This window comes from Dermochelys coriacea, chromosome 1 (assembly GCF_009764565.3).
Source record: "Dermochelys coriacea isolate rDerCor1 chromosome 1, rDerCor1.pri.v4, whole genome shotgun sequence".
NCBI lineage: Eukaryota > Metazoa > Chordata > Testudines > Dermochelyidae > Dermochelys > Dermochelys coriacea.
In genome coordinates, this window is record NC_050068.2 from 96,053,866 (window position 1) to 96,125,954 (window position 72,089).

General features: G+C 39.9%; 1 long non-coding RNA gene across 1 annotated transcript; it reads right to left on the reverse strand.

Moving 5' to 3' along the window:
- Positions 1–29,439: 29,439 nt before the first annotated feature.
- On the reverse strand, positions 29,440–47,334 carry LOC119847743. The gene is made up of 3 exons (XR_005290160.2): positions 47,123–47,334; positions 32,499–32,552; positions 29,440–30,735 (listed from the first exon to the last, which is right to left on the reverse strand). It is a non-coding gene; the product is annotated as an uncharacterized LOC119847743 (long non-coding RNA).
- Positions 47,335–72,089: the final 24,755 nt, after the last annotated feature.

Here is a 72,089-nt window from a genome sequence, read left to right on the forward strand (position 1 = left end):
AAAATGTTATACAATAAAACATGTTATTGCGGGTATTTGAATCAGGCTTGATAATGAAGTTCAGGCTAAAATATTTCTTTGTCACAGAAATATGTGGAAAGCCAAGTGTTTGGTTGGAGGGTTCAGAATATATTTGGTTGCATTTCATTACCACAGGCTAATTGTCTGAGAAACTGTTTGCACATCCAGAATTCCTGATATGGGGTGCAAAAAAATGACTACTGGGAACCTAGAAGCCTTATGTTGCTGATTATTTAAGAGTGAAAGGATTAGTAGTGGCAGTGGGTATTTAGGCACTTTTTGAAAGAAACACAAGTTAGCTCTGTGATTAATGCTGGTGCCCATAAATCATAACAAATGCTGAAGATAACACATCACATGTATACTGACTGCTTGTTTATAAATACCTCAATAGCCTTTTTCAGTAAAATATGGAAATTCCTTCGTTCTGTAGCTGTTCTCTGTTAGATCATTAAGCATGTCAATACTGCTGAACAATCAAACAGGGGGGAAATGGTTTAATCTGCTTATGCTGGAGTACTTATTTATTACAATCATTCATCAACAAGACCTGGGGAAAAAATGGGCTGATTATATCCACTGGTTAAATACTGCACAGTACACAAATGTGGCAAACATAAGAAAAAGATGGGCACATTGCCTGATAAAGAATTACACTGGAAGTGAAAGGCTGACCTACAGTCAGCAAATGTTAATCATTTTTACACCAAAGTGAGTGTAACGTTTCTATAGGGAAATTACTTCAATCTGGTCAGTGCAAGGAGCAGTTTGTATAATCGGATTGCAAATAAGGTTTGATCACATTCCAGCTTAATCTACTCTCTGAGCACCATTTACAGCACTAAATCAAACACTGGGAAGCTGCAGGTGCTGCTTTACAGTCATTACACCCAAGGGGCAGAGACTTGGTAATAAACAGCAAATAAATTGAAGCACTGACTTGCCTGCTATGGGGCATTTCTAATTATCCTCTAGTTTAGCTGGAAATTGTCATGCTCTCATCACAGCCTATTTTAACTGCTGCTGAATAAGTGTGATGCTTTTAGACTGAATTAACTGAGAATATGAAGATATACATATTCTCTCGCTCTCTCTTTTTTATCAGAACTGAGTATAGACATATAAGTCCCAAGGAGGCCATTCTGTTTTCATATCCTCATGAGAAAAGCAGAAATGTAACAATTCTATGTCTCATTTATTTCAATGATGGGCTGAAGACGTATCAAAATGGACTCCACCTACCATGATAGCTTGCAAACACTACCAAATGGGCTGATAAGTGTGGCTGCTATCTTCCATGCTGTTGTTAATGCAGGTTGCTGGTGGGGATGTTTACCAATATATAGCAATGTAGCAAAGAATGAATTGGTGTCAACAAAAACAGACTATTGTAGTAATAAAGGGAATGAGTAAAGGGAGGCAGGGGAACAGATTCCAGGTTGGAACTTTTTCCTAGATAATCTCAATAATTAAAAACCACAAATATCTCAGCCATTTGTGATACTCATAGTTCCTCCCACCCTAGTTTTATTCTAGAAACTTGTCAACACAAATAATATTCAGGAGGACATGCCTTTAAGAGGAATGCTGATAGAAATGGACATCTCTACTCGGGAAGTATGGAGACTTAGCAATAAAGGTATGTAATATACCTTGGTGAGCAGTGATTTGGGAATCATTTCTAGTACATATAATGTGATGTGAAAAATGAGGTGTGATATGCACGTAGCCTGACAACTGCAGTCATGACGCTGCTGAAGAGTTCAAAGACAAGACTGCACTGTTGGTTTTCTTTGCAGGGGAAACTGCCTTTGAAGATAAAATGTATCTACTGCTATTTTTTTAAAAAAAGTATAATTGCATAACTTTCTAAGACATGTGGAAGTTAAAATTTGTGACCATATTTTCATGGATGCTTCTATTAATATGTTATGAAATAAGATTTATAACCTTTAAATAAATTGATCTCCATAATAACCCTAAAATACTACTTAACAGGTAATAATTATAATGAAGGTATCCATTCCCTTTCACAATGAATGCTCATTTTCCACTTGCTAATATCAGAGACAACAGAATAACCACTGGGTTTGCATCTTTCAGGAATGCAAGCATTTAAAGGTTAAAATTGTTTATTACAGAAAAAAAACGACTATAGGACTTGGTGGTTACATTTAGAACACTCACTTTACACGGAGACTACAGGAGAAAACTTATGCAGAGTGCAATAGAGTTCCTATAGTTCAGACTGCAAATAAGCAGGCTGACTTCAACTTCCAGAGACACCTGGCTTCTGTGAGAGACTTTCCTGAGTAAGAACTGTACACGGACTGCCCCTAGAGTCCACAACAGCCATTTTTGGGGAAACTGATAATTTCCACATGATAAGCAGTCACAAACTTGAGGGATAGTGGAGCACAGATTACCCTATTGCCCGGTGAGATACTGTTGGTGTTTCCAAATCAAACAGAGGAGTGATGATGGAGCTCTCTAGGGGTGTATGCTTTGAGCTATTTTACACTCAATCCAGCCTGTTGGGGGGGGGGGGGGAGGAAGCAGTCTCTGATCTCTTGGGCTGTTGAGCCTAGTTGTTTTATAGTCACCAATTTGGCTTCAAAACTACATTATTTATTTTGAGATGCTATCACACAGGCATGAAATATTCTCCCATTCTAACCACCCTTCTTCCAAACAACAATAGTTATCCCCAATGACCAGTACCAGGATCATTCAACGTTAACATTACTGGCAACTTTTTTTTTCCTTATGGAAATGCAAAGACTGTCCTTTTGTTCAATGTTGATTTGGTATGGTATCTGCATTTAAAGTGTCTCCATGTTGTAGATGAGCTATGCTGTTTCACATTATGTTCTTTCTTTTGGTTTTGAGGCAAATTAATTAACATGATACAGAAAAGGGAGAATGCAAATGCTGAAGCCCTCACTTTAAGCCCTCATACTCTTTTGTTCTCCATTATTGCACCAAATTATTTAATTGGGTCTCTCTGATTGTGCACAGACACAGAAAAGAACACAGTCTATTGTGAGAAGCCCTACAACCATAATGCAGTATCAAATTCAATTCCCATCAAAAGTGCTTGCTGCTAAAAGCCTGTACTGTGGCTGCAGATTAATGAAGATCTGCATTGAGCAAAGTGGTGGTCATAGAGACATTATTTTTCTCCAATAGAAGGCCTATTCTTGAAGAACAATAAAAGCATAGAAAAGCGTTAGTCTGCTCTGCTTATGGATGGAAATAAATCAAAATGAATAAGAAGGTTGATGGAAATAGTCTGAAAGCAATAGAGTGGAATTCTGAAAATACTGTTTTTGTTTTGTAAGGATTTTTTCCCCTTTTCTTTTTCCTCTCAAAACTGCTGCTCGAGGGAGTCTCAGAAGCCCTGGAGTGAAGGACAAATTTGAAAAAATCAGAAAGACGTTGCCCATAATCACAAATGCATTTTTTTCCTGCAGAAACGTTGCATAGACTCAGTGCTCAAAATGAGAAGAAAATGTCAAAAAAAATCCTATAATGCTAAAGCACAGATCTGAGCCAGGGAGCAATGCAGAAACTGCATCCAAACACATCCTTACATTAACTCTTCTCTTCTCTTGCATTTTTGCCATGTTTCTTTATTTTACATTGCAAAACCTGATGTAAAATTGAAACACTTCTTTTGCTTGTCTGAGTGAAAGAGTGATGTCAATAGGAGGGCTGCCACTGATTTCAATAGGACCTGGATTTTACCATTGAAAAAAACCTATTTTTATAAAAGGAGAAGTGCTATACTCATCTCCTGTTGGAAATATGTACCGGGGCTCTGCTCACAGAAGTGCCTTTCACGCTGAACAATGAATAAACTACTCAGGCAAGATAACCACAGTGGGCCTGATTCTTCTCCCATTGAAGTTAATGATGCAGGGTCAAGGCCATTGTTAGCATAGAAAGAGAGAGCTATTTTAAACATCCATGTCAAATCCTGCCCTTCATTTACATTCTAGCAAACCAGATGACAGAAATGGAGTAGCAGGGAGATAGTGAAGGACAGAATTGGGTATCCAATGTACCTAGTGACTGTTGAATCAGGAAATAAAACCATCTCTGCATTGGGAATACACTTTATTAATAGGTTTCAGAGAGGTAACTGTGTTAGTCTGTATCAGCAAAAAGAACAAGGAGTACTTGTGGCACCTTAGAGACTAACAAATTTGTTAGTCTGTAAGGTGCCACAAGTACTCCTCATTCTTTTTACTTTATTAATAACAAATCAGAAATTGGGCTTGTTCCTGAAAGTATTTTCTATATAGTCACTGACTTGCAATAGGCTACTTTTCATTTGGTATTTCGGGCTTAACTAAATAGTTTACAGTACCTGATATTTAGGTAAGCCCTTCTCTGAGCAGAATGAACAAGTCTCATATGACTCATTAGTGCGAAAGTCAGAGCAGTAACACAACCTTTTTACTGCAGCTAGAACAGCTGATAAAAAAGTCTGTATAGTATACAGCATCAGCAGTGTACAGTGGTTTGTCCTCTAAGACAAATTACTCCATATTGAATACTATTGGCCTGCTATTCAGTTAATTAATTTATACAGCTAATTAATTTATACTAGTTGTAGCCATTGAATATTACGTTTGTGAATGTTCTTTTTTTTAATTGTATCCAAAAGCATGTCCTTCACTTATCTGAGATTTAATTAAAATTCCAGCAGTCAGCTAAGATTTCCACTTCTGCTTACTGGAAATACATTCACAGAGGTAACAAAATGGAGATACCTTGGGCCTAGAGTAGTGCTGCCATGGAGCTAGGTTGGGCTAGGGAGCCACAGAGCTGCTGTTGGAATACAGTGATCTGTGGAATTCAGAGGCTGAACTGCTAATTATTTGTCACGTAAAAATATTTTTTGGGGGGGAATCTCTGGTTTATATTGAATTGTCTGTGAATATATATATATATATATATATATATTTCATCAAAAAAATGAAACCGACTGGCCCAGCTCACCCAATTTTTCAGTTTTCAGAAACATTCCCTAGAGATGTTGAGGTATCTGTTTTTTGTTTTGGAAAGAAACACCTGAACACTTTGACCAGTAACCAAACAAAAAAATTAAAACCTGTACTGAAAAATTTTCTTTTTTTTTCAGTAAAAAAAGCAGAAAATTCCCACCAAATGTACACAAAAAATTAATTTTGTACAAAAAGGCTTTTTGTAAAATAAAAAATGGTTTGATGAGATCTAATGAGACAGTTTCTCCCCTCTACTATAAATACCTAGATGTGACTAGATTAGATTGACAGACGAAGATACATAAATATTACTTTGAGTTTATTCTGTCCTTGTTTAAGAGACACATTGGGGCTCAAACTACTTCTTAAACAATTTCAAAGTCAATTTAAAAATACTGATTATATTTTTATTCCTTTTTTCTTCCAGTTTCGGTGAGCTGTGCTTTGTTTCTTTTAAATGGATATGAAACCCTTGAATTTTATGTCAGAAAATGGTGGTGGCTCAAAATCAATTGAAACCTTTAAGGCACAGCTTTAGGTTCTGGGAGGGGCTGCAGATCGGGGTTGTGGCAAATGGAGCCATGTAGTTCATAAGCCCAATGATCACGGCCCTGCTCTTCCCTCCCAAACCTCCTCTGCAGTGCCATGAATTGCTCAGTGACTGGCAGCCAGCACCAAGTCCTACTGTATGGGGCATGGAACCCAGTTTCCTGGCCTGGTCTCCTGTGATCCCACTGCTTTGTTAGTCTAGTGGAACTATTCAAGAAAAGCAGAATTTGTCCCTTTAACTTGTCACCTGACAGCCAGTGATGCAAGTATGGCTGTACGGTCCAGTACGCCGTACCAGTAAGATATTTATAGCCGGTACTCCATACTGGAAAGACACAGGAGGAGCAGAACATGGGGCTGCCAGGCAGCCCCACGCTGTCAACTCCTCTGGCATGGCTATACTGCCCCCAACCCCGCCCGCTTCCCTTCCACGCAGCTGCATCTCTTCTCTGGGGTCTGTACAGCAGCCCTGCCAGAGGACAGGGCTGGGTGCAGGGCTGGGGGTGGTACAGCCGCACCAGAGGAGCTGCTGGTGTGGGACCTCCCAATGGCCCCAAGTTCTGCTCCTTTCACCGCTGTGGTTCTAGAGAGCCCTGCAGTTCAGAAGTCTTTGGTCCAGCAGGAGGAGGACAGAGGCCTTCCCCCACAGGTAATGTGGGATGGATCATGGGGAGGGGACAGGGAGAGCGTGGGGGCCCTGGGCTTGGGGTGGGGCGGAGTCACGTGGGGGGTCACATGAGAAGGTCACGTGCCCCCCTTTTAACTGGTGCCCCTCCCTTGTGACCCTCCCATGAGTGCAATGTACTGGTAAGAAACTAATTCTATTTGCACCACTGCTGACAGCAGACTTGTGTTTCAGGCTTCTTGTTTCCTTCCTCTACCCCTTGCCTCCAAAGAAACACTTCTGTGGTGAAGTTCTTCCCTACCATAGCATCCCTTGTTTAGTCCTGATGGCTGTCAATGGGAAAATTCCTGCCTACCAGAAGGTGTGCAAGGAGGCTGATTTGAACACATCACTTAGATACGTTTCAAAAATGATTATGCATTCTAGGCATTTTTAAGTTCTGAGATTAACTGTTACCCAGATCCTCAGCTACTGTAAATTAATGTAGCTCCATTGAAGTCAATGGATCTGTTCCATAATATTGATATAGGTGTAAAGCTGTCTGCAGTGATTCAATAGCATGAGTTCTAACCTCAGGACAGACTGTTAGGAACCAGGGCATAAACTCCAAACTGGTTGTGAGTTCTATCCTTAGATTTCACCAACCAATTATCAGATATAAACTCCTCAGGCATTATAACAGCCTTAACATGAAGTCACAGAAAGTCCCCTTAGGTACTCCGATCTATTTTGCCACCTAGGTGAGCGTACCTTTGTGATAGATGGTCTCTGATAGATGGTCAGACTTTGACTCCCTCAGGGAACAGATGGCCAGGATCCCCTGGGGGACTAACATGAAAGGGAAGGGAGTCCAGGAGAGCTGGCTGTATTTCAAGGAATCCCTGTTGAGGTTACAGGGACAAACCATCCCGATGAGTCGAAAGAATAGTAAATATGGCAGGCGACCAGCTTGGCTTAATGGTGAAATCCTAGCGGATCTTAAACATAAAAAAGAAGCTTACAAGAAGTGGAAGCTTGGACATATGACCAGGGAAGAGTATAAAAATATTGCTCGGGCATGTAGGAAAGATATCAGGAGGGCCAAATCGCACCTGGAGCTGCAGCTAGCAAGAGATGTCAAGAGTAACAAGAAGGGTTTCTTCAGGTATGTTGGCAACAAGAAGAAAGCCAAGGAAAGTGTGGGCCCCTTACTGAATGAGGGAGGCAAGCTAGTGACAGAGGATGTGGAAAAAGCTAATGTACTCAATGCTTTTTTTGCCTCTGTTTTCACTAACAAGGTCAGCTCCCAGACTGCTGTGCTGGGCAACACAAAATGGGGAAGAGATGGCCAGCCCTCTGTAGAGATAGAGGTGGTTAGGGACTATTTAGAAAAGCTGGACGTGCACAAGTCCATGGGGCCGGACGAATTGCATCCGAGAGTGCTGAAGGAATTGGCGGCTGTGATTGCAGAGCCCTTGGCCATTATCTTTGAAAACTCGTGGCGAACGGGGGAAGTCCCGGATGACTGGAAAAAGGCTAATGTAGTGCCCATCTTTAAAAAAGGGAAGAAGGAGGATCCTGGGAACTACAGGCCGGTCAGCCTAACCTCAGTCCCTGGAAAAATCATGGAGCAGGTCCTCAAAGAATCAATCCTGAAGCACTTAGAGGAGAGGAAAGTGATCAGGAACAGTCAGCATGGATTCACCAAGGGAAGGTCATGCCTGACTAATCTAATCGCCTTTTATGATGAGATTACTGGTTCTGTGGATGAAGGGAAAGCAGTGGATGTATTGTTTCTTGACTTTAGCAAAGCTTTTGACATGGTCTCCCACAGCATTCTTGTCAGCAAGTTAAGGAAGTATGGGCTGGATGAATGCACTATAAGGTGGGTAGAAAGCTGGCTAGATTGTCGGGCTCAACGGGTAGTGATCAATGGCTCCATGTCTAGTTGGCAGCCGGTGTCAAGTGGAGTGCCCCAGGGGTCGGTCCTGGGGCCCGTTTTGTTCAATATCTTCATAAATGATCTGGAGGATGGTGTGGATTGCACTCTCAGCAAATTTGCGGATGATACTAAACTGGGAGGAGTGGTAGATACGCTGGAGGGGAGGGATAGGATACAGAAGGACCTAGACAAATTGGAGGATTGGGCCAAAAGAAATCTAATGAGGTTCAATAAGGATAAATGCAGGGTCCTGCACTTAGGATGGAAGAATCCAATGCACCGCTACAGACTAGGGACCGAATGGCTCGGCAGCAGTTCTGCGGAAAAGGACCTAGGGGTGACAGTGGACGAGAAGCTGGATATGAGTCAGCAGTGTGCCCTTGTTGCCAAGAAGGCCAATGGCATTTTGGGTTGTATAAGTAGGGGCATAGCGAGCAGATCGAGGGACGTGATCGTTCCCCTCTATTCGACACTGGTGAGGCCTCATCCGGAGTACTGTGTCCAGTTTTGGGCCCCACACTACAGGAAGGATGTGGATAAATTGGAAAGAGTACAACGAAGGGCAACGAAAATGATTAGGGGTCTAGAGCACATGACTTATGAGGAGAGGCTGAGGGAGCTGGGATTGTTTAGTCTGCAGAAGAGAAGAATGAGGGGGGATTTGATAGCTGCTTTCAACTACCTGAAAGGGGGTTTCAAAGAGGATGGCTCTAGACTGTTCTCAATGGTAGCAGATGACAGAACGAGGAGTAATGGTCTCAAGTTGCAATGGGGGAGGTTTAGATTGGATATTAGGAAAAACTTTTTCACTAAGAGGGTGGTGAAACACTGGAATGCGTTACCTAGGGAGGTGGTAGAATCTCCTTCCTTAGAGGTTTTTAAGGTCAGGCTTGACAAAGCCCTGGCTGGGATGATTTAACTGGGACTTGGTCCTGCTTTGAGCAGGGGGTTGGACTAGATGACCTTCTGGGGTCCCTTCCAACCCTGATATTCTATGATTCTATGATTCTATGATTCTTATACCAAGAATCATAGCAATATTTAGGTTACTCCCATTCCCAAAGGACCAGTCTCACTCCAGGTCAATTGCATCTTAGTTCTTACCCCAAAGACAATGCTTGTAGCCAATCCTATAATAAATTACATAAAGATTTATTAATCAGGAAAAGGAAACAAGAGAATTATTTACAAGATTAAAGCAGGTAAACATATGCACAAATAAGTTACAATCTCAAGTTTCAAAAAGTAATAGAAGTTTCTATAATAAGCAAGCGCTATATGACCTTAAGGGCTAACCCAGGCTAAGCACTGGGGATCTCTTGCTTATGCCTAGTAATCCTTGCCTCCCAGAGTCCTAGCAGCATAAAGATACAATTCTTTCTCATTAGGGAGGTTTTATTCTCCTCCCTTGTGCTCTAAGCTGCAAGCTCAGCTGACAGGAGGAATCCATTTGCATGGCTTATCTTCACAGAGGGGGCAGGGGAGGGCAAAGCAACAAACATCTTTTTGTCCTCTTTATCATCCGACAATAGTCCATCTGGTGTAGATGGACCTTTCCTGTTGGACAGGATGGTAACACCTTCTGTTGGAGATCAGCACTTCACACTAGTTAATGTCTCTCTCCTGTCTGGTAATTTACACAGTCACAGTGTCTTACAACTACAACTGCTCAAATATTACTTTACAATGTGAGATAAAGCTATTACAAGTGAGATTAATGCATGAGCAACTCACAAGCATTCCATAAAGTCTAAACCCCGAACACATTGTTATTATCAATGTAAATAATACTAAAACACAGGTGAGTCAGACTGATTCTAGCTCTGTATTTGTCAGTAGTCAATTGAGGCATAGTGACTGTGGCATGAGCTGGCACCTGGTCTGCCAGCATCACAGTCAGCTACTACCCTGGTCTGTGTAATGAAGAAAAGCAGGGATACTGCTGTGTGTGCCCTTTGGCATAGGAATCCTGATAAGTAGGACAGGGTTCAAGAGAGTAGGCTTAGTGGATGCATGGCAAGACACACTTTGCTGCTGCTCAAAAGAGCACGTGTTTATAAAGTCCCCAACAGGGGATAAACACCATGGAATGCATAATGAATCCAGAAACCACAACCACTTCTATTATCTAAATAATTCTGCCAACGCACACCCCAAAACAAGCAAAAGACCAACAAATGAAGACTGGATCAAACTAGTTATGACAACCCAAAACAAAAAAATTGAAAAATATGTTCAAACCTGAGTTATTTGAATCCTAATATATCTTTAAACATCTTATCCAATTCACTTCAAACTTTCTAGAAAAAATTCTGCCATGTGGAAGTGAAGCTTCAACCTTCACTGAAGAGTGATTAGTATCTCTCCCCAACTAAGATGTGAATGTTATATTTCTGCTGTCAGGTTAATTTACTATGAATTTGGGAATATTTTTCATAAACTATGGCATGTAAGGATTAGCGACTATGGTTTCTCATCATGAAATACCTTCCCCAAGCAAAACCTCCATAAGTAGATGTTCCGAGCATCTCAAGACTGGACCTTCTTCAAACTACCTTGCTCTTTTTTTTTTTTTTTTTTTGGCAACAAAGGCACTTTAGCCACAGAGAGCTTTGTACTGTGTTATAATTTTCATATTACCCTTTGCACAACCATTCTACTTTGGCTGCACAGTGTACATCATTCATTGCAAGTTTACTTCATTCCTCTGGATTCATAGCTGATGCTCTCTGGACCATAAAATTTCAGCTGCAAAACCAGAACATCTCATTATTTCTGAAATATCAAGCTTGTATCTCTTGATAAATAATTCCTACTAGTATAATGTATCAGACTAAAACATATTTTCTGAGGCCAGTGAGGTTAAAGCGGCAATCTCACCTTTTTTAATTTTTTTGCCCTGAAGACAGTGATTTCCATATATAGAGTGACCCCGGTTTGTGTTGAACATGGGGAGTGAGGATGAAGCATGAAACGACACATATTGCTGTCAGAGATTTGAAATGAGGCCTGCTAACCTGTAGGCAGCCTTACAGGACTAATCAGTCCCCCACATTAACAATATATTCAGATTGCTGCATGCTGTAGACCGCAATGGCCGGGGAAGTTTTCTTTTTTTTATCACTGCCATTGACAAACATTACATTTTAATGTGATTCTCTCTTTCTATTCCCCTTCTAAAAAAATCTATTGACACCATATCTCTGAGACACTGGTCTCATCTGGTTTCCTTGATGCTTGAAGAGTAGGTGAGACTGTGTTGATTTGCTTTTGCATACACATCAGTCAGCAGTGCTTAAATAGATGATAACATTTTTACTCTTGTAGATGACAACACAGAACTCTTTTTAATCCAACTGCTGCTTAAACTTTGCCTGTGAAGTTTTTAGGTGCCCAAGTCACCTCTGTTGAGTTTATTTTTAGATAGAGGAAGATGCACAGAGCAGGAATGAAAACCATAAACTCTTTTTCTTATTATAGTTTTTTAAAGTCTTCTGTCAATCAAAATATTAAAAAAGGAACCCTTAGAGTCAATGACACTCCAGTCTTTTTCCATTCAGAACACCGCACACTGCAGCAAAGACTGGGTTTGCCTTTGTAAAATAGAATTCTAAATTATATTTAAATGTGTGTTTAAACTTACATAAATGACTGATACATTGTGTGCCCACTTGTGTTCACCGGTATTTCTCAAGCAGTAGATCCTGCACTGGGGCTTTATGGCCTGATTCAAAGGCCACTGAAGTCGACAGAAAGACTTGCACTGACTTCCATGAGTTTTGGAACACGCTACTGGGCCCTGATTCAGCAAAGTGCTTGTAAGGATGTGTCTAATTTTAAGCACATGAGAAGCCCTCTGAGTTCTGTGGGATTAGACACATGCTTAAGCACCTAAGGAAGTAAGCATTAAAGGGGCCTAAGGGCTAAAACAGTTACTCAATATTGTCTCCAGATTAGTAGAATGTGTCACTACCAAGCACTTAATTCCTTGTAAAAAGAGTTGAGCTCGGGGTTCATTTTAATACAAAACCTAAATGCAGCTTTGGGGAAATGCCTATTTTTAATACAATAAAGAAGAAATTTTGTTCTTTAACGTAGGTGTTTATTTTGCCCCTGTGTAATATATGCAATTGAAATCAAGAATTGTTTTAATCAAAAAAGCTTCAAAGGCAGTTTAAATAAATAAATAAGCCTGATGAAGTGATAGTTTTTCTGGAGGAGAGGTCACTGCAAATTAATTTTTTTTAAAATCTTAAAAAAACAATAACAACTGGCTCTGTTTTAAAAAAGATGTTTAAAGTCTTTAAATTTTCCCCTTGGTCCCATTTAAATCTAATTTCTAATCTCCTAGCCCCTGCAATTATATCTGAAATCTTTATTTTGGTATTAGAGTTTTTATTCTTGATTATATGCCACATATATACTGTATTATCATATATTTGCCATAGAGTTGTGGTTGAAATGAATGTCCCCCCAAAAGAAATTGATAACTATTTAAACAATTGGACTCAATTAAGGGATTTCAAGGATTAGGAAGGCGATAACAGATGTTAAACAGGTAGTTACTCTTTAAAATTGTTTAATTTTAAATATCTGCCAAAAATCAGAAAACATTGAACCCCCTCCTCTTATGTTTTGTGTCAGCAATTCTCACTCTGCTCTGTTCTCCCAGACACAGTGCTGTTAAACAAGTACAAAGAAAACTGCGCCCACATGTAGCCCAATCCTGCAATCTTTAACTCAAGCATAACTCAATTAAATTAAAGATGGGCATGAACCAAAACCCCTGATCCATCCTCTGGATGTAAATGTGAAGTTCTCAGTTCTCTATTAGGCAAAAAATCAAACCCGGCAACTGAATTCTCCCAGACTTCAGGATTCCAACGCAGGAGCCAAATAAAATCGTTCCTACTGGTTGGGGAGGTCAGCTGCAGTGTTTGGGTTCATTCTATTACAAACAGATGTTCAAAGTGTAAACTCAGATTGACACCTGGATATGGGTTTGGTTGTGTGGCACTGATCCAGGCCCAAACAGAGCTAAAGTCAATGGGAGTTTTACTTCAGTAAGGACACCAGGACTGGGCCCTGGAGAGGTCTGAAATTTTAAAAGCTGATACACAATATTGTTAGTGCAGCTCTCACTTGGTTCATATTGCGAGGTTCATTTTGATGTATTAAGAATGCGTCTCTCTGAGCCACAGTAATAAGGCACTTCTTCTAGCTCATGCCCTCAGCAGATGATATATTATTTATTATTAATTATTATTATTATTGTGTATCACAGCAGCACCTATAATGCACTCAATGCTGTTACAGACATACAGGATACATAGTTCCTATTGTCAAGCACTAACAATCTAATAAGACAGACAAACAAAGTCTGTGGAAGGGGGGATAGCATGCAAGTGAAGTGGTGGTTGGTCATGTTTGCACATACTGGAAAACTGTCCCTTGAGTTTACCCGTAAGACCACACAGTAGGCCAGGATGAGATGCCAGGAGACTCCACTACAGTGAAGCACCTGGTCCATGTCTACCAACTGAATAGCTTTGAACTTGGAAATGAAGTTTTTATCTGAGAGCAGTTAGAAAAGCAACAGACCACACCTGAAACACTATGCATAATCCCAGGTGCTGTTTTACAAGAACGACACTGGAGAATTAGAAAAGGGATAGTCGAGAGCAGCAAGGTTAAGACCGGGTCTCAAATGTTACAGCAACATGGAGAGGTTAGGAAAATTAGCTTTGAATTTGTTAGAAAAGAGGAGACTTTTGAAAGAGAGGTTGTGTGTACAATGTATAACATTCTGAGCAGTATAGAAAAGCTGGATGCTAAGAAACGTGTTTGAGGTTGAAGTTCTGAAGAGCATTTTTATGACAGCAACAGATTGTATTTTAGACCAGTTTTCAGAGTAGCAGCCGTGTTAGTCTGTATTCGCAAAAAGAAAAGGAGTACTTGTGGCACCTTAGAGACTAACAAATTTATTAGAGCATAAGCTTTCGTGAAGTGAGCTGTAGCTCACGAAAGCTTATGCTCTAATAAATTTGTTAGTCTCTAAGGTGCCACAAGTACTCCTTTTCTATTTTAGACCAGGGATTGAACATATTGCATGTATAAATTGGCTTCCTATGGTATTTGCTTTTTTCCTTGATTATGGTTATGAGAAAACATTGTTACTTAAATGTGATACATTTGACTAGACTGATCAGTCTGTCCCTGCCCCTCTGCTACATACACATTTCTGGCACAGGGGGTTTATAAAAGACTAAGGATGAAATCTTCTGTGAGATCCCCTAGATGAAATAGCAGCAGCACATCTTTGTTACAAAAAAGAGCAAGACAAACACTAAGGGTCACAGCCAACCCACTGACTTCAATGGGAGTCTTTCCATTTATTTCAATGGGCTTTGGATCAGGCCCTAAAAGGAAAAGTACACTTCAGTGCACAAACACTGTATGAATTGACTCAGCTGGCCTCCCTCGATCCTGCAGTGTTGTTGTGTTTCTCAGGTGATTTTACTCTCAACATTTCAAACGAGCTGGCCATTATTATATTTTTAATTTAAAAAGAAAACAAGCTCAAACGTTCTTTTTAAACATTTACTATTTGATTTTTTTTCCCAATTCACTCTTTTTTTAAATTTTTTAAAATTTAATTAATATAACATCACTTTGGTTGTGATACACTCTACATGTGTCATTGTAGGAAGCCCCTCTTCCCCTCCCCCCCCCAATAGATTTGAATGCTGCTCATTTCCCACAGACGGTTCTCAACAAAGCCAGGGAGTTTCCCCCTCTGTGTTCATTTCGAGAGCACCATTTTCTTTGCCCTGCATGGCCTCTTGGCATCCAATCAGTCATAGGATCCTGCCAGAGCCGCACCTTTTCAACACCATGGAGCTAAGGGAAATGACTGCCATCAGGATGCCAGTCGAGCAAAGCACTGAGAGCCATTCCCATCCCCTCTGCTTCAGCATTCATCATGCACATCACTTCTTGCTGCCCCAAGAAGCAAGAGACCCCCAAGCCATCCTCCTGTCTCCACACTGAATCTGGGTTTTCCTCATGGCAGCATATTTCTCTACTCCCCCACTAGAGGCCTGATCCAAGGCCAGTGGGAGCCCTGACACTAATTTCAAGGAGCTTTGAATCAAGCACTAGGCCCTCAGGATGGGTTTATGTTAACTTGTAACAGTGTAAGTGTGCTTTTTTGCTAGACCAACATCCCATGTGGGCTTCCCTTTTGCTGTGATCTTCTTGACCCTAACCATACTTTAACTTGTTTCCCAGATCCAACAGCATATTCTGATTAGATTTTTGGTTACTACAGTTTTAGTTAATTATCTGTCATAAACCACTAATTCCAGCAAGTGCACAGAGTCACAGAATATCAGAGTTGGAAGGGACCTCAGGAGGTCATCTAGTCCAACCCCCTGCTCAAAGCAGGACCAATCCCCAATTTTTGCCCAAGATCCCTAAATGGCCCCCTCAAGGATTGAACTCACAACCTTGGGTTTAGCAGGCCAATGTTCAAACCACTGAGCTATCCCTCCCCCCAACATGTATGTGGAGACAGTAAAATGTTACAAAATAAGGAAATAAATCGACACTCATGATCTCACTGGATGTTTTTGTTTTATTGTTTTTTCTTATAGTTTGATGATTTGGCAACTGTAGGCTTGTCAGATTGAGAGGTCACTCATCAGCCTTGATCAGTGAGATTTAAAGGCAGCGCTAGGAAACTCCTTGTGTCAATTTGATTCAATTTGCAAACTAATGAGTAAAGCCCTCCCAATGTGTTTAGGGTCAGCTCCGATCTATTTGGGAAATGTTTGACTATTAGCATTTAAAGCCTCAGATGTGCCAAGCCCCATTTCCCCCCTCCATTTCCCAGCCCTCTCCAGGTTGCTCCCTCCTTTAATTTCCCTGCAGGTTTTAGAAAGGATGCATTAAATTAAAATCACTAGCTGTTTTGTGAGCAGTCTTTTGTGACCAATAATGAATGTAATGAGTGGAAAAGGAAAGGGAAAACAGGATGATTAAACCATGCTGGGCTGCTTTTACTTAGCAGTTTGCAATGCAACACAAATGGACAATTGGGGCTTTTCTTCTTCCATTAATTCATATCTGTGTTTTCATTTGTCATATTAAAAGCAGACTATTTACTAAAACATGAGTTAGGTACCAGATGCTACCTTCCTTAAAATGAAGGATCTGAGCTTAATGTACCCTATATCTGATAGTACATTTATACAACTTCACTTTGGCTATTCTCAGCTTTGGATACAAACCTGACCACTTTTACAGCTTAGATTTTGTTTTAATATTTGTACATGAGGATAAATATTTTGTTCTGGTGCTTGTTATTATTCACTGGAAAAATACAGTGGTCATGGCTACATGGTTAAGTTTGGTCTTGGTTGTTTTTTCCCCACACCAGTTATATTTCTGATTTTGAGAATACTGAGCATATATCTTAGACAATAAGCATGTTTTCAAATTGCACATGCAGCCAGGACCATTTCTTGTTCAGGAGTAGTTTTGGTTTTGCTTGTGATATTCAGTGATCACTAATGAATCAACCTTATGGCTATATTTTGCTCTCTGTGGGGCCTTCTTTTGTGTGTGTGTATGTGTGTGAACATACATACTTCTGTAAAAGGGGAGATACTGATGCTTATCTCCTTTGTAAAGTGCCTGGAGTTCTACTGATGAAAAGTGCTATACAAGAGCTGGGTATTATTATTAATTATTATTATTATATATTAAACTATATAATATATAGAGAGAAACAAAAATCCTAGCTCTGAAGCGCCCCAAACACCAGAGATGGTCATAGCACTTTTGCATGGTCCTGAGAAACAATTTTGGCTTCCTTCAAATGTAGCAGATTTCTGTTTACTGTGGTCACCCTCCTATGCAGAAAAGATTAAATGATTTCAATGGGTTTTCAATCCAGTTCATAATGCCTTGCAAGTATAACTAAATCATCATTCAATGATAGTGCATAAAGTTGAGCCTAAAGAAATGGAGGCCAGATTTGGACAACGTGTCCCTAAATGTATTTATACATCACACATGTTACCTTGATATATATAATGGGAATCTGACTACATCAAGCATTATTTTGGTCTGAAAAAGTCCACATTCAAGGTCAAACTATACAGTACCTCTTCCTCACAATAATTCTCAACAATAGTGCTCAATTCAGAACTAATATAAATTATGCTGAAGTGGATCAGAGTGCAATGGTTTTGTAAAGTGGACTTGGGTCCAGTTCTTTTTAACTTTGTCCTTTACAGATGCTGCTCCGTATGAAATTATATGCCCTGTAGTTATGAAGGGGTTCTAACCAGAGTCATCACTGGCAAAGGTGAGTGCCAAATGCAGTGAGCCAGTATAGATGTAGCAATAGCAACTTTATCCTATTATTAAGTAAACTCTTCATCCAATTTCCATTTCAATTTTATAGCAAGTGCCGAAACAAGTAATTAAAATGCACAAGCTCGCTACACAATTATTCAGTCAAAGAACACTTATTCTGACAAATACTTAAACTAGTAAAAAGTATTTTCTTTCTCAAATTCCCAGTAACTGCAGCTGGTACTGCACAGAAAAAACTTTAAAAACACAGAAACAAAAAAGTGGCCTTGACATTCTGATTTTCTCCAGCTTAAATATGTTTTTGTTCACAGGATGAAAATGAACTCTCATGTAAATAGGACAATGAGGGTAAATACTTTTTGTTTTTATTGAATTGGGAAAACAAATATTAATTTGAATAATAAACCATCCAGAATATCTAGCTCAAAACATGTTTTTATTATTTACATTCTTGGGTTTGGCTTGTTATGCTCTTGGCATATCTATTCATATCTCTTGCAATATTTTTTCATTTCATATATTAATATTTAGTATTCTTTATACATTGTTCAACCTTAATGGTTGTCTAATTTCTGTTTTTCATCCACAGAGAAGCTATTAATTTATGAGTATATAGGGCAGTAAGTAATAATTTGCATGAATGCTTTGAGCAGATATGCTTCCATAGGCCTCCCATAACATAGACTCTGGAAAGGATGATACCATCTATTGGCCAAGGTTCAATGAACAGTGCTTTACAAGAAGAAGAAAGTTGTTTTAATCCATAAAGAAGTCTACTAAGTGAAAAATCAACACAGATGACAGGAACTGGTTTCTTTCTAGGGACTTTATTTTATTTTAGTGTATTAAATATATCCCTGTGGAGAAAGCTTTATAAAATGGCAAGGAAACTGACATCCTCTGTGTATTCTAAGGAGGTACAGTGCAAGTAAAACCACCCCCCAGAGCCTTGCTGATCTATCAAGGATGTCCTCACTCTTTTCTGCCATTGTTCTTAACTGGAGCCTAAGATTAGTTTCCCCAAGCTGTGGTAATATCAAATCCTGGCTTGAGTGCATATTTCTTCCTTCCTCCACACGCATATACTAGTGTAGACCCCTTATAATTTTGTACCATATATTGCTGTGCCTCAAAAAATAGACTCAGGCAATTAAAGCAATACGCTTTACATCATATCGTGGTTGGGCCTACAATTACACACACTTAGGAGAAAGGCCATTTTGTCATTTAAGTGAATTTTTTCCATGCAACTCACTACTACATGTGAAATTGGCTGTGCAACACAACCTTATGCATAGAGCTTGTTGAAAATTTTCTGACTGAACCATTTTCTAAAACGTTTCAATTTAATTGACCCACCATTTTCTATGGGAAAATGGAGAGTCAATTAAATTGAAACATTTTGCAATAATATATCAATTTTGTCAACATTTTTGATGGAAAATGATCAGAAAGTTTCATTAAGGTGAAAGTGCTTTCTTTTGACTATTCATTACTATATATAATTACATAAAATATAATAGTCTAAATGATCAAAATCAAAACAATGCACTTTCATCTTATTGAAACAAAATGTTTCCATAAGATCATTTCAATATTTCCCAAACAATTTTTTTTAGACATTTCATTTTACCAAATTTCAAAATTTGGACTTTTCATTCTGATTTGAGACAAAGGGACATTTCAAAATGTTGGCATTTCCCAACGAATGGAATTTCTAAGTTTTGATGAGCTCTGTATTTACTATAGAGCAAGACACCAGGCGAGGGAGAGAAGAGGGAAAACCCAAGGCAGGGAGTGCAACTCCTATGGATGTTGCTGGGCCAGATTCAGCGGGGATGTAGACAGTGATGCAAATTAATTAATTGACCACTTTCACCTGATGTTTATGGTATATCACTGTTGAAGTTAGTCCATTAGCTTCCGGGGCAGCCACACAGTTTAAACACCATACAATTCTTTGAAAATGTTCTCCTCCATATTACACACTTTTTCTTCATTTTTTCATTTTCAAGAGATTACACAGTGGAAAATGTGGGTTGGGAAAAAAATTAAATGAGCATTTATCGTCATAGTTATTTTCTATTCAATTTCCATGGTTGAAGAACTAAAACTCTAATATTAAAGTTCTAAATTAAACTGTGTATTTCAGTATACTAATAGTACTTGATAGCATGTATAATAATCTGTTACATTGCTTTTCCAACTAATCATTAATGAATTAATGAAAGGTTTTCATCATTTTTGTACTGTGTAACATAATGAGATATACAGTATTTAAGGCTTTTAAAGATTTAGGGCTCTATTAATGAAAAATAATTATTATCCTATAGCAGTAATTAAGTTAATTTGCATGAAAGTAACATTTTCTTATCCATAAACATTAGCAATGTCAACAGTTCATCAAAGAGCTGTAGCTTTGGATTCAGTGGACTGCTAACCATTCTGTAATGCTTTTAAAAGGAAGCTGAATGGGCTAAATGTTGCAGAGGAGCTAGGTGGCACAGCAAACTGGTAATGGGATACAGACAGACAGAGGGCCAGGGGCCAGATTTTAAAAGGGTATTTAGGTGCCTAAAGATGCTGATAGATATCTAGTGTGATTTCCAAATGCATCTACATACCTTGAACCCCCTTGTGCATATGCATTTTGATACACTCTAATTACGTAAACATATACTATTTGTAACAAGAAAACATTGTACAAATACATTAGAAGCAAGAGGAAGACCAAGGACTGGTAGATCCTGGGTAGATAGACTCAATGTGGTGGGGAAACAATAACAGAAAATGTGAAAAATGACAGAAATGCTAAATGTCTTTTTTTGTTTCAGTTTTCACCAAAAAGTTTAGTAGCAATTGGACAGCTAACATATTGAACGCCAATAAAATTGAGGTAGGATCTGAGGCTAAAATAGGGAAGGAACACGCTACAAACTTTAGACAAGATAGATGTCTTCAAGTCACCGGGCCTGCTGAAATACGTGCTAGAATGCTCAAAGAACTGACTGAGGCGATATGAGCCACTAGCAATTATCTTTGAAAACTCTTGGAAGAGAGGAGATATTCCAGAGGACTGAAAGAGGACAAATATAGTGCCAATCTATAAAAAGGGAAATAAGGACAACCCGGGAAATTACAGGCCACTCAACTTAACTTCAGTATCCAGAAAGATAATGGAGCAAATAATCAAGCAATCAATTTGCAAACACCTAGAAGATAATACGGTGATAAGTAACAATCAGCATGGATTTGTTAAGAACAAATGGTGTCAGACTAATCCAATAGCTTTGTTTGACAAGGTAATAAGCCTTCTGGATGGTGGGAAGTGGTACATGTGGTATATCTTGACTTTAGTATGGCTTTTGATACTTCTTGCATGACCTTCTCATAAACAAACTAGGGAAATACAACCTAGATAGAGCTACTATAAGGTGAGTGCATAACTGGTTGGAAAACTGTTCCTGGAGAGTAGTTATCAGTGATTCACAGTCAAGCTAGAAGGGCATATCGAGTGGGGTCCTTCAGGGATCAGTCCTGGGTCATAAGACTATAAGAACATTAGAATGGCCATACTAGGTTAGACCAAAGGTACATCTAGCCCAACATCCTGTCTTCTGACAGTGGCCAATGCCAGGTGCCCCAGAAGGAATGAACAGAACAGGTAATCATCAAGTGATCCATCCTCTCTCACGCATTTCCAGCTTCTGGCAAACAGAGGCGAGGGACACCATCCCTGTCCATTCTGGCTAATAGCCATTAATGGACCTATCCTCCATGAACTTATCTAGTTCTTTTTTGAACCCTGTTACAGTCTTGGCCTTCACAACACCCTCTGGCAAGGAGTTCCACAGGTTGACTGTGCACTTCTGTTCAATATCTTCATCAATGATTTAGATAATGGCATAGAGAGTACACTTATAAAGTTTGCAGATGATATGAAGCTTAGAGTGTTTACAAGTGCTTTGGAGGATAGGATTAAAATTCAAAATGATCTGGACAAACTGGAGAAATGGTCTGAAGTAAATAGGATGAAATTAAATAAGAAGAGATGCAAAGTACTCCACTTCACTTAGAAAAGAACAAATCAGTTGCACAAATACAAAATGAGAAATGAGTGCCTAGGAAGGAGTACTGTGGAAAAGAATCTGGGGATTATAGTGGATCACAAGCTGAATATGCAACACTGTTATAAACAAGACGTAATTCTTCCGCTCTACTCCACAGCTGGAGTACTGTCTCTAGTTCTAGATGCCACATTTCAGGAAAGATGTAGACAAATTGGAGAAAGTCCAGAGGAAAGCTACAAAAATTATTAAAGTTCTACAAAACACAACCTATAAAGAAAGATTGAAAAAAATGGGTTTGTTTAACCTGGAGAAGAAAGACCAAGGGGAGACATGATAACAGCTTTCAAGTACATAAAAGGTTGTCACAAGGAGGAGGGAGGAAATTTGCTTTAGTTAACCTCTGAGGCTAGGACAAGAAGCAATGGGCTTACACTGCAGCAAGGAAGGTTTAGATTGGACATTAGGAAAAACCTAACTGTCAGGGTGGTTAAGCACTGGTAGGTAGTGTAATCTCCATCACTGGAGGTTTTTAAGAACAGGTTAGAACACTTGTCAGGAATGGTCTAGGTATTATTTGAATTATTATTGCCTTGAATGCAGGGGACTGGACTAGATGACCTCTTGAGGTCCCTTCCGGTCCTACATTCTATGATTCTACAAGACCCCTGCCTCATTCAGTTCATAGGATAGACAGCAAAAATGACAGATAAGTGCAAGACAAAAGAGGTTGTTTGTGTTTAAGGTCACAGACCAATAAACTGGGTTCTATTCCTGGCCAGCCCAGATTTGTTGTTGGGCGAGGCTACATCATAAAGCAAATAAATAATGGAACTGAATTAAGATCACACGGGCAACTTTAACGCTGGCATTTACTAACTTCTGAGTGCTTGACTTTGCAATTCTAATATTGTTTTAACAATTGTTAATATGTAATTTTATATATGACGAGGACATAGTAGCCATGTGATAAACTGAAAGAAATACATGCAAAGGTCAAAACAGTAAGTTACATGGAGATCATTGGAGACTGAGCCCTTGAATAAGAAAAGGGATTTTATAATCTAGTGATCTGATAATTTTACATTTGTGTATATTTTTGTGAATTTTAGGAGGCAGCCACATTATGTTTGCTTGGTCAGTGATTGAGGGAGGTCCATGTGGTAGCTGGGAATTGGCTGGATCCCTTAACTATTGATTTCCAGAATTTCTAATTCAAGCTGAAGTGTTTGGGTTTTTTTAAAAAGGTTTGTAAGGAAAGTGTCATGTTGGTTTTGAGTGTTAGCTGGCTCCCTTCAAACACACTTTCAACTTCATTTTTTAATTAAGTTTATACTTATTAATTTCCCTGATTTTCTTTTTAATGAGCACCAGAGTGGGATGGCAGATAAAGTCTGCAGGACGAGAGTCCTGCTCCAACAGCATCTGAGGCCTTGAAGACTGGGGCTTCTGTCGTCCAGATGTCGGCAAGTCCATTGAAGGTGTGTTTGGTGACATGAATTATACTCCTATGGCATAAGGGAGTAGTGAGTGGGGGAGGGGCATGAAGGAAGAGAAAGAATATCCACATGGAATCCCTTCAGCACTGTTTTCCTGTCCCCTTTTTGCCTCTCCAGACTCCTGCACACAAACCCCAATTGGCTCCCCCAGTTTCTTACTTCTCTCTTCTGCCCGATTTCATATAATCTACATAACCCACTCCTCTGTATTCCTGAGACCCCCTACTTTCCTTCACCCACACCCTTCCATGCCCTGTCAGTGTTATGCCCCCTTACCCTCCTCCCCCAGGAGTGTCCACACCAGTCTGAGAGCAGGAAGCACAACTCCATGCCATGCTCCATACACACTCATAATGCCCTACCTGCAAAACAAGTTCCTTCTGGTCCCCCGCCCATTTTTGTTGTTCCCCTCTAGATCCATTCCTAGACTCCTGCTTAGCCCCGTTCCCCCGAGTTCCTACCCAACTTACCTCTGACTCAGCCCAGAAGAATGTCAATCTATATATTCTTAAACAAAACTTTGTAACTTTTCAGCCTATCCCTTCCTCCCCACCCTCAGAAATACTAAATGAACTTCTGCCTTGCAGGATAAGCAAAACAAAACAAATATGAGCATCTAGGCCAAATCACTTTAGAGACAGGATGAGCCAAAATATCAGGGTATTTTTTTAAATAAGCTACAACTAAATTTTCAATACACCATGGATAGGTGAAATCCTGGCTCCGCTGAAGTCAATGGGAGTTTTGCCAGTGGTTTCAATTTAGCCAGGACTTCACCCTGTAACTTTAAGTCTTTGATTTTTTTAACCAAACTTCCCAGAAAAATATTTTTCCTGGATGAGATGCAGCATGCAAAATTTCAGGAAGATCAGTTTATTTTAGGGATATAAGAATTGGGGGTTGAAAACTAGGGTCATAGCAAGGAGCTGATTTCATCTTTAACTATGGAGTATCTACTGCCACCCCATAAGCTACCACTATCATATGACTTCAGACAATGGCTACCTCTGAATTACATAGCCTGTCTTAGAAAACCCACACCATACCAATATATTGGTTACATTAAAACATTCTCATGTAATGAAATCCTTATGTATTTAACTTAACATGACACAGTCAATTCATTTTTGTATTTACCGCTGTAAAATAAGATTCTAGGACTAATAAAAGATTGAAGTCATCGTTTCATTCTTGAACCAATTTTTGCTTTCTTTTATTCTCACTGATGTAAATCCGGAGTACCTGCAGTACTGACAATGACATTATTGTGGATTTATACTGATGAAGAGGACAACAAAATCTGATCCCTTATGTTTACATTTTGACTCTCCTGGATGTAGAAACTGTCTGCAAACACATGAATACACGCTCTGGGCAGCAAATAGGATCAAGGATGGTATTAATTGCTGCAGTCAGTTTACGCACTCTAATTGTTTCTCTAGAAAGCTGAGTTCAAATTCAATTTAGGTGACAAGTAAAAATTATGGTGGTTTTATTTTTATCCCAAAATAGATATTTATCTACCTGCAAATGCCCTGGCATAATTAGCAATGTCTTGTGTAACTCCTTTGCTATTTCTCCTAAGATCAGGACTGAAGTACTTTGGGAGTGCTGAATGATGAAGCTTGAACGATATCTGCTTGTATTATTGCTTACATTGGACCGTGTGTTAGGGCCTTAGGAGCATTACATTCCTGCATATCTTTTTTTGGGGGGGAAGGGGGGGAAGAATCTGCATTGAGGGCTTGATCCTTCCCCATTAAAGTCAATGCAAATTCAGCCATTTACTTTAATGGAGAGACAAGGTGGGTGAGGTAATATCTTTTTTATTGGACCAACTTCTGTTGGTGGAAGAGACAAGCTTTTAAGCTTACACAGAGCTCTTCCTCAGGTCTGGAAAAGGTAACCAGGGTGCCACAGATAAATATAACGTAGGACAGATTGTTAGGCATAAGAGACCTGAAGAGCTCTATGACATTCAAAAGCTTGCCTTTTCCACCTACGGAAGTTGGTCCAATAAAAGACATTATCTCCCCCAGTTGGTCTCTCTCATATCCTGGGACCCATACAATACTGCAAAACAATAATTGACTTTAATATTGTCTGAATATCTATTAAAGTCTGTGGTTAATCCAACATTTTCAAAAGGGCCACTAATTTTAAGTGCCTCAATTGGGGGGGGGGGGGGGAGAATGTCTGATGTGAGGTATCTCTGTGCCTCAGGTTTGATACATCCTACTGAGGCACTGACAGTTTTGAAAATGTTGACTTTAATGTCTATGCCCAGGAGTGTCAAGTGTTAAAACAAGTCCCTGGTTTCAGTATGGTCAATAGCTTGTTTTGACATGTTGAATATTTTCTGAAAATGGGAAGATGCAGAATAAAAGTTGCAGAAATCCAGACTAATCTTGGGCTCTAACAATTTTTTTTTAGGTAGGTAAAAAAATATTCTTCCCCTTTTGACAGTTCCCAGTTATCCATACTACAGTTAAAACCAGGCTGGCAACAACTTTGTCAGCACATGGTTTCAACCTTATGTGGACAAAGCCTCACAGGTAAAGGGAGAAAATATGTCTAATATAATTTTAGATATTGAAGGGTGCCTATTTAAAAAAAAATCACTATGCCTAGTTGCAGAGACTTCCTAAGGAACCTTATCCTATACCATCAGCAAAATGAAAAGGAGTACTTGTGGCACCTTAGAGACTAACAAATTTATTAGAGCATAAGCTTCCGTGAGCTACAGCTCACTTCATCGGATGCATTTGGTGGAAAAAACAGAGGAGAGATTTATATACACACCTCTCCTCTGTTTTTTCCACCAAATGCATCCGATGAAGTGAGCTGTAGCTCACGAAAGCTTATGCTCTAATAAATTTGTTAGTCTCTAAGGTGCCACAAGTACTCCTTTTCTTTTTGCGAATACAGACTAACACGGCTGCTACTCTGAAACATCAGCAAAATGTAATCTTCAGCATTCAAAACTTCCTCCAAATTATGGACTTTTTTAATTTAACAATATTAATAGGTGCAAATTCACAGCTATAAATGAAGAGGGTATTTCATACCTAGACAGTTTCAGTATAAGGGTTGGGCTTATTGATTCAGGAGGAGGACCACCTTGACATTTAAACATATGTCACTCATTCCACAAATGAGTCTAGCCTGCCACTCTCTCCAGCCCCATGGCCACTATGAAAAGGAAGCTGAGCCTTCTAAGGGCATCTGTCAAATGTCAGGCAGGCATGCATAATCTGCAGTGTGCTCCCAGGGTAACTGTTGTCTAGTTGCTACTAAACCCTGGAGAAACAAAGGAAAGCACTAGACCTGTTGAAATGAGACAATATAGGAAGAACGTTCTTAAAATGATTTGCTACTATGAATGTGCAGGTCTCCACTTTGAAGCTGGAGATTTGTAGTCAGACAGCAGCCACACGGGCCTGCAGCAGCACACAATCACCACAACACTTGTTATAATTAATTTCTTGGCAATCATTGCTAGAAAAAGTTAGAGAATTAAGAAAGCACAAAGTACCCTCCCTCAGTACAGAAAACAAAGTTTAGTGATGCCTTTGGGGAGATCCACATTAAGCTTGACTTTACTATGCCTTGTAGTTTATTAACCTTAATTCTTGAGAGAATGAGAATAGAATTTAAATGAAAAAATTGCAAGACTTTCTTCTACTAAAAATGAGTGGTGATTATATGGATTATTACTGCAGGAAGACAGATGTCGAGAAACACAGCCTTTCAAAGATAAAACAAACAGCAGAAGATGTTTTCTATTGCTCAATGATTTATAAGCTCAGATAGTGGCCTTTTCAGCTATTATTCTTGGTAGCAAATGCTTTCCTACCTAAAGATGTGTTTATATACACAATGTATCTAGTAATATCGAGTCAGATCCTAATGATTTATCTTTCAGTCTGCAAATTACATTAAAGATATAATTAATAATGCATCTAAAAACTATGTCAGAGAATGTGTCATATAATCAATGGCAACACATCATTTTTCTCTGGTATTTAATAATTCCTCCTAGAGGATGAATCTATAAAAACAGAAGAGTTAATCAATGAGGAGGGTACATACAGTACGTCTCTTATCTGCAGACTCAAATACTCAGGTTGCCTTTATTATTTAAATTTTAGCTATCTAAAAAAAGTAAAATGTATTAATGGCAAAAGAAGTTGGTAGCTGTAGAGTCTAGTCAGAATTGCCCACCTCCAGCTATTGCTAGGGGCTGGTCACTTGGAAATGTTTGTGAAAGCATTACTGCTAGTACAGAAACAAACATGGGTAGTACATTGAAAAATTAATTTTTCAAAGGGTTTGCCATTTTTCCAAACTATAACGTACAGGTTCTGCAAAATCAATGAGCTTTTCTGACAACTCTAGTTCATTTCCATGTCTCCAGGCAAAAGGCCTAATCACACCCCAGCTTTCTCATGCTTTTGAGAAAAATAAGGCAACAACTTTGTGCAGGGCATGGGTTCTGTTTAATTGACATTGACAAAGTAACATTGCCTAGACGATTGTTTTAGATGAGCTTTTAGTCTGCTTGTTTCCTTGTGAATATATTACGAAAAATCCTTACCTGCTAGCTTCCCCAGCTCTTCAAGTTTATCCATAGTTTAAACAAATGCAGTATTACTTGTCCCACCTCATTCTAATGCAGAACCAACCCTCATTCAGGAGTGAGAGCTGTATTTCAGAAAATGTTTTTATGTTGCTGTAGCAGTCGAGTATTTTTATTTTCAGCTCTGAGATTGAAAAAGACGATCTTCACTGATGTAAGCAGACTTTCAAATGTTTTGAAATAATTAGTAAGGACTTTTTGTACATTATTTTCATGCTGCCCATAGTAAGTAGTGTGTCTAGGGACAATACCCAGGGGGCCAGTAGAAGACATTCTGCTTTAGAGGCGCACAGTTCCTTTTAGGGTTCCTCTTTTGTGTTGGCAAGAGACATAATTTTGCAATACCCATTTATGATGCAGAGGACTGAAATATGGCTGCACCTGCTCCCTACCCCACCCTCCCACTTGCTCTGGCAGTGGAGATTACAACTGCCTCTGTAGCAACTGTAGCTCACGAAAGCTTATGCTCTAATAAGTTTGTTAGTCTGTATTCGCAAAAAGAAAAAGGAGTACTTGTGGCACCTTAGAGACTAACACAGCTGCTACTCTGAAACCTGTAGCAACTGAGTTAATGTTATGTAAGGGCTTCAGGATTTGGCCCTTATTAGAAATTTTTCAGTAGCTTGTCTTCATATTGTTCAGGTGATTTTCCTCTAAACCAGTCATTTGGGGATAAATTGCTTAACAAAAAACGCACCAAATTCATTGTGACACATTTCAGTACAAACCCATGGCACCACCTATCAATGCAAGTTTTGTTCTCCTATTGTATTTGATTCTTTGCATAAGAAACTCCACTCTTTAAAGGTAAAAATATAAACATTAACTGTGCAGTAAAGCAAAAAAAAAAAAAAAGATTTTAGATATCTACTACAGCGAACCTCTGGTTAGACTAGAATAACCCATTTTCACCAAAAGCCAGGGACGGCTAAGGATCAATTACACACTGAGCCTCTAATGATCTTCTTAGATCAAAAGCCCTTTCAAGACACAGCAACATACCTGCCCTGCAAAGGCTCCTGAACTAAAGGATAATGTAATCATCAGCACAATATCCTCTCTCTTTTGTGAGTACTTTAGGCAACGAAAAGAAGCAGCTCTCACTACGGTATTAAGTGTCATCTTGAACAATACCTAGAAACAATAAATGCGCCCTTATTTATCAAAAGGACAGCATTTGCAACCAGAATCAGTACACCTGGGATATTTGCTTCTAATATATTTTCAGTGATTTTTCATTGTTGGGGTAGTTGATCTGTTTGGAACGTGGGAGTTTTTGAAAAGTTTGCTGAATTCATCTTACTTGTTTCATGATGAGGTATTTATATGAGCTTTACCTCCCTAAACCTCTTAATAGGAAGAGTAAACTAGTTTGCCTGGGAATGTATTGACTGTTAAGAAGGCTGGATTGTATTGCAAAGTAGTTCAGGCCTGTAATGTTATCACTCAGCAGGAATGGATCCCATCAGAAGGCACATGGTGTGCCATGACGTAGCCAGTCTTAAACCACAAAAGCAGACTTTTCTCTGTGAATTAGACAAACTATACAAAAGGCAACAATAGCTAGCATAAACACTATTTAATACTATTCACAGGCTATTGAAGAAATGGGCGTTGACTAAGAATTGCAGCAAAGCCAGGACATTGTTGTCAGATGAAAGGAAGGCTAATGAACAGGAAGCCTCATTTGAGCAGGCTGACAGTAACCATATAACTGCAGGATTGTGGGACTGGCATTTACCCCATGGGTCTTTACAGTCAGAAAAAGAAAGAGAAATTAAAGCATAAGGAAGCCTTTTTTTGTGGGCACTTAAAGCCCTGAAGCAACATAAGTATACAATTGTCTTTTCAGATTTGTCTCTGCTTTAGATAATTATTAAAAGGGAACATTTTGGAAGTGCTAACTATAGGTTCCATGTTATAAGACAGACACTTTAGAAAAAAAAGTTAGTTCCTCATATTAAAAATAAGAATTACAGTTTGCAAAGACCCATTTATCATCATCATCATCATCATCATCTCCTCAAACTAGGCTCCTGTAACACATGACAATACCTACCACATAAAACAGACTAAATAAAAGCCCACTGCTTTTTCCACTTAATTTTTAATATGTAAAATACAGAGAATACAATTAAATAGATCACCTTATAATGTACTTATCCAACAGTTCTGCCATCATCCCCAAGAATGGAACATGGAAAATATTTTTAAAATCAGTTTTAAACTTTTAAATTACACATTAATTACTTGATCTTGCCTGGGAGGTGCTGAGCCCCATCACGGCCCAATGACTTGCACTGAAATTGAAGTGCTTAGGTCCTCACAAGGTAGAGCTCATTGAGGTGAATCTTGTCTGTGGGAGTTAGCCTGAGCAAATACTGAGTACAAACTAAGTAAGTACTTCAGGATTTGCCTGTTCCTAAATACTATGGATACAATTTGCTCTGGAAGAGACTACCTGAATAGGTCTTCTACACCACGTAGGCCCCTCATTTAGAGGAGGGTGTGACATTCAGTGGATTGGCCATGCCTAGAGTGTTGTTATCCCTTGTGACTGAACCAGTATGGAAGGTGGAATTGGACATGGACCAGAGGAGGAGCTACTATGTCCATGATTTCTCAGATCCAGTTGCATTAAAGTTCCATGCAAGTGATGCAGACCTTTGTACACACTATTTTGGCCCATGTGCTGCAGTAGTGACTGCAAAGCCAGAGGATTTTTTGTTGTTTCAACCTTTGCACACTTTATCCATGTAAAGCCACAATACATTCTAGCATTGATGCAAAAACTAGGAGACAAAGCAAGTCATCTGGGAAGTTTCAAGTAACAAAGGAGAACATCACGTATATTATTTAAATGCTTTCTCCACCAGACACCTGTGCTATACAGCAAGTCTTCCAGGAAGTGTAGAGATGTCGCACTTCCTGTACACTCTAGAGGCAGTCCTTTGTTTCCTGCGATACTTCCTGTTGGGGCAGAAACAAAGTCCAGGACTAGACAGTCACAGGCTGCAGCTATAAAGAATAGTAAGAAGTTTGTTACTTCATTTGGTGCATAGTTCCTATTCACAGTAAAGGATTTATTCTTATGCTGGTCTGCTTGTCAGCAAGATATTACATGGTATCAGACAATGTGCTAAAAGGCTCAGTAAGAGGTGACATTGCTATGGCTGCTACACAGCCTGTGCAACTGCAGGTTACTCCATCAGCCCGAGAATCAGGGAAAATTTTGAACATGCCTGGAAAAGGTTCAAACAGCAATATGAGCCGTATAGGATAGCCACAGGACCACAAACTGGAGGATAAGCAAAAGATTGCTCTGCACTTAACTATAACAGGCACAAAAATCCATACAATGCATTCCAGGAAGACGGTGGTGAAAGTGTTTGAGTATCATTGTGCCCCTAGAAAAATATTACTTATAAGGGATATGTGTTCAGGATCAGAACAGAAGGGGCAACAGAAGATTGTGTCACAGACCAAACTAGTCAATCCTGTGAATGCTGGATATTAAACACCAGATTGTTACACTCAAAAACAATGAAAGTCCATGAACTGTTACTAAGGAACTAGAAAGGGCAATATGTATACGCCAAGCAGCAGAACAAACAGAAACACAAATAAAAAGCCTGGAGAAAGGCACAAGGTACATGACCAAGTACTGTAACTAGAACAAGGGAAAGTTCACAGAAGTTAAGTTGGCCAAGGACAGAAACATAAGTAGAAACAGTGTCAATGATGTGGCAAGCTGCATGAGTATAGGAAATGCTCAGCATTCAGGCAAATATGTAGAAACTGTAATAAACCTAACTACTATGCTAAAATGTGCAGAGAAAGCAGGAAAGGGATTTCTCAAGAGAAGAGGAAGAGCTTTTTTTTTTTAAATCACAATAGTGAAGGAGGCTGAAAATTCAGAAGATAACTAATCAAAGTGTACAAAAATGGCCCTTACATGACAAGACAGACACTAGGGAATAAATATAATAGAAACTGAATAGAGAGATGCAAGAAGAACAAAAGTGTCTGTGAAAGACAACAATGGAGGGATAATTCCAGGGTTGGGAGTGTGCACACCGACACTAACACAGAAGAAATGATAAAACAAGTTTGCAGTGGTCCGCAGAGGCAAGGAACCAGACTTGAACCTACACATGGGTGATGTGCTTGGTGTCTATATACTATAGAGACAGACAGAGCCAGATATTGAAGTATTAACAGCATCACATGAAAATGTATTCATAGGGAATGGATGCCTTCCAGTAACATGGAGGTTCTCAACCTGTGGTCCATGGCCCACCAGGGGTCCGTGAGCTCCATTCAGGTGGCCTGCGGATAGTTCCCTCTAGGGTGTGTGCCTGGGAGGCTGCACACAAGAAAATAAAGGGCCACCCACCCACCATGCAGACATGGCTCCACTAATTAGGTCCTTGGACCCTGGAGAAGACGCATGTATAAGGAGGTGGTAGCCTTGGGGGTAGGGGGGAATAGGGGGTAGGTGGGAATTTGGGATGTCCAGGGCTGTGGTGGCCAGAGAAAGAGGCAACTTTCCCCTACTCCAGGGCTGCAGCTGCTGGGGAGAGAGACTGGCCTCCTTCCCAGCCTCAGCTCTGTGGCTGCTGTAGCAGGAGAGGGAGGGCACATCCACCACATTAGAAAGGTAAGAATACCGATATTAAAATATGAGGTGTGATTTTATTTGTAGAACAAAAAAATAAAGGGGTTTTTAATATACTGCTTTTATCCAAAGTGCTTTACAGTAGTTAGCTAATGGTACAAACCTTTAGAAAGGCCATTAAGTGGTCCGCTGAGACCCTGAGCAATTTTCAAGTGGTCTGCAAAAAAAAAAAAAAAAAAAAGTTTGGGAACCACTGCAGCAACATACAAGATATGGTTAAGAGAAGACGTAAAACCTGTATTACATACTATACAAAAAGTTCCACAAAACCTTAAGAGGCTAGGAAAAGTGCTTCAAAGAGTATGAAAGCAACTGGTATAATTTGGAGAACAGAAGAACTAATGGAATGGGTTCCTTTGGAAATGCAAAATAAAAAAAAAAAAGGGGACTATAGCTGAGGTTTCTACAGACTACGAACCCTGAGGAGCTGAACAGAAACATAAGACGAGAACACTTCCACTTACAAGAAGTGAACTGTCATGTGAAATGGCAGCAGCCAAATTCTTCAGCAAATTAGATGCTTTGCCTTGATTGTGGGAGATTCTCTTGGATACTCAGAGCTTCAAGATCTGCTCTTGCACCACACTGTTTGGAAGATACTGCTTTCTAAGTCTTCAGCATATGGTCAGCTCCAGAAGTATTTCACCATACAAGGATCCAGATGCTAGGAAGGTCCAGCTGGTATGAAAGTACATTGATGACATAATTTAGGGTAGTGTGACTACTGAACTTCAGGAATGACAAAGGAGCAAACTGGAAATTGAAAGAGCCAATAACCTTAAACTGAATGAGACCAAATGTCAATTTCAAACAATGGAAACATGCTTGGAAGAGAGACTGGCCTCTTTTTACCTTCTTTTGATGAATCAAAAAGATTCATGGAACACTATTCATGCAGAGATGAAGATAAAAGGAATTCAGAGGCTGGTAGGCACATTGCATTATGTCAGCAAATTCATCTCTAACTATACAGCTTGCACAACTCACCTAAGACCTCTCCTCCACAAGGTGACCAACTGGGCACAGATGCCATAGCATGAAGGAGTTCAATTATTTAAAGCACATTCTGACATGAGCTCCAGTACTGCAATATTTTAGCCCATTGGAAAAAAAAATATATCAAAAACTCTCCACAGATGCGTCAAAAAAGAAAAAAAACTGATCAATTGCCAGTTTCATGTGCATCTAGGGCTATGACAGTGGCAGAAGATGTACACACAAGTGGGAAAAAAGACACTAAGTCTGGTATATGGATGTATATGATTTCACGACTGAGGTCACAGCTTCAAAGTAGAAAATGAATCAAACCACTGATTGCAATACATGAAAAGGGACTTGGCAAAGCACTAAGGATACAGCAACTACTTCTGAAATATGACAGCAAAATACAGAAGTATGATGTGACCCCAGAGTTCCAACTTGGATACCACTTAGTAATGGCAGATACTCCATCTGAAAATACAGTGCCTGATGAACTGGAACAAGCAGTAAATATACATGTGAACATGATCAGAGTGTCATGTGCTCCATCTCCAAGAATATGGGATGAACTGGATAGACAGCGACAGCAAAAGATGAAACACTGAGCAGTAAGTAAAAGGAGGAAAACAGCAACAACACTTCCCACCTGCATATTCCCTCAATAAAAGTGAGCTTTCAGTGATCTCAGGAATGCTCTTGAAGGGAACATAGATTGGGGTTTCCATAGTAACGAGGAAAATATTGGAATGAACACAGGAGGGAAACCTGGGAATGACCAAATCATAAAGGAGAGCCAGGGAAGTTGTGTTCTAACCACAGATGAATAGTGACATTGAAGAAACTGTGAGCAGGTGGGAAGCATGACAAGCACAGAGATTCACAGCAGAAATAACCAATGATATCACAGGAAAAACTCACTATTCTGTGGGACAAAGTTGGAAATGATATGGGAAGACTGATCACCTGATTATAATGGACTACTGTACCAATTTCCCAGAAGTAGTCACATTTGAAGATACCACAGCAGGATCTGTTACTAGGCACATAAATCTGTATTTGCACATCATGGAATTGCAAGAACAATAATGGACCACAGTTCAAGGATTGGGAATTCCTGGACTTCCCAGATATCCTCAGACAATGGATTAGCTGACTGTGGAGTACATATCGTGAAGAATTTACTCATCCAAAGCAATGAATGAAAAAGAGAAGATCCATATTTGGCAGTACTCAACTATAGAGCTACTCAAATGTAGAAAGTCACCTGTTGAATAGTTCAGCAGATGCATGAATATTCAGTTACCAGAGATGGGACAAAAACAAAAAGGATAACTAAGGGGTCTGATAGTGAGGACACGTCTGGCAAAATACAATCAGACAAAATATTGCCATAAAGAAGAAAGACCTTTTCCACGGTTAAAGACTTGGTGAGAATTTGTCAAGATGGGCACTGACCAGTCAAAGCTTCAGCGATCAAACAAAAGTCATCTTGCTCATAATCTGTGATTACAAAGTCCAAATCTGATGACAGAATGGTAAGCATCAGCTCAGGATACCTGACATCTTAGACAAGTGAAGCGAGAGCAGACATAGAAGTCTAAAACAATTCACACATGTACTTGTTATGGACGATGAAACTAATCTGTCTGTTACAGACAAGGATTTGCCTAAAGAGGGTTTGCAATACAGCAGATAGGGAAGATGGGTGAAACACTCTAAAAGCCTGATTGAGACATGTTAGGGTGGTGTTTAGAGTGTTTCAGCAACTGGAAGAGTTAAGTCAGTTATTGTACTTATAGTTTAATTTAATAGTGTATAGATTCAGTCAACAAATTTAAAAAAGGGATTAAAAAAGGGAAGATGTGCTACAGTGTAGACTTCTGGAACACTCTGGCAGTCCATTTCTGGTGACATTTTTCTTGATGGGGGTAGAAAGAAAAGTCCAGGACTGCAGCTACACAGAGTAATAAGAGTTTGTTACCTCACTGCTGTACATAGTTCCATACTCTAAGTTTATCTGGACACTAGTCTGTCAGAACTGCCACACCACCTATAAAACTCTTAAATAAGTTCAAGGTGAAGCACTAAAGAAAAATTGTATGAAGCAGGTAATGGGGGAAGTAAAAATGTAAAATCAATTACCCAACAAAATATTTGGTAAAACAGTGTTCATGTTGACAGGGTGTTTCAATGGAGTTCAGCTAAAACTCCCCCAAAATATACCATCTTTACAAAAATTCTACCACATGAAAATAATCCACACATTAAAAAGTCTGGGAATTAACAGTTAAGGAATCACTGCCATATAATCCCTCATCACTCACTGTGGTTCCCGATTTACTTCACCCACACAACCTTTTGATTTGTTCTGAATGAGGCCATTGAATATATACTGTTGATGCTATAGATTGTTTATTAAAAGGTGTAGGAATAGTATCAAAAGGAACATAGTTTCAGCATACAAATTGTATCACTAGTCTTCTGTACCCTTTCCCTAATAATGAGTTGATTATTTGTATGATCACAGCTAGAATGAAAGCTGTCTGACATTATGAAATGTGGTGTTTATACTGTGTTGTAAATGTAGACAAGCATATGTAAAGATTGCATGTTTGCATTTAAGTACAGTACATAGCAATGAACATAGTGGTATGTAGCATAAAATTAGAAATGGATCCCTGGAACAGAAATGGGATTTTATAATCTAATAAATTATTCTTACTTTTGCATATTGTATTCTAAATTTATGGGGGCAATGTTAAGAGTGGATGGGCAGCATACACTGGGTAACATGTGAGTGAAGAAAATCAATGATGAGAAGCTAGTTTAAACCTTAACTGTGAAGTGGCTAGTGCAGTCCATAACAAATCTAAGGCTGGAGTAGTACAACAAAAAGATAAACTTTAAGTTTAATTAAAGCCATGACTGCAGTATAATGCAAATCTTATAAATAGAGCATAATTGGTTTAGCAGTGAGATCCAATGCCATAAATAACCATTCATAATCATATACAATTAACATATCAATAGTTCTGTTTGTTATAGTTCATAAGCTAAGTAAACTCTGTATTAAAGAAGGCTGCCAAACCAAGTTATTAATTAAAATCCTTTTCAGAATTTGGTCTTTAAATCTACCTATCCTGCCATTTCAGACACCTGAACTGTGGAACATATTAAGTTGTCTCTCTTCATCATAAGGAAAAGAGTATTTTTTTCCTGTTTAATACCACTCAGATCTGCACAGGGAGGAAAAAACAGGAATACCAAGTCTTCCCAAAAAAAGATGCTTAAATGAAATTGCATATCCTGCAGTGCACTGCTGAGCCAAAGCAATTGCATTGGAGACTTCTGCTGCAGCAAATGCTCCAGTGATAATCTGAAACAGTGTCTTTAAAAAGAAAAGGAGTACTTGTGGCACCTTAGAGACTAAAATTTATTAGAGCATAAGCTTTTGTGAGCTACAGCTCACTTGAAGTGAGCTGTAGCTCACGAAAGCTTATGCTCTAATAAATTTGTTAGTCTCCAAGGTGCCACAAGTACTCCTTTTCTTTTTGCGAATACAGACTAACACGGCTGCTACTCTGAAAAGTGTCTTTAAAGAGATCGGTCTTTGTTTCTCAGTTGGTATAATTTTGGTGATATTAGTAAGGATAGCATAAGTGTTCTCCTTTCCTGCAAGTTAAATTAATTTCTCTTCCATACAATTCAATCTGGATCTCTCAATGACAAAAAGGGATTCAGGACAACAAGTTTCCTACTACCTGCAAACACTCGGAGCACTCCGAGTGCAGCACAAGTTAAAGGGCAGTTAGAAAAGCTTTAATCGCTCTCACAATAGATTCAAATTTTCACCTCCAATTGCCATCCTTATTTGATGGAATTTTAAGTACCTGGAGTTCCTACTCTGAAGAGAGGATACACACTGTCCAACTTTATTCCCTTGCTGGGGTTTGCTTTTATTATTAACTTAAAAATCAAAACTAACATCAGCCCAAGCTTGACTGGCTGTTTTGGATTTTTCTGCAGGACCTCCTCTGTCCCAGCAACTAGCTCCCTCTGCCTCAGAAAGGCTCCAATCTCTCTTTAGCACCAGATTAAGTTGTGACTCGGCAAAAATATTTCATCTTTATGCAGGGCTCAAGCACCTGATATCAGAAAAACTAAACAGAAGATCCTTATGTTGAGTCATAGAACCTGCTACCCTGTTACAATTTTTCCCCGTTTCAGACCCCTATAATTTGAGGATGTTTTTAATAGTTTCCGTTTAGTGAACTAAATGCATCATCCTTCATTAAAACTCCATTGAGGGCTTCAGTAAAACTAATTGAGTCAGTTTGTATTTTAGAACAAAGTTTTTAGCTCCACCATCCTACACTTCCTAATTTGAAGGAAAGGAGGGAAGACAAGGACCTTAAATGATCTCAACTTTTAGATCCTTAATAAAAACATGCTGTTTAATTAGTGAGACCATTTGTCCCAATAAGCTCAAGTCCCTTCCAGAGGAAACTAGAGCCCATGCCCGTTACCCAGTCAAGATTTCCCCACACAAAGATGACAGGAAGGATGCCAAGTCCTTTGAGGATCCTCCCCCACCAGCATCCCATCAAGATTCAATATCAAGAATACTTCTCACGGAGCTGACTCCTGCTTTTCCATCATACTTTCCTTCATCACCATCATATCAATTTAAATCCAAAGGTCATTTTTCCCTGAGCTATAGAAGCATTAATCCAGAGGAACGCCACTGACAGTCACCAAAAAACGTATACAGTTGAAAAGCCCAGAGAAGTCAGCAGCCACCAGGCTGATGGAGAACAAAGAACCCTTCTGAAAGAAATGTAGCCATGTACAAAAGTCAGTTCCTGCACAATCATACTCTCCCTTCCCGCAATTAGAATTTTGCGGATGTTAAAAATTAGAGAGAGCAGAAATCACTAAGGTCTATAAAACATTCTTATGGGCAATGTCTCATCCTAGAGCTCATGTCTGTACCAAAGAGAATAATGAATGTTGAAGTGTCATAGTGCACCCTCTTTATTTTTGTTGCTGTACCAATATTTTTGTTGTCATAGTGTAAAAGGAATAGGCAATTTGATTGATGGGATGTGTTACAGTAAGCTAATTTATTTCAGATTGGCTGTGAAAGATATTTTACTTAAATCATTAGCTAATTGTAAAACAGAGGGCATTTTAAAATTAGATAGTGTACAACAGCTGTGCTAATACTTGCTAACCTCCAAGTCACTCACCTGAATTTTTGAAACCTAATTTTAAAATCAAAACTCCCTAAGTCCAACCCGCTAATTGCCCCCCTCCCGAGTCCTGTGCTCAGAGGTCTATGAGAACATCCACTTGCTGCGATTTGATGTAATTCCTCATTGTTTAATGTGATTTTAACCTTCAGAATTTGTAGTTGGATTCTACTATACATAAAATTGCCATTTAATTTATATGTAGCAGCTAGTGGCACTACAGGCAGAAAACTAAAGGATAAGCAAGCAACCCATATTTTGAGAGGACCCAAATCTAAAGGTGGGTAGACTGCGTATCTCTAGTTAAAAATACTTGTATTCATGGGTATTAATATTATTTAGTACCATAAATGTATGCAACACTTTACCAAACAAATAAGATTCATTTACAAAAACAGGGGCCTTCCCTCAGTTTATTTTGGTTTCTCCTTGAATTAGATTCTATAGTGCAATAGTTCAGTCAGAGGAAGATGACTAGACAACACTGGTGAGGATATAAGTAGGTAAGATTTGTAAATCGGAATTTGGAGGAAAGCTTAGAATGTGAAGATTAGGAGGTAAAAGCAGAAATGTAGGGAGAGGTGAGATTATACAGGATTGGCAGCTGAGGAAAAGCAGCTAGCATTTGATATAGTGTAAAAAGGAAGCTAGTGGAAGGATTTGATGTGAATGATATGTTTGGAGCAGTGGAAGTAGAAAATGGCTTTAGCAGTAGTAGTTTGGATGGACTAGGTGGAATAACTGATGTGGAAAGATTGGTGAGATATGACTAAGGCATAGGTAAAGGGTTTAAAATGAGTAGAGATGATGGGGAAAGGTCAGATTTTGTTGAGTCAAAGAAAGTAGTGACAGGATTTAAAGAAAAAAGTGTCAAAGATGACACCAGAGTTGAGTCTGGAAGAAGAGAGGAGAGGAGAGTCAGTGATAGAGAAGGAAGGTAGTAGAGAGGGATCATGAGGAAAGATAAGAAGTTCAGTTTTGAACCTCTTGAGTGTGAAATGGTTGTGGATCTCTGGAGATGTGAAAGTGGAGGTCAGGAAGTAAATTTGGGAGTCTTCAGGATAGAGGTGGCAGCTGAAACCATGGAAGCAGATAAGGACTAAGAGAGTCTAGTGAGGATGAGCTACTACCAAAGGGGATGCCTGTCAGCTGACGAGGGTGAAGGCAGTCTAGCCTAGTGGAGGGGGAAGGGGTGTCAGGAACAGAGGTCTAGGGTCAGAGTTAGATTCAATAATCAGAAGCCAGAGCCAAGGGTCGAACCACAGAGCAGGAACTGGAGGCCAGAGCTCAGGTCAAGCTGGAGTCAGAAACCAAAGCCATGAGTCAAGCTGACAGTCAGGAACTGGAGTGAGCAGGGTAGCAGGCAAGGAGGGGTTCAAGGCAGGGGCACAGCAACAAGGAGCAGGAGCAGGCACAGTGGTGGGCATGAGACAGCTGAGCAGCCAGCAAGCTGCTGGATTAAGGGCTAGGTGGCATGGCCAACCAGGCAGTTTGCTGCAGGCCAGCTGTACTGATGAGACTGTCTAGACATTAGCTCTGCTGCAGGCCCTGACAATGCTGAAGGAACTTTAGGTGGGAAATCAGGAAAGTTGAGAGTCATGAAAGCCCAGGGAAGAAATGGACTGGTTGATAGTATCAAAAGCATCAAACAGATCAAGAAGAGTAAGAACAATGAAGTGACTCTTCAAATTAGCATGTAGCCTTGGTACGGGTGGTGTCAGTGGAATGGACAGGGAAGAAACCAGCTGGAGTTGATAAGAAAGCACACAACATACTCAAGCACTGTCAAGAGGAAGAGGGGAATACACCTGTTAGGAGGGAAGTTGAATGGAAGAAAGGGTCTTCAAAATGAGGGCTCAAGATCTTGCTGCTAAATGAACCAGAGGTGAAAAAATGATTGGAAATAAGGTAAAGAATGAGGATTGGAGAAGCAGCTGTAAAGGGTAAGCCTAGGTAGCAGTAATGATAGGTGCAGAGTATGAGAGACACTTCTGAGTTAGAAACTAGAGTGAAGGGCAAGCGGTTAGAATTAGAAGAGGAGGAGGATAGAGGCAAATGTCAGAGTGAGTAGCACAGTTCCTGCCAGATAGTGTCAATACTCCTTTTAAAATATTGGCAAAAGGCTGGAAGAGCAAAAAAGAGGAGAGAGTCATAACATCTGAAAAAACATGACACTAAGTGATGTAACAAACAAAAAACGGAGTGGATTAGTGAATGTCTGCCTCTTTCCCACCTACCTCCAACAAGCTTTTATTTTGTAGCTAAAGGATCTCCTCTAATCTGGAGACAGTTCTGTCTCTACTACACGCTAGTCTAATATCCACAACCACTTACATGTTTAACTTGCATCCTTTCCTTGGCATGCATTTTGAATAAGCAATCAAACCGATTCTGTTGCCTGAATATGTCCTAGAGAAGATGTAGTGTTGGCTTTGAGGATTTTTCTGTTTCTCCCCTGATTAACAGATATGCCAAGTCTTTTCTGCTTTAAGGGACATATGCACTACTAGGCACATTTTTACTATGAACTAGTTTGTAGATAGGGTAGAGCTGGAAGAACTCACGAGTTTGTTCTGTGATATTGTGCTTTCGCTTCTCAGTTTGTGGCCCCACTGAGGCTTTATTTGCACTGCACCTGGTATGTGAGCAAAATAGACTCCTGCTTCTAGTCCCTTTACAATCAAGACCATTCACTGAAAACTCCTCAGCAGTCTAATAGCCAATCCCAGAATGAGTATTTTCAAGCATTTCTGTTCAGACCTGTCTTATATGATGCACCTTTTTCTTAAGGTGTTTCTCCTATTTAGTTTCATAGTCTAGAAACTCCCTGCTCCTTGTGTTGCATGTTTGGATTCCTAACAAATAAAACCACAGGATGCAGGCTCAGATTTTGAATAGACAGACAGACAATTAAACACTTGCTAAAATGAAAAGTCAGATTTACATTGACCTTAAAATCACCCCTTCTGTAAATACATTTCTAAAAGTGTAATTATGCCTAAAATCATATTAAAAGCCCACATTTTTCTGGAATGAAGTTTCAGTTCTTCGCCTGGACAAGGAATAACGAGTTTGAAAACAGTAACAATTGTAAGAGGCAAGTGAGCAAAAGAACCAGTGCCACAGAAGTCTAGTCAGAGCTGGTTAGATGGAAAACTGCACTTTAGTATCTATTCAAGTTGTCTCTGGGAAACCAGAAAGCTTTGCAAAGGGAAAGAGGTGACACACAGTGTTAGGGCCTGATTCAAAGACCACTGAGGTCAACAGGGCTCTGAATCAGGTCCTTAGTACAGCACTGAACTGAGGAGCTCTTGGATAGAGCCATTATAGCGAATCAGTGATCTTTCTACACCAAAAGAAGAGTAAACCTCCTAGATTAAATTTGACCTCACTAACTCAGCTATGCTATGCAGAAATTTTGCATTAAAGCTACCTGCTCTCATCTGAATAATCTATAATATTCACCCTTCTAATACTGCTATTGTTTTTACCATCCACAGCTACTGTTTTTCTTCATTTAACATACCCATGTACACCAGTAGTTTTCAGAGTAGCAGCCGTGTTAGTCTGTATTTGCAAAAAGAAAAAAGGAGTACTTGTGGCACCTTAGAGACTAACAAATTTATTAGAGCATAAGCTTTCATGAACTACAGCTCACTTCATCAGATGCATTCGGTGGAAAATACAGTGGGGAGATTTATTGTATCTTAGAGCTTGGCTGTAGACAATGGATCATGTGGTGTGATCTGGATGAAAGCTAGAGGCATGTAGGTAGGAATAGCAGTCAGTAGGTTTTGATATAGGGTGGTGTTTATGTGACCATTGCTTATTAGCACCGTAGTGTCCAGGAAGTGGATCTCTTGTGTGGATTGGTCCAGGCTAAGGTTGATGGTGGGATGGAAATTGTTGAAATCATGGTGGAATTCCTCAAGGGCTCCTTTTCCATGGGTCCAGATGATGAAGATGTCATCAATGTAGTGCAAGTAGAGTAGGGGCATTAGGAGACGAGAGCTGAGGAAGCGTTCTAAGCCAGCCATAAAAATGTTGGCATACTGTGGAGCCATGCAGGTAGCCACTGGATTGAAGGTATACATTGTCCCCAAATGTGAAATAGTTATGAGTGAGGACAAAGTCACAAAGTTCAGCCACCAGGTTAGCCATGACATTATCGGGGATACTGTTCCTGACGGTATGCCAACATTTTTATGGCAACAATTGGCTAAATGCCTCCAGCTTTTATCCAGATCACACCACACGATCCATTGTCTACAGCCAAGCTCTACAATATAACCACATTTGCTCCAACCCCTCAGACAGAGTTAAACACCTACAAGATCTCTATCATGCATTCTTAGAACTACAATACCCACCTGCTGAAGTGAAGAAACAGGTTGACAGAGCCACAAGAGTACCCAGAAGTCACCTACTACAGGACAGGTCCAACAAAGAAAATAGGACACTAGCCATCACTTTCAGCCCCCAACTAAAACCTCATCGAGGATCTACAACCTATCCTGAAGGACGACCCATCACTCCCACAGATCTTGGGAGACAGGCCAGTCCTTGCTTACAGACAGCCCCCCCAACCTGAAGCAAATACTCACCAGCAACCACACACCACACAACAGAACCACTAACCCAGGAACCTATCCTTGCAACAAAGCCTGTTGCCAACTCTGTCCACATATCTATTCAGGGGACATCATAGGGCCTAATCACATCAGCAACACTAGCAGAGGCTCGTTCACCTGCACATCTACCAATGTGATATATGCCATCATGTGCCAGCAATGCCCCTCTGCCATGTACATTGGTCAAACTGGACAGTCTCTATGTAAAAGAATAAATGGACACAAATCAGACATCAAGAATTATAACATTCAGTCGGAGAACACTTCAATCTCTCCGGTCACTCAATTAGACCTGAGAGTAGCTATCCTTCAACAAAAAAAAAAAAAAAAAAAAAAAAAAGACTCCAGCGAGAGACTGCTGAATTGGAATTCATTTGCAAACTGGATACAACTAACTTAGGCTTGAATAGAGACTGGGAGTGAATGGGTCATTACACAAAGTAAAACTATTTCCCCATGTTATTTCTCCCCCCCACCCCACCCCACCCCACCCCACCCCCCACTGTTCCTCAGATGTTCTTGTTAACTGCTGGAAATGGCCCACCTTGATCATAAAAGGTTTTCCTCCTTCCCCCCTGCTGGTAATTACTCTCTCCTTGCAGTGTGTATGATAAAACCCATTGTTTCATGTTCTCGGTGTGTGTGTGCGCATGTATATCTCACCACTGTATTTTCCACTGAATGCATCCGATGAAGTGATCTGTAGCTCACGAAAGCTTATGCTCAAATAAATTTGTTAGTCTCCAAGATGCCACAAGTACCTTTTCTTTTTACCAGTAGTTTTGTTTCAGATGTGGAAGATACGAGACTTTTTGGTTATTTATAATCCTCTCAGCTATGAGGATGCTTTTTCCAACACAGGATTTTTGCTCACACCTACTTCATAACAAAACAGGAAACAAACAAAAGGAACTTTTTAAAATATCCTAATGACAAGTTTACTGCAGTGAACATGTGAAAAATAGATATAAATAAAAACTACTGATATGTAATAAAACCAGTTTTTCTCCCAAGCAGAATCAGCAGTAAGAAACAGTAAACCAAAAAATCCAAGGTTGAGAATTAGGATGAAGCTCACTTATAAACACTCAGCCCCAGTTGGATATTTTGCAGGAGACTGTTACCACAAGTGGCAGCATTGTGACAGCCTTCTCCAAAGGATCTGTAACCTATAAAAAAGCCTTTAGGAACAGGACAGATAACATCTATTCTAATTGTAGAGTGACTTTTTAACAGCTTTTACACTTAAACCACCTGCAAAACACAAAAAGGAAAGGAGTACTTGTGGCACCTTAGAGACTAACAAATTTATTTGAGCATAAGCTTTTGTGAGCTACTGCTCACTTCATCGGATGCATTTATGAAGTGAGCTGTAGCTCAGGAAAGCTTATGCTCAAATAAATTTGTTAGTCTCTAAGGTACCACAAGTACTCCTTTTCTTTTTGTGAATACAGACTAACACGGCTGCTACTCTGAAACCTGCAAAACACAGATTCTGATAATTTTTTCCCCCGATGACAGGGAGTTTCATTACGATACTAGGACAAAAAGATTGTTTGAATTTCTAGAGGAGAAATATGTATTTGTTTTCTATTAAGTGAGAATGTAGTTAAGGATATGTGAATTGCCAGTCTTTAGAATTAGTGTGTGTGTTCTCCATTTCTCTGATCATCCCATTCCCTCTTCGTTTAATGCAAATTGCTGTTGTGACGCAAGCGAAGGACAAGCAACAATAGACAAAGCCTGATTAAGAAATTAACACTCAAATGTGTTAGTGATCTTTGCCACACTCCTTTTCACCCATTTACCCCAAATGACAAACATTACCCAGTGCCAATGGCATTGTAGCCCGGAAGCTCACTGCTCGTGTTTCATGTGTTAAATTCTAACTAGAAAAACCACAGGACTCCCAGCTCAGTCTTCTCCAAAAAGATGGATAAACAGCACTACAGCATTTAAATTTTCCAAGAATTCTTTTAATGTCTCACTGTTCAGCTTTATAAAAAAAGCTAGTACATCTTGAAAACCTCCTTTTTCCCCCAAATCTGTTAAAGTTGCATCTTTACCCTGGAAATTGGTATGAAATACACAGTCAGATACAAAGGTATGCAAACGAAGGCTTCATTAGGTCAGCACAAGGGATAGTAGCTGTTATGAACAGCAGAAAATATTTGAGGATACAATATTAGTACCATATGAGAAAAAGCAGTTTTACTCCACTCTCAAGCCAAGTTACAGAGAGGTAGCTGCTAAAAGGCCTTCTTCTCAGGATGTCTGACTTCACTCCTACCTGGAAAATCCTCAGCACAAGAGAGATTTTCATGTCTCAGCTTGTACTAGCAGATGAGTGCTTCGTTGGCAAGATTTACTAAAATTGCTTAGTTGATTTCTTCCTTGCTAATATCCACCCACAGAACTCCAGCATTTTTGGTAAATGACTGACACTTCAGCAGAGAAAAACTAAGAAGGTAAAATATCCCGGTCACACCAAATGTTCTATTCCTGTTCTTAGACCACACCCATCACCATGGTGATATTCGTGCCATCACAGAGAGAGACATTCTTGACACAGAGACAGCCTATGTTCATGCTTCCTATGAGGCTGAGCTGTGTTAACGGTGGCAGTAGGCATTATTGTACGCCTTAAAGCATAGTGTCTCCTAAATGTTTTTGGAGGGGAACATGTTATAGCATGGTCTCCTAGAGCAGTCATTGTGGCACACAGAGGGGTGGAGCCTTGTCCACAAACAGGGCCAGAAATATCTCCTCTGGGGTCAGGTAGTTCTGTTGGCAGTACGAGCTGACCTGAGTCCATTGCACTTGCCAGCATCCACAGGGGAGATGGATTGTGCCTCTCCTGCCCCTTGTTCAAATGTGTTAGTGGGAGAAAAAGGGATCCCTGTATCCTCTCCTCACTCTAATGCACCTGGAGGGGGAAGGCATAATTTAGTGGTGTGGTTTTTAGAAGGCAGCAAATGCTTTTAAGATTTGTGTATACACAATTTTGCATTCCACAATAGCCTCATGAGTGAGAGCTGCCTTATTCCTGAAGGTCACAGTTGTGAGTCTTGCACCAAAACAGTTACTAAAAGTTAACTCTGTGACATGACTTGGGCTAGAGTACATAGGATTCGGGAAGTATAACTGATCCCTTGACATAACAAATAGCAATCAAAGTGAAGATGGCTCCTTGGTCCATAATGCTTTAGGAGTCTAAACACTTACCTGTATTGTATCCTCATTTAAAGATTCTCCCCTCACCTTCAAAACCCCCCAAAACCAAAACAATAGAAAATGAGAAAAAAAGATCAAGTCAGTTGAAACATACAGTATTCTGTTCCCTGACAATATCTGTTAGAAAATTTCACTGACTTACTGGCAAGCAACTGTGCATCATAACCTCCAGTTTAAAGCAACATCACCACCTATACTAACAAAGTTACATCAGTTCTAGACTATAATCCTATGCATGCATGAATGTTATCCTCCTTTCCCCTTTGTTTAGTTGGGTTTTTTGGAAGGTAAGCCCTCCATGACAAGGACCATGTCTTTCCTTGTACAGCCCTAATCAAAATGAGGCCCTGTAACAGGGCAGCATTCACCTCTCTCAAGTGCCCTCTTCTGGTCAGGTGCGTCTGCAGTCTTTCAGTTCTAGTAACCCCTGTGGGGTGGATTTTCCAGCCAAATCATACATGCTGGCTTTTTGTGACTCAGAACAGACCTATTCTGGGCTATACAGTCCACCGGGGCCTATTTCAGTACCCCTGGGTTGGTGTCTCTCTAGCCCTCCCTAGGCTCAGTCTTTAAGTAGTCCCATCCCTGGAAGGGGCTGTACCCCCAGACTTCCTCCCTGGATACATTACCTTCCTGCAGCTCACCCCAGGACCAGTCCTTAATCAGTCCAAACAGCCAGCCAGGAGCTTCTTTGTTGCTCTCCCCATCCCTGTGAGTAACTATCTTAGGCTCAATCCTAGCAGCCAACCAAGAGCTCTCTTAGCTCCCCCAGTCCCTGCCCAAATTGAGCTGTCTGTAGTCCTACTAGCCTTTCAACCAGCCAGTTACCCAATCCTCTCCCTTCTAGCTCTAAGCAACAACTGACTACTACTCTGTTCTGCAGCTCCTTTTATATGGCCCTGCTGGGCCCTGATTAGCTGCTCCCTGCAGCTTCTCTCATTGGCTATTTCCCCATGTAACAGGGTGGCTACCCCACTCCTAAAATAGAAGGGGTTAAAAGCAGCCCTGGAGAGGGCAGGGGCTAGGGATGGGGATGGCTGATTGGGGAAGCAGCCGCAGCTGGGCCATGCTCCAATCAGGCCCCAGCTGGCCTGTATAAAAAGGCTGTGAGCCAGAGGCCTAAGGAGTCTCTCTCCAGACTGGGAGAGAGCAGGGCTATGTGGTGTGGTGTGGGGAAGGCGTAGGCTGAGCGGGGGTGCTCTAGGCTGGCAACTCCCCAGGCTGTAAGGCCTGGTCCAAGGCCCATAGAGGTAGTGGAAGGAAGGCAACCGGTCTGAACCCCCTTGCCTATGATGAGTGGCCTTTAGGCTGCAGTCTGTCCCAGGGAGTGGGTGCTTGATAATGACTGGCAGTAGCCCAGACTGAAGCAAGGTGGGGATAGTGGGTTGGGGGTTCTCCAGGAAGGGGAGACCCAGAGGCAGAGTGTGGGGGTACTGCCAGGGGGCAGAACCCCAGAGAAAAGGGCACTGGGGTCTGTGAGGGACACGGGGGGCCAGAGTTGTGCAGATAATCTGCCTGCAGAGGGCGCTCTGGGCTGGAAAAGAGCTAATTCCCACTGACCAGCAGGAGGTGCTGCAGGGGTGAGTTCTGCACTTTTACACCCCACAACCACTCTAAGCCACTTTGAGGACTTTTCTTCTGTTCCTCTCTGGGATGGAGTGTAGCAGGACACTGAGGCCTCCAACAGGAGACCTCTGGTCCTAGGCCACCCTCTCACAGATCCCAATGCTGATGGGGGACCTTTGGATACCAATATAAATATTTACTAATAAAAATCTTGAGGATAATGAACTCTCTCTGAAGCTACAAACACTGTGTAATCCAGGAAATATCACAGCATACCTATTTTATATTAAACTAGGGCCTTCTTCTCACACTGAAATCAGAACTCCCATTAATTTCAGTAGGTGCAAGATCAGGCCATTAGACTTTGTCTACAAGGGAAAATGTTTCCAGTACAACCTAATGTGTGACTTTATACCAGAAAAACACTCCTGCAGCTACATGTAGACATTCTAATTCAGGTATAGGAGTGACTATTTTGGTTTAGTTTGTTATGAGAAGGGATTTAGATAAACTGAAAAAAGCCCCTCCTATGCCATTATACAGGGTTATATCTAAGACTAAGATTTTGTCACAGATATTTTTAGAAAAATTCACAGACAGGTCATAAGCAAAAAAAGAAAGTCACAGAAGCTGTGACCTGTCCCTGACTTTTACTAAAATTATCCCTGACAAAATGAGGATTTGTGGGTCCCCACACTACCTGAGGCAGGGCAGCTGTGCAGGGGGTAGGAGCCTACTGCAGCAGATGGTGGTTGTGGGGTATCCCTGCTGCCTGTATCTCCAGGGTCCCCCGCCGCCCATGGGGGCCAGAAGCTGTGGATTGCCCCTGCCTCCCATGTCAGCCCAGAGATGTGGGGTATCTCTGCCTCCCACAGCTCCAGAGGCCTGCAGTGGTCAAGAGCTCAAGGTTCCCCCATGGCCGCAGCGGCTGAGAGCTCTGAGTTCCCGTGGTGGCTGGGAGCTATAGGGTTCCTTGCTGCCTGTGGCAGCCGGGGGTTTGGGGTTTCCGCCACTGGCAGCTCCAAGGGACCCCCAAAAAAAACAACATACCCCTGATCAACATAGCTATATTGACAAAAAAACCCAGTTTAGATGCAGCTGTGTTGATGGAAGAGTGCTTCTCTCAACATAGCTAATGTTATTAGGCGAGGTAGTGTTGCTATGCTGAGGGAAAAACTCTCAGTGTACACTGCATCTACAATAGGGAGCTATGCCGTCATTGCTGTGCCAACATATCTATATTGGCATAGGCTCCATAATGTAGTAATAACCTCAGAATACACTCACTCTACATCGCTGATTCTACTTCAACTTGGGAGCTGACCTGCAAGGCCCTGACATCTGCTACTGCTTAGCAACAATAACCACCATAGACTAATAATTGGACATCTGTTAGTAACTACTATTGCTGAACTTCACTGACTTTCTGATCACATGGCCACTACTTGTTCCACAACGGTTTCTTCCAAATATCTTGGTTGGCCACTGAGATGGACACCTGGATTTGCCTGGTATTCTTCATTTTCAGTGATTAGGCAGGTGTGTTACTTCTGACAGTAGCATTCTGGATATCCTCAAGAAACATTGGTTTTGTTTATATGTCTCTGCTTCTTTGTAGGACTGACTCCCAGGAGAGATTAAGGGATTTGACATTTATGCACTGGATATAGTTGTAACGCTGCCAGGTTGCCAGTCATTTATTATTTATTATTATTATTATCATTTAGATCTAACATTCTCTGCCACTTGGGGGTAACTGCCTGGCATTCTGGAGCTCTGGACTTGGTTACTGCAAGTCATTTTTATATCAAGAGTGAAGCCACACAACAGGACAGAGGCAGCAGCCCATACCCTTAGCAACACAGGTGACATGATGCATCTCCCTGGTGATTCACTGAACACCTCAGCCTCCCCACTGAATACATAGTCCAGTTTGAGGATCTGTTTCAATATTCAAACCCTTCCTGGGTAAAGTTTTAAACCAGGATATAGTTCTATTGTGTGTTAATTAGTGCTTGGAAAGCATATGCCTCTGAGTGATCATCTGGGACATAATGCTTTGTATACCTCAGAAGCTGAGAAGAAGTTACTTAAACATTTATCAGCTTAAACGAGAATTGAAGATACAGATGTTTGCTCTTTTTGTAGCAAGTTAGAGCTGACAAGACCCTTGGCTTGAATCCAAAACTGAAATTTTTTTTGCATTTTGGAGTGGAAATATGACCGTTTCTCATGGGGAGCATTCCTGTTTGGTGGTCTTATTCATATCATTTGGAGCTACACAGATTCTTTACTTGTTTGGCTTTATTACAGGGACCATTCTGTTGACCTAGTTAGCTGGTGTTTTTATTCACTCAGTAACATTTAATTTAATTTCAGCTTTTGCGTAGTTTTTCAGAGCTAATGAAACTTCATTTATATTATATCATGACCTTAGAGTCATCAACCAAAATCAGAGCCTCCTTGTGCTAAGCACTATACGTAGGCATAGCAAGAGCCAGCCCTGAAGCATTTAGAATCTAAATGGACAAGACAGATATGTACTTCATGTATGTTTCATGGTACACTGGATCTATATCAGTGTGATGGTTAATGTAGCTCACTCCATTAAATAAGCCTATCAAATTCTTTACAAATATAATTTGCATTTTGTTTAGTAGACAAGTTATGCACCCATTAGATCATCTGCATTGCCAGACTGCTTTTGAACCCAAGCATACCTGTTCAATAATTTTAAATTCTATTGAGTAGTATCTTTCTTTATGTAGACATGCTGATGTAGAACATTTTTGCCAAAGATTTAGTTGTCTTCTGACAAAATAAATGTAATAAAGCTGATATACACAGGTGTGTCGGTAAGGGCCTGATCCTCATTTCCCAGTCACACGACATGGGGCAAGGTTACAAAAGGTTATACTCTTATATGGCAGGGGGCAAAATTTTTTTGATTCCAATGGTTATGATTACACTTACACCATAGTTTTCTTTTAAATGAAAGATTTTAAATACTGTAATTTAACATTTCTGCTGCTCATTTATTTTAAATTCACCCAGACAAAAACAAGAGACTGGACAATTTTACTTTTGTATGCAAGTAATCTTCACTTCTAGGTTCTCATACACAAGCCCAAGGCTGTCACTGTATTCCAACAATGCATGTTATAGCAAAAAAAAAAAAAAAAAAAAAAACCCACAATTCAGTGACATTTTTAAAAACATTAAGCTATATTTCAGTTCTTAAGAGATTGTGTAAAAATCTCTTCTTTTATAACTCAGACCCTAAATTCAGGGCCTAAACTAAGCTGACAACACCCCACTAACTGAAGCGTACACTAACTTACTTGCACACCTTTTCACTGAGAACCAAGAGGCTTGCTAAACATGTGGAGGATGTTGTTCTACATATGAAAAGCAAAGGCTACAGTTTTTGCATGTGAACACAAGGTTTTGTCAGAAGTGGGACAAGACAGGCTTACTTTTAATGAAAAGAAATCAATGAGCAGTAAATCAATCGGGTGGGGGGAGAGCAGACATTTGCTTTACATATACACCTTTCCCTTCGATGTCTGAAGTGAAGACTTACTAGTCTGCCAGACAGTTGGTGGATTCAACCATGCCAAACATCTCACATATGTAAGAGATGTACAAATGCAATAGATTAGTGATATTTATAGTTTACCCCTAACCTCCTGTGGGATTCACACTTTCAGAAGAAGGTGACATCACTGTGAAACTTTACCCTGCTTAAGCTCCGAGCAACATGTCTCCTTATTTAAAGATCAGATTATCCTTCCTCCATTGTTTTCCATTTGATTTTGTTTCTTTTCTCCATTTTGGGGAAGGGCAGCTCACTATTTTAAAAAGGTGATGGAGCATGTCAGGATTTAAAGAGTGAAAGGAAAGATTGGTTTGGATTTTCTCCCCTTTCTTTATGGGTCCTAAAGCTCAATATACTTAAATGCTGACTGTAGGTACATGGGAGAAGAAAGCTTTTGTGTTCTTATAAACCCCAACTATAGAGGTAGTCAGAAGGCAGGAAAGAAGTTCAAACAGTTCTTTAACCACTTTCCATTTCAATGGGTGTTTATCAGCAATATTAGGGTTTTAAAAATCAGCATTTTAAGTTCTGATAAAAAGTTTGAAGAACTTACAGATAACACAATTCAAGAGTTATAAATAATATAGATGAACCTGTTCTAAAGGATAGAGGGCTGTCGGCAGTTTACATCTGAGTTTATAATTTTCTGAATGCTGAATAGTTTGCAAAATGGCAATAAAATTGTGTGTTTATATGTGACAGTAACTGAAATTGTACTAATTCAACTGATGGATACTCTAAATTAATTTCTTATTTAAACTGTCCCTAACAAGCTTCTGAATTGCAGCAGAATTCTCAGTCCTCTATAATTTTGGAACATTCCTTTATTTTGATGTCATCTTTATCTAAGATAACTCACAAAATAGGTAGAGTAGATCAAAATGTCATAAATCAAGGGTGTATTTCATGTCTACTTATGTTAATACAAATTTATTATATTGTATATTAATGGGTATGAAAAATATAGACAATATAGTAATTTCAAGTGTAAATATTTTCAAAGATTTGACAAACCAAGTGTCTCAGTAGGATATTAGTGAATCTGAGGGGACCCTCATGCAGCCTTGACCATAGAGATGTGCATTGTCTGAAGGTGAAATTAATAAGAAAATTGAGGGGGAATGACACAAAGAAGAAATCTGTATAATTCTAAAGACCGTACTTTCCCTCAACACGGAATCTGGTCCAATAAAAGATATTACCTTATCTACCTTATGTCTAAGAAAATGGTGTCATTTTAAAAGCCTGCTGAAAGCACAGGTTATAATTCCGCAGATATTTTGTTGCTGTATTCTTACTAAAGGTGGGTAAATACTGCAAAATCATTTCCTGAAAGTTTGGTCAGATTTTTAACTGGATTTACTTCAGTCATGCTCACACCCCTTTCGTATTCACTTTCCAAGCATTTTAGTGCATATGAGTTTGCAGAAACCACATTTCAAGGCCGCATGCTCAAGTCTTCAGGAAATAGTTTTTCAAATTAGCATGCATGAGTATTCATGTGAGAAATACTTGGACAATGAGTCTGCTTGAGCCAACAACAGATTTGAACCGAGAACCTTCAGTGCTAAAAACACTAGTCTTTATTGCTGAGCTAGAAGACCAACTCTTTGGCTGGCAGCTGTACTACTTTAATAACTTCATATGTTGGACTGGCCCTTAAAAGGGAATGAAGACCCCTCAGTGTGCTAGTGTGCATTATGACCCCAACGCTGCTCCTATTGAAGTCAATTGCAAAACTCTCATTGACTTTAGTGGTTCAGCATCAGGGCCTATGTTGGCACACTCATCCAGTCAGGGAACTGAACCATAACATGTGACTTACATGACCAACTACAATTAACCAACACAGCTCAAAGTGTGTTTAACAAATAAATAAAGAAATAAATGTAGAAACCCACTCATGATCAACCCATAGTTAAAACATTGCATAAAAGCTAGTTGAATCCTTTCAAATAACAAATAATTTCAAGTTAATGCAGGCTCTTGGATAGTCCATGAGCAGAAAGGGATACCAGATTTATCAGATAAATCATTCATTGCAAATGATTTACTCAACTTTAATTTTAATCGGTATATATGAAATTGCCATTGCCCTGTTTGAGATGAGGTGTTTGGCTCGTATTATGTTATAGTAAGCCACGGTGTGCTGTATTATAGTCTGTGGGGCCAAATTCTGAAATCCACACGGTCATGACTATCAAGTGAATGGAGATGCTCTGGGCTTACACGAATGTGTATAACAGAGGGTGAATTTAGCCCCATATCTGGCTTGGCTTCCTTTTGTTCCCCTTGAAGTTTATAGCAGTGGGAGCAGACAGCATACCTCTTCCCTGCTAATGTTTATTGCCACATTCACCCTTTGTAAAAAATAAATTCCACTTCATAAACCGCAAAATCATATCCTAAATGTATTTTATATTTACAGATATTCCCTTTTCTTTTCTTGTTTATCCTATCTGTGTATAGGAAATATCTCTGGCCATTCAAGGGTTAAACATTCTTTTCAGCTTTCTTTATGAACCCCCCAAAGCCGCTGCGTTTGACCATTTTGACACAAAGAGGATTGCTGTAGAAATAGCAGTTAACTTACTGAGTTAGTTAACTTACTCACCTTTCTGAGTCTTCATTCCTCTACATCAGGAAGTTGTTTTGAGTTGCCTTTGCTTGAGCATTCAAAAAATGAAGAAGAAAACAAAATATTACACGTGTTTGAAGAAAATACAATTTCTAGAAGGGAGCAGAGTGAGACTCTTAGCTGCTCCTAGCAAAGAATGACGAAATGAGGCATAGCTGCACATTGTGTTATTACTCCAACTCGTAGAAATAATTGTGGGACAAAGTCCAAGCACAATGAAGATTTTGCTTGAATAAAGACTAAGGGCTGCAAAGATTTGCAGTGATTAATCCAGTGAATTAATCAGCTATCAGATAAACAGTATTTTTCCTCCTTGTTTTCATATCCATTTGTCAGCGTGTGGGGAGGGGAGCAGGCAGGGATTTGCAATTGTTTAAACTATCCAATACCAGAGGTATGCACACAAAATACAGGGCAGCATGCAAGAATGATATTCTGATGAAGATTAATAGCCATATGAGGAAGGGTAGTGTGCTTAAGGCGCAGAACTGGATTCAGGGGATCTGGGTTCTATTCCTGACTCTGCCATAGACATCTTTGAGAAGGTCACTTATGCCACATTTTGAGCGTCTCCATTTTCAATACTGTATTTAGGCCATGATTTTCAAAGGAGTTGGGCACTCACCACTACTAATGACTTGAAGAGCAGCTGTGGGAGCTCAAGACCTCTGGTTTTCCTGGTTTACTGTAATATACCAGGCCCTGGTATATTTTTGTAAAATAGGTAATAAGACTTAATATCTCGCAGAGGTGTTGGAAGATTTAATATATTAAATGTTTTGAAAGGTGTTAAAGAATCCTCCAATGGGAGGTGCTATAAATGAAAAGTCTAATTATTATTATAATATAAAGTGGAAACAATATAATTTAGAGATGCTACTTCACTAGAGACAGTTGGTAGCCTTCCCCTATAAACAAACTCCCAAGACTTAACACGTTCAGATTTAAATAATACATCCATTGTATAAAGACAGAGATATAGAGATTATAAAGCTTCACATGTTGTTTTCTTGTAATCTATATGAGAAACCTCGCCTATGCTAGTAGGCTGATTGGCAGATTTTGCAGAATCAGGCCCTGATGATAAATTTAACATATAGATGGTTTTAGTCTAATCAAGGTTTAAATAGCCTATGCAGTGTTTGTTTTAAGAAAAACACTGGTGATACCGTATTTATGAGATTTCATGTTATGTGGAATTAAATAACATTACAGTTATGTTTGTCAGGACAAGAACACATCATTATTATTCTCTGTGTTCCAGTTTTATTGTCTATGTTAATGTATTGTACTTTTTTTAAGTTGTGTTTTGTCCCCACATCACTCTGTATTTGAACAATAATGTCTCAATCATTACATTTGCATTTGAAAAGAGTTTGGACAGTATTCTGACGATAGATTGGCTATTATTTACATTTCAGGTTTTCTTATATTTACAGCAACTAGCTTTGCTGGATCTCTGATTCAATCATACTACGACTTTCTATTACTCATCTACTTCTATGAAGAGCATTCACTTTACCTCAAACTTTGCTAGACATGCTTTGTATAATAACTCATGTCTTGCTATCACTTGCAAATTTGGTGGTTCATTAATGTAATGATTACAGAGAGGGTGCACTACATATTGATCTAATAAAATGCTTTTGAATCAGGACAACAATAATAATAGGATTAATTATTATAATTTGTGCTGCAGAAGTATATACATAAATAGGTAGTTCCCGCCCCCACCCCCCAAGTATAGTCAGTAGAAAATGAATTTCAGACATTAGGACCTGAGAGACTGGAGAGCTACAGCTGCTGAGTTAGTGTCCCTCCCATAGTTCTGGCCAGCAGCTCTGACATCCCTGCACAAAGTAATCACAGATCACAGCATTTAATCACTGAAAACAAGCACTCCAGAGGACAGCAGTGTCAATATCCCACTCTCTCATTATCTGTTTGGATTGCACATCCGCACTGTCAGATAAACAGAGTGGAAAATTAAGATTAAAAATATGGTAATTTCATTTCAGGCAGCAGGCACCACTCACTGCCCCTATTATGCTATTGATTACCTCTGAATTCAATTTTTCTTTCAATGCAAACTTTAATCTGTTTGCTACCCAGCAATTCAACTCCCCAAGGGCTATTTGAGAGTAAGTAACCATTTAATCTGATGCTAACTGAAAAATCACCGTCCTTAATGAATTGTGTAAATCATTCAGCTCTAAAGCACCTTTGACTTCTATTTCATTTTTTATTTTCTACTCAATATAGGAAGGGATCGGCGTGTGAATAATTACAAAGTAGCAAGTATTTTTAAATAGAGCAAATATGATAAAAACCCTATTATAGTGGGGCATGTGTAATGAACAGTACTTTTTAATTTCAAAATAGCTATTCATTAAAAAAGAATGGAAGATTAAAAAGAGGCTCAAAGCTCAAGGTAAAAGTTGATAGACATTGTAATTACATGGTTAATTTCAAAGATTTATATGCTGTTATGATTTAAAAGGAATTTTTATGACCTGACATTTTCATTTGAGAAGATTTTTTATTTAAAATTAATCTTCTAGCTCCTATTCGTAATTATTTCTTGGCAAGCGATAAATGGGAATACAAAAAATGCCCTATATCAAATGTTAAGCAGAATAAATGCCTGTGAATTTGTGCACAGCAATAAAGTGGCCCTACTTACCGTATTCGAATGCCTTTACATTGAACTCCCAGGCAAAAATAAAATCTTTGTAGGAAATGGAAATTATTGACAAATTTAAGAAGGTGCTAAGGCTGCGGATCCATACCATTCTTTTTTTTCTGTTTTTAATAAGGATTTGAGATTTTGGCCATTGTTTCAACTTAAAATCTCTTTCAAGTGTGTGATCCAGTTTTCAACAGGTGCTCTCTTCCTAAACTTTGACAGACTTTCTCCCAAGAGCCCTTTACAAAAGGGCTTGCAGTGCAATGAGGACATTGCTTAGCCCATTTTCCTAAATCTTGGCAAGGGAAAGGAAATCAAGAGGTGATTCAGGTTAGAAAAATGCTCAAGTGGTTGTTTACAATTAGGGTTTCAAAGGTTGCTCCCCCAGATCACTATGTAGGGCAAGTGAAACAGAAGCAGCCTTGGCTGAAGGATCCTGTCCTGTTACAATGCCATACACGTGGAGGTGTGTGTGTATGTTTTGTTTTTCTCTGAGAGGGTGTGAGGTTCTGTTATTTAGCCAACTCCTCGTAGACATTTTCACTTCAGAATGAGGACATTGTCTTTTATTCAGATTGAACTGAACAAAGAGTAGGCCTATTAAAGCAGCCCAGGACCTCTCTAATTATCTTTTAAGAGGTACTTGAAGAGCACATACCACCAGCCAGGTCTGCTGCCACCACCTCCTCCTCCCAAACAGGACTTGGGAGACTTTTTCCCTTGTAGCAGCAGCAGCTCCAGCAGCAGCCAGGTGGTGCTTATTCAGCATGATGTAATGGAGGCGGGAGAAGTACTCATTAGTGGTGGTGGGGCAGGATGAAACAACATGCCAGTGGGTTTCTCTCTCACAAACATGTTGTGTCTCTTTGGAGCCTCAGCAACAATTCCCAGCATGTCTGTATGACTCTCCTGTTGCAGGGTTAAGCCAAAGTTATGTTCCCAACATACAGACTAAGAAGTTAGATAATATTCAATACTCTTTCTGGAAGGTTGCAGTGTAACAGTACTTTATTTCTAAGAATCCAGGACACGAACACACAAGAAACAAAAACAGAGAGATAAAAAGCAGGCTGCTCTCTAAGGCAGAGAGGCACAACTCATCCCATCTTGTTTTAGGAAGGTTCTTTCCACACCATCTCTGATCGCATGCTTACCTACAGAGCCCCTTAATCTGCAAGCAAATGCAGGAACACCCCCCTCCCCAACTCATAAAGTGATAGCTTGCGATTCCAGCACAGTCCTCAATATACCACAGACAAGAATACTACTAGATGCGGGGAGAAACTTTTCTGTACTAAATCTATTACCAGCTCCCACTGGGCATAAGCAACATGCCCTGGAGTTTCTGCAAACACCGTGGGCCATATCTCAGCGAGTATAAATCAGCATTGCTGCGCTGACTTCAGTGGAAGTCAAACTGAAGTCAATGGAGCTTTGCCAATTTACACCAAATGAGGATGTCAGCCTGAGTTTTTTGAGACATTTGTTGTGCAAAGAAAAATGGCAGCTTAGGCATCAACTTCCCCCAGCTTAAATAACGCAGAATATTGTGTATAGGCAGAATGGGCTAGATTGTGAGCAGCCTTCAGTAGATGTGGAAGAGAGTGGTACAAGAAGCCTCTTCCTTGCTCCCCTGTGCAGGCCCAGCCATGACCAACCCATTAGGCAGCACATGTACTGCTCCTTGTAGCACCAATGGCACCAAAGAGAAGGAATGAGTTGTGGCCTAGCCCTGCCCTTTGCACAAAGGTGACAGAAGACCCCAAAAAGAATTTTGTCCCCAGTGTGTCTGTGTCTACAAAAGCCAGATCTAGATATGAAATATACAACACATGATATACGAGACACAGTCACTTTGGCAATATATACTGTGTGCGCACACATTCTCCACATATGTACAGCAAGTGTGTTTGTGTGTGCACACATATCTACATGTAGACACATACATGCTACGGGTTTAACATGTGCACAGACTCATATATGGCATACGTGGGGACAGTATGTAATAAATTACATTTTTATGCCCTCTAGACATAGTCACCTGCATTCTCCACCCCACTTATCCTTCGCTGCCCTCATTAGTTCTAACATTCCAAGACTCTGAGCAACTTCAAACAGCTGCCATTTATTTTTAAAAATCAGCCTATCAGATAAACATTTCCTTCTTTCCTGCTCAGCTCTGATTTTACAGAAATTTATGCATGTGAATAACTTTATGCCCAATAATAGTCCCCCCTGGACTTCAATGAGGGTTCCATCAGGCCCACTGAAGTCACTGCTGATACACTCGTTTACTTTAATGGGCATTAGATCAGGAATGGTGTATAAAGTTTTTCCTATGCTTATGTGTTTACAGGTTTGGGGCCTAAAACCCCAAATTCTCTCACTGCTCCAGAATTCAAGGCCCAAAATAGATTCTGAACAGTGGCAGTGTTAAGGTTTGCTATTACATAATTCATTAGGATTAGAAATGGTAGCTTTATATTGGTCAAGGTAGTGAATCCTGACTTTTCTGTGAAATACATAGTACTTGCTTGTAGCCTTGAAAAATTCAGAGGTTTTCCACCATAAAGTTGTAACTGTATGATATACGGAAAAGCTATTTTAGTTAATTTTGAGAGGTTTTTAATACTGAGGAGTTACACTCTTTCTCTCACCCCAAGTACTGTAGAGTTGAAGTCAATGAGATTATTCACATGATAAAGTTACTCAAGTATGTAAATGTTTACAAGTCCCTAAATCAACTGGCTTTATAGGCAGAAAGTTATACTGTCAATAACATTGTTAGCTGCTCTCTAAAATATTTTCAGAACAGATTTTTCTATAAAATATGGCATATACAGAATACATGATGTTGGAGTATAATATAAAGGTTTCACTGGCACTTGTTTGGGATGATAAGCATAACCGGTGGTTTTGCCACTCATGAGCAATGCGTATGATCCATATATGTTGTGACCATCCCTGACAGATCTTTGTCCAACCTGCTTTTTAAAACTTCCAAACATCTGTCAGGGATGTCTAGGTTTACTTAGTCCTGCCACCGTGCAGGAGGCTGGACTTGATGACTTTTTGAGGTCCCATTTGCCTTATATTTCTATGATTACACCACACCATAAGGTATATAGTATACACATAGGCACAATGAACATGTTTGTGTCAGTATATATGTACATGTACATGTATTTTAATAATAATAGTTAGTTCTTTAATAGCCCTTTTTATCCACAGACCTCAAAGCATTTTACAAACTTTAGCAAATAACACACAATATATATCCTATACCAGGGGTTCCCAAACTTGGTTCGTGGCTTATTCAGGGTAAGCCCTTGGCGGGGTACGAGAAACTTTGTTTACCTGTGCGTCCACAGGTACGGCCGCATGCAGCTCCCAATGGCCGCGATTTGCTGTTCCTCTTCCCGCAGCTCCCATTGGCCGGGAATGGCGAACCGCGGCCATTGGAAGCTACAAGTGGCCATACCTGTGGACACTCAGGTAAACAGAGCGTCTCACTGCCGCCAGGGGCTTACCCTGGAGAAGCCGCGAACCAAGTTTGGGAACCCCTGTCCTATACTAATATCAGAACTAAGCTGAATTTCAGATAATGAATTCATATTTGAACCAAATTGGCAAATTTCTCTTTTTTCACTCATCAAGTAGAACTAATATTAGTATTTCCACTAAAGACATAATTCAGCTATACCAAAAATCCTGGCCATTGAAATTCAGATAAGAAGAAAGAGACAATGGGTAAATTTAAGGAAAGTTTTTTAGGCACTTAGGACCCATTTTCAAAAGCCATTTAGGGTATGTCTACATTACAACAAAACAGCTGTGGTTGGCCCATGTCAGCTAACTAAGGCTCACGGGGCTCAGGCTGTGGGGTTATAAAATCGCAGCATAGCTGTCCAGGCTTGGGCTGGGTGGCATGTAAGGGCAGTGACCCCTAAACTGTACACCAGAGATTTTAAAACTATGGGGCAAGCCAACCTGTTCTGTAATTTCCAAAAACATCTGCTATTTTTAGCCCTGTAGCATGAGCCCTGTGAACCCGAGTCAGTTGACCTGGGCTCTGAGGCTCCCTGCCACAGGATATTTTTACAGTGTCAACATCCTGAAGCTCACTGAAAGTCAATGGGATTTAGCTTCCTAAGTCACTTTTCAAGATGGGACTTAAGCTACCAAGTCAACTAGGTGCTTTAAAATTTTTAATCCAATCTTAATAACTAATATTATCCAAAACAAACTTCTGCCTCATTGTTCACACTATATAATATAAAATAAATGATCTCAATGCTATTACATAAAGACAAACATACATAACTATATATAAAATTACAGTCTACATAGAAACACATCTGAATATATCTGCCTGTATATGCCTACACAGATACATATCCAGTGTATAATGTATCTATCTACTGTACCAAAGGTTTTTCTAACACACCTGTCATTGTGGTACATGACTATACACTAAATACACACATTAAATATATATTTACCTATATACTGCACATTGATTAAAAACTGGGAGCAAATTCTGTAAATGGAAAATGAAGCTCATTACTACAAGGGGTTTAATGCTATATGATGTATTGAAAGAGCCTCATAATGAAGAAGGTTGGGGCTTTAGGGGCTTTAATTGGTTTTTGCTAGCCCACAAGGAGACACATTTTGCTGGCAGAGGGAAACATGTTGCTGAACAGTCCCTGCAAGTTATTTCTTCTCTTCTGGATTTTGTGTGAGCTAAATGCTGCTTATAAAAAGCAGAATCCTCCTTCCAGCAGGGTTTGTTTCTTTGTCACTTTGATTTCATGCCTCCTTCATCACCCCCTTTCTTACCTGTCCTGCTGCTGCTGCTGCTACTTTTCTAAGTGTCCAAAAATGTTATTAGATCTGTGCTTTTCCTGTGTATCTATTCACCATCTGACTTGTCAAAGCTTGTCTAGAAAAGAAACAGCCGAGATCCTCTGAGCAAAGCCTTTTGCAAAGTGTGATGGCTCAGCAGCAGCAGCTTGCAATTTTGCATATTCTTTTTCTGTGCCCCCCACAGTATTAGCTAGCTGGCAAATTTTCCATAAAACTAAATATAACTAAAGCTCTTGAAGGCCACATTTATTTCAGATGCATTATCATAGGGATTTTCACAGCATTCTTTTGTTGTAACTTCCAGCAACTTAACAAAAATTGTGTATCCAACAAGCACATTATTTTAGAGCCAAATTTTCAAAGTGTCATTTAAATTTTGCACAGACAATTGGGATAACTACAGAAGACGCACAATTATGGATTTATGCATATTTAAATGAAATAGCTGCAAATGCAGACTTGTGCGTGCATAGATGTTCCAGGCACAAATTTTGAGGCTAGCTGAAAATTTGTCCATCATACACACAAAACCCAATAAATTAAGGTTGAAATGCCTTCTTTAAACTACCCTCTGTTATGGCACATGACATAGTGTTTAAAATCATCTTCTGCTCAGAGACTCTGATGGAAGTCTCTATCATCTGCAGTACCTGGGCACAAAGGATGGAATAAAAATAGGTATATATATAGGTCACTACTGTCACCATCTTATGCAGTGTAAATCGTATTTGTATAAATTGCAAAGAGGAAACCTTTTAAACTCAGAACTTGCACACTGTAATTTATTGGTTAATCCAGACAAGGTAAAAGGCATCACATTATCTACCATATCCTTGCCTTTTTTCAGTTTGTCAGACTGTCACTATAACATGAAGTCCATGTGGGGGTGTGTGTGTGTGTGTGTGTGTGTGTGTGTGTGTGTGTGTGTGTAGTTCCTTTTATTTTACCTACGTTTAAATTCTTTTATGGAAGTACAGGAGAGTCCAGATAGAATTTACAATGGACCTGATATTCACTGGACATTATTAAGATCTCTTGTGTTTGGGGTGGAGGAGAGTACATATTTTGACCATTTTCAATTGTATTTTATTTACCTTATTGGTTGTGATAGCAGCCTCAGAGCTGTTATGATCCATCATGTCAATGAGCACTTAGGGACTTTTAAATCCACAAATTACTCAGTTGCCATGCATATGCACTAGAGAGGATTATGCTCAGCTCGATGCCCTGGCTTCAGCTGCACAAATCCAAGTTCAGACATATACTCTTAGCTGAAAATCTATGCGATTGTTTTGTGGGGAGGTAGTTGGAAAAAAAATTGAGTGTGCATGTGCATAAAATGCACGTCTGAATGGAAAAGAAACCTAGGGTGCTTTTCATTGCTTTCCTCAAAATATCTCAAGACCCTTGTGGACATTACGGTTTAATATCTGGGACATCTTCAGTTTTAAAATTGGGACGCAGAGGAGACCACAAAAATTAAACGCCTTCTAATAACGTAAAAATCCTTAAATGGTGTTTTGCAAAATTTAATTTGGAAAAAAAACATACCATTCCTGAGCAGTGACTATATAGTTTAAATTTCTGCAGAATGAGCATCTTTTATGGCTGTTCTAAGGCTCTAAACATTTTATTTAAGATGGAAACACAGACTTTTAACAGTAATAGGAAAAACATCATGTTTAATTAATATAAAAACCATATTAAAATGTCTTTTTACAGGAGTTTAAACAAGCAAGTGAATTCAGATTCAAGCCCCCACGCTGTCCTTACCCCAAACAATTGGGTAAGTATCATATGATGGATGCTCTACTTGTACATACTGCACACAAGGAAAAATGACAGCTTTATCTTTCAATTTTCTTGCTTTTGTCAGGTTTAGATCATTAATATTATCATAACCTGTTTTTCTTGTAACTGGAGTGCAATGCTCTTAAGCCGAGCAAATTCAACGTGACTATCTAAGAACTTTTTATGAGCTGGTGTCCTTCTACCATCTCTTTAAAAATCTGTCTAATAATGATATTAAATAGATGTCACCAAACTTTCCATCATTATCCAAGACCTTGGAAGTAGAGGAGAAAACAAACATTTTATAATTATATCTCAACAAAAGCTATTATTTGGGTGAGTTTGTTTCATTTCAGCTGAACGCAAGTCTGAGTCCCTTAATGATAAAGAAGAATCTAAAGTTGGGCTGAAATTCTATCAGATGCAAGGAGTAAGAGAGGTTGGGGTGTGCGTATGAAGACTAGGGAAGAATTAGAATGTCAGGGGTTCCTATGGGGGGATTTAGAACACACTGGGTAGCACAGCAGCAGGGGAATGCGTTGCACATTAGAGGTCCTTATAAGAAGGGAAGGGGAAAGCATGTCAGAAATATATGAAGTGGCAGAAAGAGCATGACACCATCCAGAATCTGTGCACAAGGGTGGGAAATTCATAAATGGTCTTTGCTGGGGAATGGGGTGGGGGCGAGGCAGGGGGAATGTCATATTGGAAGATTCACTCGGGAAAACAGAAAGGGATTGTGCTCTCTATAGCTCTTGAAAATTGGAAAGCAACGTTATGTAATGTTGGAGGTTTCTGCACCGAGGTGGGAGTGGAAAATCATTGGGGTGAGGGCTCTGCTGAGGGGAGTGAAAATAGTGTGAAAGTACACCCTTTCCTCATACCCACCTGAAGACAGTACCTCCTGCAAGTCACTCACTGGGGGTGGATTATTGGGGAGAGTCTTTATATCTTGCATTGCAAAATAAACAAGAAATATACAGTGTGCTGTCAAAAGTTTGTATTTTCAGGACACGGTGAATCGCCAGCTCATTGGAAACCTGTGCCTGATGTGCAGCCACAGTAAAAAAAAAAAAAAAAAAAAAAGTTTGCCTGCTTCAAGAAAGGTATAGAAAATAACATTGGAAGAGCCATTAGATAAGTCAATGGTAGACTCTCAGATGCACTATGGTGCCCAGCTCTGGTGCCCTTATTTTAAAACAAATAAGGAAGAGGCTCTGACAAGAATGAGTAGAGGCATGGAAAGACTTCTGTTTGGAGAGAGACCGAAAAATTAGGACAGTTTTAATTTCCAGAGGAAACAAATCAGAGGGAATATGATGGAGGTAAAAAAAGAATTAATGGTGTTCAGAAGGTAAACTATTTACCCTCTCTCATAAACTGAGAACAAGGATTAAAATTGGATTAAATTGAAAACATCACATTTAAACTATTCAAAGAAAATGTATATGTGATCGAGTGCAAAAGCAGCTGAGCCAGCGCTCTGGTCACTGTGGGTGTAAGGCCAGATAGAGTATAAGGTTGTTGGAAATTGATATTGTAAATAAACAGCACGGGGGGTGGTTTATCAGCAAAAAAGTCTCTGAGCCATTTGTGGGCTTGAACAGAGGCAGGAGAGAGCCAATTCTGCCACACATTCAGGGCTTATCCAGGAGCTTAGCTGGCGCAAGGGGTTCGCGGCTTGGATAAGGGAGGAGACCCTACAATGGCTGTTAAAATAGCAAGAAGAAATGCAGAAGACCCTGAAAAGATTCCAACAATCCCATCAGATGGAGAGGCAGGCTTGCTTGCCTGGCAGGCAGAGCAGCAAATGAGCCTGAAGGATTTCATAAGATATCAAGCCAACAGCAGCAGCTCCTAGAGAAGGTGGTGAGTCCTGTGGTGGGGGATGGCAACCGGGCACATGGCCAAGGGTAAGATGGACCATGCAGATGACCTGATGCATTCCTGGGCACCTTTGAGAGGACAGCTATGGGAACAGGTTGGGATGGGGGAACTTGGCCCCTAACACTGGCTCCCTATTTGTCCAGGGATGCCCAAGTTGCTTACATGGCTCTGAGTCAGGAGCAAGTCGGAAATTACAAGGCAGGGAGGGTGGCCATCATGGATCGGGTGGGTCTGTCCACTGAGAAGTACTGTTAAAAGTTCTGATCTGCAACGTGGAGTGGGAGTTTGTGGCACCGGGCATTCGCCCAAAGGTTGATGAACTGGGCTACCCACTGGTTAAGACCAAACACCCAAACAGTGCAGGAGATAATGCTCTGGTACTAGAACAGTTTTTTCAGGGGCTGCCCGGGAATATATGAATGTGGTCAGGTGCAGCTGTGCCATTGTAGTGTTTTAAGTGTAGACAAGCCCTTAGAAAGGGAAGAAAGGAGATTTCCCCAGGAAATTGAGGGCAACGGGATAGGAGTTAAGGAAAGAGGGACAGGGAGAACAGACAGCCCAAACTCCTTAGTAGAGGTCACGGTAACGGAGGAGTTCCCTGCTTCAGGAGTGAGGCCGCGCAGCTGCGCCTGCTCTGTATTTCTGACACCGTAATGAGCCAGCTAGGCTGCCCGATGGACCGCCCTGCCAGATTGGCTGAGGAAGCCAGCAAGCCACTTCTTAATGCTCACTGTTCAATGCACATGCCCAACGGACTCTGCCTCCCTGTGCTCATCTCTCTCCAAGTCCTGTCCTGCTTTGCTCCTCCACAGCTCCAACCCAGATCCTGCCCTGCACCCAGCATTGTTCCATTCTGTCCCAGCACTGCTCCTGCCTTCCCAACTTCTCATAACCTGGCTCCAATGCTCAGCTCTGATTCCTGACTCCAACTGTGTCTTGACCCTTGGCTTTGGCATTCACTCCGACTTCAGTTTCGACTCTTGACTCTGATTCATGACTTGAACTCTGTCTCAACCACTGGGTCTGACATTCAGACTGTGACCACTAGTCTGACTCCTGTTCTGACCACTAGGCCTGACCACCTACGATGCAGTCTCCTGACACCCACAATGCAGCCCCAAGAAGAAAAAGCCCAAGCACAATTTGGAGGGTTAGGAGAACCTGAGGCCCTGAGCAATCAGGGGGATAAAGGGAGAGACCTCAATCCACCACCAGATAGAAAGGGGGAGAGTAAGGGGATCATGGTATGATGACTTTTGTGCTGTGACAGAGCTGTGGGGGTACCCACCCCCACCAAGTGCAATTTCTGTGGGTGGAGAATGAGGGGCCCACAAGGGTGACTCAGATGATCACCTTAGGGACAGAGAGAGACCTCCACAGGATGGCACCTTCAGTAAGCGAAGGAGAGAACAGGGAAAGAAAAATCTGGCCTGGTTTTGCTGTCATCTATACAAAGTGACCTACAAAGGAATTTACAATACGATTCTAGTGCATGTAAAACATTGGCTGTATAACTAGTCTTACAAAAAACAAATTTTAATATGTTATCTCGGCTATCTAGAAATAGAGCACGCTCACCTTGAGTTCATAATAAATTCAGTGGGGAATCTCAGATTGGCATAAAATCATTACTGGAAAGCACTGTGGACTTCTACACCACAACAAAAATTGGATAAATCCAAACTACTTATAAAACTACTACTAACATTAGTTGATTATACACTATCATTCAACCCATTCTACATTATCCTGAAGGAAAGTCTGAAGCTCAATTTTCTCCCTGCAAACTGCCAGAATGGCTGATGAGCAGAGCTAGGATAATTACCCTTTTTCATTAATATGAAGAGAGTACAATTGCTGGTGGTGTCTGAATCAAAGCAGCATATACTTCTTCCACCATAAAGCACTATTAGACAAGAAACTAAAGACTAACAAAAACTAATTTTCTCCTACATAAAATTACTCCCAGGGTTCAGACTAATGGAGAAACCCCCTTGACCTAAAACCAAATGACATTCAAGACACTAGCTCAAGACTTAAAACAATAGGAGTCACTGCAAAAATATTAGAAAGCTGAACAAGTTAGATTGCTGAACTTTCACACAAACAGACTTTTTCACCATTGTGAAACCTAAAATAGACCCTCAGCAAATAGAGAATCAATGACTGTAAACTAGAAGCGGAAATTGGAAGAGGCAAAGCACAGTGCAGAACTGGAGAGAAATTACTAAGCAACCAATGTGATAGAGAAGAAATTGAAATGGGAAGACACATCCTATTTCAATGCCCAAAATAGGAAATCTCTCACATTTGCACCCAAAATTTTTCAAAAATGATAAAAGATTTTCCATTAAAAAGTGAGGAGGAAAAAATCATGCAAGCCCCTAGGAGAAAAGAAGAAGATGGCGATGATCATACTGTGTAGGAAGGTGCCACTGAATCAGAAATACTCCACAACGACAAATGGAAAGAGGTTATAACCTCAAATGCTACTTCTAGACTAGGCTGTAATCTGGACAGATGTATTGTATCCACCTATGGCAGAGACCTGAGTGTTGCCGGCACAGAGCGCCCGAGGCAAGCAACAGCAGGGTTCGTTGCTCAGTGTGCGTTGACGAATAATCACAATGGGGTGGAGAAGTAGAAAATTTATTTGAAGCTTCAAGCGGTACAGGGAGACAACAATCTCAAATCCTGCACACCAGAGCAAGTAGTTACACATACTTTTATACATTCTTTCCTCAACTTACTTATCCAATAGCAAGCTTCCCTGATTACCCATATATCCAATCTGGTATACCAGCTAGTTCCCTTTTTCCTCATACCATCTATTTAACCATATATGGAGTTTTTTTGTTCAGCATTGTTTGACATATCTGACCTATCTGGCCTAATCTAGTTTCAGCCAGTTTGCACTTGCAACAAACTGTTGCAAAATCCTCAGCATGGCTGCTGCGAGTGCCTCCGGGCGGAGGGGCTTGAGGTCACCTGGGCCTAGAGCGAGGAGGCTTCATCGACACTCGTGGTCTTCCATCCCCTTGAGTTACCTAGTGGCCATGCCCAGTGTCCCCAACATGAGCATTGTTAGGTCTTTTAGAGTTAATATTTTAACAAATTTGTATAGCTTGCCATGTTACTAAGGTATTTCAATGAAATTGAAATGTATCTGTATGGAGCCAGCCAGAGTTGTCATGCAGCAAATGAGCAAATCCTGGATTTGAACAGAGGGGTTCAGGACTGAACAGGAGGTTACCAAGGAGGGATGCAAAAGCAATTACGTGGAAATTGTAATGTATTTTCTAAGCAGTAAAATTTGGAATAAGAGTCAGACTCTTCAACTTCTGGAGATCATCAGCCTTGCAGTATTACAGCAGCAACCAAATCATAGCAGCCGTTTTCAAGAAACAGATTCAACACAAACAGTAGTTGCGCTAGTCAATTAAATTTATAAGCAGATTCACTATACAGATTAAACATGCTACCTATTCTCTCCCTTAAAATTATGGGCGAGATCCTCATTAGTTGAAGTAAATAGAGCTCTATCCATTTATATATGGTGAGGATCTGGCCCCGTATATTCAAAAATATCCCGCTGGGTGGCATTTGGAAATTAATTTAAAAAATCTCCACTAGTCCAAAGTTAAGAGAAATTGGATCAAAACTCAGTTACTATATAAAATTAGAAGCTGTGTTGTCTGTGAGGTATAACAAAAATAAGTGCCCAACTCAGTAAAGACATCATAGGCCTTTGGCTTTTGATGGCATGTAGATACATGGATTACAAGGTCAGAAGGTGGTTGTAGCCATGTCAGTCCCAGGGTATTAAAGAGACAAGGTCTGAAGAAGAGCTCCAGATAAGCTCAAAAGTGTCTCTCTCACCAAAAGAAGTTGGTCCAATAAAAAATATCAACTCACTGTGTCTCTCTAAGGCCAGAAGGGACTATTGTGATAATCTAATCTGACCTCTTGTATAACACAGGTCATAGAACTGTCCCAAAATAATTCCTTTTGAACTAGAGCAAATCTTTTAAAAAACATTCATTCTTTTGATTTAAAAATTGCCAGTGATGGAGAATCCACCACAAACCTTCATAAACCGTATTCAGTTTTGAAACACTTTAAAGAAATTCACCAATTTGTGTAGCACTGGTCTCTTCTCTCCTATCATAGTTACCGTGATTTCAGACTGTGTATAAAACTCTCAGCCAAATCATTCATTGTTTACATTAAATGTCTATTGCTAGTCATTACTGTGAACTTCTAGAATGCTTCAGAAACAGAGACTTGGGGATGTTTTTTTTAATAGTTCTGAGGCACAAGTTCTGTCAAACAAGAGTAATGGCACCTACCTGCTCCAGGATGTATTTCCAAGTTGTATTTGCTTCCTTTGTACTTTTGGCAAAAATAAGTAATAAATAAAATATATTTCTTGGCAATGTTCTATTCATGCAGAACCCATACAGCTCTGGTAGAAACATTTGAATTCCATTATGCCTCATGCATTATTAACAGAATTGCTAAGTTCCAATTTCAGAATCTTTATTACTGATGATGCACAAGTATGAAAGAGCCCAGCTTGACTTTCGGATCCCAAGCTTAGTTTGCAGAGCTGGCAGTTAGAAAAAACATCTTTGTAATCTGAGCAGATCTCACAGGGGGTCAGTGAGCAAAAATAAACCCAGAAGACAACAATGTCATTTTTACAGCATCACTTTCCAGAGTACAACCAGACATCAGAGGTTCAGGAGTCTGCTCAGTCTGTGGTTGTTACAAAGAAGTTCTCCAGCCCTTTGGAATAATCATCCATAATTCTTAGATATACAGTATAAGTCTCATAAATGAAGCTGCTAAGACATTGTGAGCACATTGCCTGGGAAGTGACAGTCAAAGGTGTAGACATGGCTTGTATTAACTGGATAGATGCTGCATATTGACATACTGAGTACCCACTGGAACACATCTATTTGTTGGTCAATGCCTGGCTAGCCAACAACATTCATTTTCATTTTTATGCTTAAAAGACCTTCTAGTACCCTAAATTGAAGATTGTTGAGTATTATACAACTCTTTTCACTGATATGTAGTGAGATCATCCTCTTGTGCATAGCAGGGACTGAGATTTTTCTAAAAAAATCAATGAGGAGTCCTTGTGGCACTGAGAGTAGCTATTCACTTGTGCTAATAAGAGATCTCTTTTGTTTTCCCTCTGTATGACAGTACTTGTTGAAACAAGTCTTCAGATTGGGACTTATTGAACATATACAAGGACAGGGCTGTCCTTAGGATTTATGGTGCCCTAAGCGGGATTTTTAAACTGGTGCCCCGATGCCCGACTTGCTCTTAGCAACATAAACATAAGCTTACAGTATTGGAAAACTTGCCACATGCACTTTATTAAAAACAGTTTAACTTAATTAAGCACACTGTAATGTTGATGGACTATACTTGCACTAAAGAAGTAGCGCTATAGAAAAAATTCTAATTTATTGACAGAATGATGCAAATATAATTTTTTAAATTTGTCAACATTTTATTGGAAATTTCTATGAAGAAATGAAACAAGGATTTGTTTTTAATTAAAAGCAGTCTTTCAGGCTTTTTGGCTGTAAAATCAGTAATAATGTCATTGTATGACAAAGACAAAGTGATATCTTGTTTGATTGCAAGAATAGCAAGACCAGTCAAGCATTCCTGACTCGTAGAATGGAGATAGTTTTTAATGAACTTTAGTTTTGAGAAACTCCGTTCTCCTGATGCTACTGTTACAGGAATTGTCAGAAGAATACAAGTGGCAATGTACACATTAGGATATATGTCAACAAGTATGCTGGTATGAATAAACTGTACAATGTCCATCACCGATTTTGCATGTGGCAACATTAATGACAATGTACTCAATTCTTCATACAGTTCAAGTCCATTTAAATCAAAACTATCACCATGCTTCAGGAGGCTCTCTAGGTTCTTGCACTTTGTCATTTGCTGCTCTTGTTTTCCTATTTCATTGAATTTAGTTATGTCATACAAAAATCCAAACTGTTCATGGTGTACTCCTAAGGTATTAAACCTTTCATCAATGGCAGATATTGCTTTATCCATCACAACATTAAAAAATTCAACCTCAAATTTCTTTTTTGGATCATCTATGGGCTCATCTGCTCCTTCATATTCCGCTTGCCATTTTTCCCTTGAAACTCTTGTGACGTTCAGACATGGAAATTTTGGTTCTACACCGAGTGCCTGTGCAAGCTCTCTTGCTGTAACCTGTGCTTCTTTGAATCCATTTTCTCTGTATTTCACTAAAAAGTCTTGTGTGTTGTTTAGTAAGGTTAGTGCTGAATCAACCTGCATCATTGGACTGTGCATTATTTTGCTTACACTTGAGATTTTAACAAGAATGTCATACCAGATTATGACAGATGTTAGAAACTTGAAGCTGGATATTTCAGAGGCCAATGACTGTGCTTCACTTTTAGCTTTTGGATCTCTGGCTTCTTCCGAAATAGCAACCAGTGCTTCGTAAACTTCCTCAGATTGATATCTCAACGTTTTTGCACTTTC